Source organism: Chionomys nivalis, chromosome 2 (assembly GCF_950005125.1).
Source record: "Chionomys nivalis chromosome 2, mChiNiv1.1, whole genome shotgun sequence".
Lineage (NCBI taxonomy): Eukaryota > Metazoa > Chordata > Mammalia > Rodentia > Cricetidae > Chionomys > Chionomys nivalis.
The window spans coordinates 81,767,309-81,831,286 of NC_080087.1; the positions used below are offsets into that span (position 1 = coordinate 81,767,309).

The 63,978-nt window shown below is 43.4% G+C and overlaps 1 protein-coding gene across 1 annotated transcript; it reads left to right on the plus strand.

Annotated features, from left to right (window-relative positions):
• Positions 1 to 6,592: 6,592 nt before the first annotated feature.
• LOC130869839 (zinc finger protein 60-like) lies at positions 6,593 to 27,394 on the plus strand. The gene is given in 8 exon segments (XM_057762295.1): positions 6,593 to 6,650; positions 6,831 to 7,046; positions 7,956 to 8,079; positions 9,305 to 9,414; positions 11,428 to 11,478; positions 12,430 to 12,556; positions 15,017 to 15,115; positions 22,079 to 27,394. Coding segments are annotated over 4 exon segments (2,619 nt in total). The 5' UTR covers positions 6,593 to 6,650; positions 6,831 to 7,046; positions 7,956 to 8,079; positions 9,305 to 9,414; positions 11,428 to 11,445; the 3' UTR covers positions 24,439 to 27,394.
• Positions 27,395 to 63,978: the final 36,584 nt, after the last annotated feature.

Sequence of the window (63,978 nt, forward strand, 5' to 3'; positions counted from 1 at the left end):
AGATATGGTATATCTGTCCCTAGAACTCGATAAACGACCCATTCTAGGCCTAAAGATAGAAGGAAAACACTTCAAAGGCCTTTTGGATACTGGGGCAGATCGCAGCATCATTAGAAAGGAAGAGTGGCCAGCTCGCTGGCCCCTACAGTCTTCCTCACAACACTTGCAAGGGCTGGGGTACGCAAATACACCAGAAGTCAGTGCCAAAGAGTTGATTTGGGTTTGTGAGGAAGGACAGACCAGTAGAATACAGCCCTTTGTGCTCAGTCTACCAGTCTCTCTGTGGGGCCGGGACGTATTGAGGCAGATGAAAATGAGGCTTACTACTGACTATTCTGAGACCAGTCAGCGCCTTATGCTTGATGCGGGTTATGTCCCAGAGAAAGGACTTGGAAAGAACCTCCAGGGAATAACATGCCCCCTGGAGCCTGTAGGAAATCAGGGGCAAAAGGGGCTGGGTTTTTCATAGGGGCCACTTAGGATGCCATTCGTATACCCTGGACCACAAACACCCCGGTCTGGGTCCCTCAGTGGCCCCTTTCCAAAGAAAAATTAGAAGCCGCCTACTCACTGGTCCAGGAGCAACTCTCCCTGGAACATTTAGAAGTTTCCCATTCTCCCTGGAATACTCCTATTTTTGTTATTAAAAAGAAGTCAGGCAAATGGAGGCTCTTACATGACCTTCGTGCTGTTAATCAACAAATGCAACTGTTAGGATCAGTACAGCATGGCCTACCTTTACTCTCTAGCATTCCTAAGGACTGGCCAACAATTATTATTGACATTAAGGACTGTTTCTTTTCCATCCCGCTAGCGAGGGAGGACTGTAAGCATTTTGCCTTTACCATTCCATCTGTCAATCATGAAGAACCTGACAAGAGGTTTCAATGGAGAGTTCTACCTCAAGGAATAAACAATAGTCCTACTATGTGTCATGTTTTTGTTTTTTTTTTTTTTTTGGTTTTTTTGAGACAGGGTTTCTCTGTGGTTTTGGAGCCTGTCCTGGAACTAGCTCTTGTAGACCAGGCTGGTCTCAAACTCACAGAGATCCACCTGCCTCTGCCTCTGCCTCCCAAGTGCTGGGATTAAAGGCGTGCGCCACCACCGCCCGGCAGTCCAATTATGTCCAATTAGCACTTGAGCCCATTAGAAAGGCTTACCCTATTGTTAGGATGTGTCATTATATGGATGACATTTTGATAGCAGCTCCATACAATGATGTGTTGGAAACAGTATTTGCCAGTACAGCAGAAGCTCTTAAGGCCAGAGGGTTGTTAATAGCCCGTGAGAAGGTACAGAGAGATCTCATGGGCCGTTTTTTGGGAGCTGTTATATGTCCAAAGTATACACGCTCTCAAAAGGTACAGCTAAGAGTGGGTGCCTTAAAGACATTAAATGATTTTCAACATCTCCTGGGAGACATAAACTGGCTTCGTCCGTACCTCAAAATAACCACTGCGGAACTCCGGCCGCTGTTTAAAATATTAGAAGGGGATTCCAGAGTTACCTCTCCCAGATATCTAACTGAGGAAGCTAGGTTGGCCCTCAGAAAGGTGGAAAAGGCTATTGAAGAGGCACAATTACAACACATTGACTACAACAAACCCTTATCATTGTGTATCTTGCAAACTGAAGAAACCCCTACTGCAGTACTCTGGCAGGAGGGACCTTTGTTGTGGATCCATGCCCATGCCTCCATCCCTAAGGTTATTCAACATTATCCTGCAGCAGTTGCTACGATTGCTATGATAGGCATAAAATTGTCTTTGACATATTTCGCTATACAACCTCAATTGCTTATACAACCATATAATCCTAAACAGATTCAAATTTTATGTACCACCGTAGATGACTGGGCCGTGTTGATTACCACCTTTAATGGCAGATTTGATAATCACTATCCATCAGATAAATTGTTACAATTTATTACGCACCATCCGGTGGTTTTTCCTAAAATAACAGCCTCACATCCACTGGAAGCGGCAGTTACGGTTTTTACTGATGGTTCCAGCACAGGCAAAGGAGCTTATGTGATCCTGGGTGGAGAGACAGTGACGAAATGTTTCCAATCCGACAGACCACAAATAGTTGAGTGTCAAATGGTGTTGGAGGTGTTTCGCAACTTCCCAGGACCCTTGAACATCTATTCGGATTCTCTTTATGTAGTTAATGCGGTCCGCTGTCTAGAGGCCTCAGCAATAATACCAACTACTAGTCCTGTATCCTGTGTTTTCCTGGCTCTTCGTCAAGAGATTAGGAGCAGGAAATATCCCTTCTATATTACCCATATTAGAGCTCATTCCCTTTTGCCCGGCCCTTTGGCAGATGCTAATGTGCAAGCTGATGCTGCAACAAAAGCTTTTCCATCTTTAATTATGGACCCCTTAGCAGCTGCAAAGCAGTTCCATCAATTATATCACGTGTCTGCTAAAGTCTTGAGATTAAAATTTGGCATAACCAGACAAAATGCCAGGGAAATAGTTAAGGCTTGTGAAGCATGTGTTTCCTTTCATCATCCTCCCCATGTTGGAGTCAATCCTAGGGGTCTTAAGCCTGGGGACCTTTGGCAGATGGACGTCACCCATGTGCCCGCCTTTGGGCGCCTTTACAAGAGGTCTTCACTCAGCTTTTAGACACCATGTCAGGTAGAACAAAATGTGAACTGGAGCCCAGCGGTGGTGGCACATGCCTTTAATCCCAGCACTTGGGAGGCAGAGGCAGGTGGATCTCTGTGAGTTCGAGACCAGCCTGGTCTACAAGAGCTAGTTCCAGGATAGGCTCCAAAAGCACAGAGAAACGCTGTCTGGAAAAACCAAAAATAGATAGATAGATAGATAGATAGATAGATAGATAGATAGATAGATAAAGTTTGAAGCAAGGCATGATAGCTTTTGCCTCTAATTCCAGAATATGAGAGACTGAGGCAAGAGAATGACCTAGGTTACATGTAATGAGTTCCAGGCTAGCCTGGGAACCGAAAGCAAAATAAAGAAATAAAAATCCAAGGTGGAGCTGGGCCATGGTTGCTCACGACTTTAATCCCAGCACTTGGGAGGCAGAGGCAAGTGGATCTCTGTGAGTTCGAGACCAGCCTGGTCTACAAGAGCTAGTTCCAGGACAGGCTCCAAAACCACAGAGAAACTCTCTCTCGAAAAAAAACCAAAAAAAAAAAAAAAAAAGAAAAGAAAAGAAAAGAAAGAAAGAAAGGAAAAGAAAGAAAAGAAAAAAGAAAAGAAACGAAAAGAAAAGAGAAGAAAAGGAAGGAAGAGGGGAGGGAGAGAGAGAGGAAGAGAAAGAGAGAAAGAAAGGAAAATGGAAGGAAGGAAGGAACGAACGAAGGAACGAAGGAACGAAGGAGAAAGGAAGGAACGAAGGAAGGAAGGAAGGACTCCTTTCAAGGCCCCCTGATTCCATTAAAGCTTAACTGTCTCCATTTTGATTGTGACAATGTTCATAGTTGGTACGCTGTCCAAATTGACTATGTGCTGTTGTTTTTCTGGTTTTGTTTTATCAATTATTGAAAACACTTGAATATGATCATGGATGTGTCTGTCATTCCTTATTACTATAGCAGGCACATATAATCCCCTTCATATTTTGAAGCTGTGCTATCAGAAGTGAAGAACCAAAGTTCCTCCATTTTGCCCTCTACCTCCATCTTGTGTCTTGTGTAAGCTATTTCCTGTAAAATATTCCAGTCCTCAGAAATGGCTAGGGGCAAAAGTAACAGGGTAACCATCTGTAAAGAACAGATAACCGCAGACTGTCTCCACCTGAAGGTCAGCTGACAAGAAAACTTGACAAACAACAGGCAAGGTTCAAAAATAAAATTCGTGAAAAGTCCCTGGGCACAAGTCGATTAGGACTGACCTATCACCCCAACCCTGCTCATGTCACTTTTCTGGTTTTGCCTTTGAATAGTGTTCTCTAGAAGGGCAGGGTGCCTCCTCTCGCTGCTCTGCTGATGAGGTCCCTGCCGGCCTGAATACGTGCACACAATAAATCTCGCTTTTGCATTTTGGTGAGTCAGTCTCCTTGGTGGTCTTTTGGGGTCTCCACAGACTGGGAGTATATTCTGAGTTTGTTTCAGTTTTTAGAGCTCTGAATGAAAAAAAAAAAAACAAGAAGAAATATGATTTGTCCTAGGTATGATGGAAATGAAGGCTTATTGTAGCTATGAGGGAGAACATAGCTTGTGTCAGAGACAGGGACATCTAGAGAGACCAGAAAGGTCATAAGACAAAGCCGAGTTGGGAGAGGTGGAGAGGAAGGGAGAAGAAAGAGACAGAAACCAGGTGTAGCAGCCAGCGGGCCCAAAGGTATGAAAGCAAGCAACAAAATGGCTAGATTATCCAGGGGAGAGGAGCCCAGCCCCTGGGCTAGAGAAGTTTAGGGTAGAGGGCAGGGTATGCCAGCCAGGAGGGCCCTGAAACAGGTAGAAACTTGACAGAGCCCACAGATGTGGGTTTATTCCACCTTAACCAAAACTCAGAAAGTTCAGGCCTATTCTTCTTCTCAAGGTTATTGACAGATTTGTCCCTGGGTGTGGCTACTTAATGTTTTGGGTATTTGAGAAGATGATCATTTGGTTTGGTAAAAAGGTCTTTTGTCCTTCCCCTCCTCTTTGGATTGGAGTATATAAAGCTTAAGAAGAAAAATTTATGGACGGATTCAGTATTCACTGGGTTGCCCTCCTGGCTCTATTTCTTGCCTCGATTTTTTTTTTTTTGTATCTCTGTTTTTTAATGCCTAACATTTTTAATCCAATGCCCCTACCTTGAAGGAACCTATGAGGCTGGACCCCTTGTTGGTTCCCGGCTGCTCAACCTTGAAATAATACCACGGAAACTATTAATTAAATCACCACTTGGTCCAGCTCTAGCTTCTTATTGGCTAACTATTACATATTAATTTAACCCATTTCTATTAATCTGTGTATTGCTACATGGCTGTGGTTTACTGGCTAAAGTTCCAACGTCTGTCTCTGGTGGGGCTACATGGCTTCTCTCCTGGCTCCTCCTCCTTTCTCCCAGCATTCAGTCTAGTTTGCCCCGCCTACCTAACTTCTGCCCTGCCATAGGTCCAAGACAGTTTCTTTATTCATTAAAGGTAATCACAGCACACAGAGGGGACTCCCACTTCAGTCCCTGACAGGGACTGAAGGATGCAGGGAGAACCTGAAGTCCAGCATCCACTTTGATATGCTAAACAGGCACCTCAGTCTCTTGTCCCAGTTTGAAACCTAGAAGGTTTCACTAAACAGTCCTAGGTGGGCTCCATCTTACAGGCATGCGCCTGGCTTTGCCTCCCCATTGCTGGGATAAAAGGCATGCTCTACCACACCCAACCAAGTTTATTTTCCCGTGATGAATCACCCTCTTTATTTTCACTGGCAATGTTCTTTGTCCCCCATCTGCCTCGGCTTTAAAATCGACTTAAGTCTTCTTTTGACTTTTGAGAGCATGGTCACTTTAATCTGCTAGAGTACTTCCTTTTAAAATATGTTCTGTAGTTAACACATGGTTGGGTCTACTTGTTTTCAAATCTCACCTGACACTCTATACTTTAGGTGTTTCGAACATTCACAATGCATTTAATGTCTTACTTAGTCTTACTAGGATCGTCTATTCTTTTGACATCTGTTTCCATCAACCCTGGGGTGAAAATGAAGTTTTGTGTAAATATAAGCAACAACAAAGGTGATTTTGAACGTTCAGTAGTGACATGCTACAATGGAAGTGTGTTTTTCTTACAGAAGCTAAACGCACTTTTTTGTTTAGAATACATTACGTGGTAGTCATTCAGGCTTGTACATGGGGTATATGACTAATGGGCCGTTCTGGCGATTCAACTTGATGTGGTCCTCAGTCACATCTTTCTACCTAGAAAACAGGGTCACTGAACCCTGGAAGGGTCTAGAATATAATGGCTCTCTGAAATCTCTGAAGTAACCTGCCCTGCCTCTTCACGTTTAAAACCAACCTATTCTGTAGTTCAGTGTTTTCAAATTTATCAGCTAGGTGGAATCCTTCTGCAGTGGGTCTCAGGCAAAGCGTACTGAAAATAGTTATGTATCGATCTAATCTTATTCCAATTCTGTACTTTATAAACTTGGACTCAGCCTGGCAGTGGTGACTAACACAGTTAACCCCAGCAATCAGGAGGCAGAGGCAGGCAAATCTACATGACTTCAATGCCAGCCTAGTCTACAAATGAAGTTCCAGGACAGCCAGGGCTACACAGAGAAATCCTGTCTCGGAAAAAACAAACAAAAAAAACCCAACAATAACAACAACAACAACAAAAAAAAACCCCTTAGGCTCGTGTGTACTTTCCACAGGAGGGAAAATACATTGCACTTAGAACTCGGAAGTACCATTGGAACACAGCGAGGAGCCTATGCTTTAGGCTCGCATCCCTTTGAAAATTTTCTCCAACCACTGTGCGCGGCTCCCAGATGGGTGGTCTAGGTTGTTCGCTGGGATTTCTCAGAAGTGCCTGGCTTCCCCGGGCCCTGCACGCAAGGACTCCATTTCCCAGGAGCCACCGCGCCGGAAGTAACCGTCGACTTCCGGTTTCCTGGCGCCGCTGCCGCGGAAGGTCGGAGCCTTCTAGTTGGAGGAAGAAGTTGGCGTAGGCGTTGTTCTCCAGTGAGTAAGGCGGGAGCCAGCGGGCTGGGTGTGAGCGGTGGTGTGGGGTGGGTAGACGGTGATGTGTGCGAGTGTGTAGGGATGGTGGTGTGTGTACGTGTGTGCTCTGGTGCGTGCGTGTGTGCATGTGTGTGCGTTTACACACCTCGAGCTCTCCGATTGTCCGTGTCACTGTGCCAGTCGGATCTGCTCCTGCTTTCCCTCACGGCCACGGCGGCTGAAGCAGAGGACCAGGCTGCGGCGATGAGAGGTCAGGGACGGAGTCTGAAGGGGAGCTGCCCCTGAGGTCCAGACTTGAGCACGGGCGCGCATTTGAGGCCGGAGGCGCCTCCCAGGGTCGCCTAGGAGCGCAGCTATTGTTGAGTCCGTAACTTTCTCAGCGCTCCAGCCACCGCCGTGAGTGTCGTTGGCGGTGAAGGACAGTGGACAGTGCTCACTGAAAGACCCCCTCCACTGTTATTGGCCTGAATTTAGCTTGGCAGCTGTAACGCCATTTCACAAGGCTTTCACACAAACAAGTATGGGTTCAGGGTTTGGTCTGTACTCTTAGGCTGCCAAACAGGATGTCTGTGGGCGGACAGCTGGCCCGGGAGGGGAATGGAAAGTTCTGGGGAAAACCGCAACTACCCTAGGTGGAGCCAAGTCTGCTATTATCAGATCTCCATGTACCCGAGGGGGGTTGTCCTCGAATGAACCCATCGCCTCATTCAAACTAACCAATGGAATCCCTGTAACCAATGCATCTGCTTCTGTACACTGCTTCTTCTGCCTTTGAGCCTATAAAAAGAGCCCTTACCTAGTCTGCAGTGCATAAGTCCTCCAAAAGACTTTGCCGCCCGCCTGTGTACACCCAAGAAACCTCTTGCTATTTGCAGCCAGTGGTTTCGGACTGTTCCTTGGGTTCAGGGGTCTCCTCCTGAGGGAAGGTCCTACCCAAGGGTCTTTCACTCACTAGGATGTGTCAGTAGGATATGCAGTCTGGGATCTCGTGCTTGCTCAGGCTCCCCGCCTTGGCTGGTGTTCACGAGGAGTGTTGTGCTTTCCCATCCCTTTAAGGGACAAGCCACGCCCACTCATTACCTCTGACCTGCCCGCTGCCATCTTGCCCCTTCCTCTTCTGCTTCCTTGGAGTGCGCACATTCTCTCTCTCTTTTCTCTTTTATCTCTTTTCTCTCTCTCTCCTCTCCCCTTTAATAAATGCTTTTATGGCTACTTTTTGTGTCCATGTGTCTGCTCACATGCGCTAGCTGCATTGGGAATTTAGCCGCGTGGCTCACGGCTGATGGGAATTCTGCCACCGCTCAGGTATGGCCTCCATAGCCGGCACCGCTGGGGACCTACCAGAGCTTGTTGCTGCTCCATGAGCCCGCCGAGAAGTAGGGCCTCGAGAAGAGTGCGGGCTTTATCGCTACACATCTGAGATTCAAGAGTGAGTTTGCGCTTTCTCCCTCTTTGAGAAACGAGGTTTTAGTTTTAGAATATAGAATTGTCAGTAAGTGAGGTAGGAATATGTAAATTGATGCCTCCACCATTGTGCCCCTTACATTGTCCCCTCCCTTTCCACTTAATAGTCACATGATCGTTTCAGAGACCCTTGACATCTCCCTACAATCACTCCCTTTCTCCAAGATGTTATAGGTGAGAACCTCCGGAGGTTTGCGTTTGGGCTTTCAAACTCCGATTTGATAAATAGGATACTATTTCGATGGGAACACACATCAGGTGGTCTTTTATCCTTAAGGCCTTGTTTTCAAAGCAGGGGAAGAATGGCGGTGGTAGCTGATTTCTGTTCACTCCTGAGAATTTCCGTAATGGGCAAGGGATAGCACTTAAAGTTTCCATCTTTGAGAGGTAATGCTATCAGGGTTTCCGTGTATGGAAACTGGTAACATTGGCCAGCTCCAGGTGTGCAGTGCAGTGGTTGAACGTGGGGATGTGGCTCTGTGGTATCTCAGTTGGGATTTTGATTATGTCCCCTTCTGGTTCTCTAGTCATGAACTTTATAGAATGACATTTGTAAAGCCTGTTAGTGCAGTGCCAGCCGTATGATAAGGGCCTGATGTATTTTTGTTGTTGCTTTGTGTGGTCATTTTCAGTTCTTTCTCTTCAGTTTTTTTGTAGTACAGAGGAGTGCTAGAAATACCGTGATTACTGGCTGTGTTTCAAAGAAAGTTACTTAATTACAACAACAACAAAAAAAACTAGGCTTTACAGTGCCCGCTCTAATCTCACCACTGGGAGGCAGAAATAGGAGGATTCCTGTGTGTTCATGGTCAGCTTAGTCTCCATTAGCAAGTTCCAGGCTAGCTGGGTTCCACAGTGAGACCCTGTCTCAAAAACAACAAGGAAATGAAAATGTGCTAATGTAGAACAGAGATTTTGATTGTTTCCCATGATTTGTAGACTTGTTTTTCTTGTGTGGTGTGGCTGCCCTCACACGCCTTTGGCCAGAAGACACCTCTGGCGTTCCCGAGGGCCTTGGGTTACCATGGATAACATAATACACAGTAAAGGACTGGAGTCATGAGGGCATGAGATGCTTTCCTTTAGAGAGACAGAGAGAATAGATTAGGGACCTTGGTATGAGGAAATACTTTACCTGAAAAACAACTCTGCCTAAGGGTCAGTAAATATGCTTTTGTATGGCTTTTCAGGTCTTAGGTCATCAGGGACTGAACCTTCATGCTGATATACAGGCCTTAAAATTTCATCTCGGAGTGATCTTTTTCTTCAACCGGCCTATGCGACACAGAACACCCGACAGGTAGTTACTTTTGTTCAGAATTCTGCAGGTGGGGTTATGTGCACATGAGCGCTGGTGCCGCAGAGACCTGATGGTTAGGATCTGCAGGATCTGGGTTACAGGCATCGGGAGCTGTTGGGGAACTGAACGCCTGACCTCTGGAAAAGCCAAACCAGCTCTCAGCCGCTGAGTCATCTCTCGCCCCAGCATTTTCTTTTTGTCTTTAGCTTATTTCTCTTATTTTCCTCCATGCTCACCACATTGTAGTAAATGGTGGGATATCTTTCCACTGTGTCTGTGAACCTCAATCTCGATTTGCTTTGTCCACTCATCTCTTGGTGGGGTTGCGTATCACAGCTATGTAAGCTCCGCTGGAATAAATGCGGGACTGTGATGTGACTTGGAGACACTGATTGTAGTTCCCTTGTGTCTCTGCTCAGCAGTGGGATTGCTGGATTGTGCGCCAGTTCTAGTTGTAATTGTTTGAGAACTTGCCAGATTGTGTTCCATGATGACTATTAATATGCATTCCCTCCAGTAATGTGCTTTCTCCTACACTTTCTCCACGTAATATTTCGTTCAGAAAACGGACACTTTTTAAATGTTTATCAAAATATATATATACATATATATATAATATGTACACATATATTACAATTATAATTGTTTTGGCCGCATGTCTGTGTGTGCACCATGTATATGCCTGGTGCCTCAGGAAGCCAAAAGAGGGTGTTGAATTCCCTGAAACTGGAGTGAGAGATAGTTGTGAGCCACCATGTGGGTGCTGGGAACCAAAGCCCACCCTCTCCTAGAACAAAGCATACTCTAGCCCTGGGCCATCTCTCCAGCCATCTGATCATGGGCACTCTTAATAGCGAGGAGGAGGCCTCTCTTTGGGACTTTAACCCGTATCTCACTGTGGTTATTTTTCATATACCTGTTATCAGCCATACTGTTGTTCCATATGAAGAACTGTGTGTTTCTGTGGTTGTCTGTTTCTTAGTATGTGTCCGTGTCAGGGAATTGTCTGCATTCCTTTGCTGTGCAGTGTAGGTATTAACTGTGTCAGGTGTGCTTTGCAAATACTCTCTCCCGTTCTCTAGATTTTCCCTTATTCTCGATGGTTTCCTCTGCTGTTTAATGTAAATCCCATTTGTCCATTTTCCTTCTGTCGCTTGTTTTAGAGTAACACCCCAAATGTCCAGTGTTGTAGTTGATTTCCTGTATATTTTTTCAAGTAGTCTCAGTTTCTGTTATTAAATTTTAATCTATTTTGATAATTATATCAGCATGGTGAAGTTGAGAAATCCAGTTCTAGAAGTGAAAGTCTTAGGACACCTGAGATAAATTTAAAATTATTTTCTGCAAAATAGCCCATAATATTGAAAGAGTGAATCAAATCATACTCACCTATTGTGACAGCATGTTTTTCAGCTAATTATCTTCATCAGGATTCATGGTTATCGGTACAACATAAGCCATGACCATAGATGAGCGAAGGTTCTCAGGAAAGTGCTCCATGGTGTAGGATTCCATTTACTAAAAGTGGGTTCAGACTGCTGAACACTGCCTGAGGATTGCACTGCAGACCTCCTGCCCCTCCAGCCTTGCTGTGCCTCACTCAGCCCTGAGTTTCCAAAGGATGTACAGTTTGGATGCTGTCAGCCCTATCAGCCATGAAAGTGGGGTTCCAGTAGGAAGACCTGCTCACAGTAGGAGGACAGACCCCGTGTAGGGCTAGCTGGAGCTCAGGATGGAGGATGGGATCCCTTCTGCCGACATCTTCTGGAGGAAGTTCAAGGCAGACAGGATTAGCTCCACACAACCACGTTGAGGCCTTGCGCAGTGGTTATCGGGGTTAGGACAGAATCGGCTTTGTGTAGACTCCTGTCTGCTTCTGATTTGTGTGTGGGAGGCCATGAGCCATGGGAGAGGAGTGTGAGTGGGGATGCTTGAGAAGAAAATCATGGTGTCATAAGTCAGTGTGGGACATCAAGTGACAGTCCAATGAGAGGCTTTCTTTTTGTCCCCCAGGGAGGATCCTGAAGAAGAATGGCCAGCTCTGGTTCTCAAGACGTGGTCTGTGTAAGTTGACATTCTCTCTCTACACAGGCGGCTTCCAGGTTAGATGACTCTTTGCTGCCTTTCTCTTGTGAAGCTTTCCAGGACCCGAAATCCTCCAGCCCGGTCTGCCCCGTTACAGTGAGGGTTGGAAGGTCAGAGCACTTCCTGCCTGGCCTGTTTCCGGCTGCTTCTGCAGTTTGCTCTGAGTGCATTCCTGCACACCTGCTCTCTCCTGTCTGTGGTCAGGGAGGACTGTCGTTGCAGAGGACCACAGTCCCACAGGGAACCAGGGTCTTTGGGGGTTTCAGACCGTTGAGGTGATGGTCTCCTTTGACTGCACTGGCGATCCTGATTGACATCTTTGGTGTTTTCAGGCTGATGACACAGGGTTTGAGATTGAATGACCTTGGTGCATGTGTGTGACGAGATGACCTGCTTGAGGGACTTTAAGAGAGAGTTCAGGGATGAGAGGGAAAGTGATCCAGGCTGTGATTGGGAGGGGACTGTAGTCTCCAGAGTTCAGGAAGACCTGAGACACATGTGCCATCTTGAAAGTTCTTGTTTTTGTTTTTACGAAAAACCCCTTAAACCTAATATGCCAGTAATACACACCCCTACATAGTTTATGAAATCTTACATAGTTTATAAGAATCATGCTGATTACAAAATGAAATCTTTATCATATCTCCTGATGCCACAATAAACCCAGGGACTCACAATGTGTCTTAGGTGTTTTACACTGAGCCTGATGACAGTTCTCTTTTGTGCTGTAACTGGAAGGCTGCAGATGAAATGGAAGCGCACTTCTGTTGGATGTGTAGGGCCACAGTCCTCCTTTCCTAGGTGAGCTCACACAGTCAGGTGCCTTGAGCATCTCCATGTGACTCCTTCCCACCCTTGAGTCCTTTCCCTTCTCATTTTCCATCTTGAACGCTTCCCCAATCTCACTCTTACTTGTGTTTGTGGTTTCAGGGGTCAGTGACGTTTAGGGATGTGGCTGTTGTCTTCTCTCAGGAGGAGTGGGCCTGCCTGGATGCTGCGGAGAGGGTCTTATACAGAGACATGATGTTGGAGACCTACAGAAACCTCCTCACAGTGGGTAAGGCCTTTTCATGAATAGGGGATGAGGTGTTTTTTTTTTTTTTATTTTTGGAGACAGGGTTTCTCCGGAGCTTTTGGTTCCTATCCTGGAACTAGCTCTTGTAGACCAGGCTGGCCTCGAACTCACAGAGATCCGCCTCTCGAGTGCTGGGATTAAAGGCATGTGTTACCACCGCCCGGCAGGGGATGAGTTCTTTACACTTTTGACTTTCCTCACTGAATGAAAAGACAATGCCATATTTCCTGTGATAGCTAAAGCTGGGCCTGGTGACCAATGCCTGTCATTCCTTCGCTCAGAAGGCTGAGGCAAAGATGATTGCTGTGAGTTCAAGGTCACCGTCAGATCCATAGTGAATTCCAGTATAGCCTAGTCTACACGCCTTGTTTCAAATAAAATAAAAGAAACAAACAAAATGAAATAAATAAGGAGATAAATCAATAAATAGAATTAGTGACTAGTGAGATAGCTTGTTGATTAAGGGAGCTGAATCCTCTTTCTGAGGACCCAGGTTCAATTTCCAGCTCCCCAGTGCGGCTCACAACCTTCTGTAACACCAGTTCCAGGGACCTGATGCCATCTGGCCTCCATGGTGATCATGCATGCATGTCGTGCTCAGACATACATGCAGACAGACACTCACATGCACATAAAAGAAATTGAAGTCAATATACTTTTAAAGAGGGAGCTGAGCTCCTCCTTCTTCCCAAAGGTATATTGTGAGATTTGTTGGGTTTAAAATAGGTGCTTCCTGAACTACTTGCCTTTTTTCCACACTTTGGAGATCCCCTCAGAGTGGTCTGGGTTCAATGAGAGACCCTGTCTCAAAAACCAAAGTGGGGAGCAATCAAAGAAGACACCTCATACTGCTCTCTGGCCTATACACAGACCCATGCATGCATGCCCAACAACACTTGTGCACACACCCTCAAAAAAACATACATACCCTGTGCATGCATGCATGCAGAAATACAAGCGTCTTTATGATCTACTTACTATGAATCAGTAAAATGGATTCAGAACAGAAGTGCACACAGTCTATTTCTTTCTCTGAAGACTTCCTTTACCTGCTTTAGTTTTAGGGTGTGTTGTTTGTCTTTTTCATTGAGCAAATCTGTAAGAATGAGGCCATGTCTTGTGTAGCTCAGGGTGGCTTTGGATTGGCTATGAAACTATGGTGTGGGAAGTCCTTTTGTATATGTATTGCTTTTATTGGTTAATGAATAAAGAACCTGCTTTAGGCCAATGGCTTGACAGAATATAGCGAGGCTGGATGATATATATATAGATATATATAGATGTATAGATATGTACACACACACATCTACATACACATATATGGAGAGAGAGAGAGAGAAAGACAGAGAGAGAGAGAGAGTAGGCAGAGTCATGGAGACACCGTGTAGCTGCCAGAGGGGAAAGACACGAGCTGCCAGCTGGAACTTTGCTGGTAGGCCACGAGCCTTGTGGCAAAATATAACATAATGTAAATGGGTTAACTCTAGATGTAAGAGCTAGCTAGCAATACATTTAAGCTATTGGCCAAAGAGTATTGCAAATAATATAGTTTCTATGTGATCATTTCTGGATGGCTGGGAAATAGACAAGCAGCTCACACCAACAAAAGTAAGGCTGACTTTGAACATCTCCTTTACCTTCTTCCATTCCTCAAGTATTGTGATTTCAAGTCTTTGCCACCATGTCCATGTTTTAGATGGGAACATTGCACATAGAATCTTATGGGACTTGCCTAAATAGACGGCACTGTTAGTGAGCTGTAGAGATGGGGTTTACCCTAGACAGTGTAGCCTAAGGGTTCATGTTCTCACCCACTATGTATACTTTCCTCTTAAGTACAAGCTCCTGTCTGCATTTAAATGAGATTAAAACCCTTTTCTGAAACAGCTGGTTCCTCACCCAGGTCTCCTTCTCTGAAGTCTTTCCTCAGCATTAGTTGGGCTCTTTATTCTGTTTTTCCAAACAAGGGTCCTGCTCTACAGCACTGACTGGCCTGCTCATTCCCCCAGCTGCTGGGCTTACAGGATGTTCCACCATGTGAGCCTGTATAGACTTTATAATAAATACGTTTGCATCTTCAAAAATTTATACTGGCAGCTCATTGTGCCACACAGCCTTAATCCCAGCATTTAGGAGGCAGAGGCAGGCAGATGAATAAGTTCAAAGCCAGCCTGGTCTACATATTGTATTTCAGGACATCCTGGGATAATTAGAGAGAGTAACTCTCAAAAAAATAAAAGTCTGGCTGGGCAGTGGTGGCGCACGCCTTTAATCCCAGCACTCGGGAGGCAGAGGCAGGCGGATCTCTGGGAGTTCAAGGCCAGCCTGGTCTACAAGAGCTAGTTCCGGGACAGGCACCAAAGCTACCGAGAAACCCTGTCTCGAAAAACCAAAAAAAAAAAAAAAAGGTCTCCACATGTGTCATTTTTCCTTTCTTTTAAGTGGGAAGTTCCATTTCCAAACCCGATCTGATCACCTTATTGGAGCAGGAGAGAGAGCCCTGGATGGCTGTGACGGAAGAAGCAGACAGGCCCAGCCCAGGTGAGTAAGAGGAAGGCAGGGCTGCAGCGTTGCCATCTCAGTGTGTGGTCGCAGAGGTCCCCACGCCTGACCCGGGGTTGACACACTCCCTTCAGAGTGCCAGGGCCTGTGGAAGGAAGTCAAGGTCATAGCAAAAGCTGCCACAGGGGCTGCTAGTTCATGAGTCTAAGTTGTTCTCCCCTCTTCGTCGTACTGGAGCAGTTACCCTCTTTGTGTCATTTTAAATGTATTTTATTATTGGTTGTGTGTGTGCACGTGTGTGCAGGTACCCAAAGAGAAAGTCAGATCCCCTGGGGCTGGAGTTACAGGTGGCTGCTGGTACTCGACCCAGGTCCTCTGGAATTACAATGTTCTTAACCTCTGATCCACTGAGAAGACAGTTTGAATACCTGTGCAAACAGTAGCCCAATAATACATAGCATATATTTTCAATTGTATATATTTTTTTGTTTGTTTGTTTGGTTTTTCTAGACAGGGTTTCTCTGTAGCTTTTGGTTCCTGTCCTGGAACTAGCTCTTGTAGACCAGACTGGCGTTGAACTCACAGAGATCCGCCTGCCTCTACCTCCCGAGTGCTGGGATTAAAGGCGTGCGCCACCACTGCCCGGCTTTCAGTTGTCTATCTTCACAGTCCCTCTAAAGACGGTGTGATGGTGTAGCCTGTACTTTTCACTTTGGCAAGTCAGTCTAGTTTACCTCTCAACTCCAGGTACATGCGGAACCCTGGCTCAGAGAGAGTAGATGGCCAAGCGATTGAAACAACATGTGAGCACACACACAGCCGCCCACCTTGCTCGGCATGGTGGTGTTGCCTGTGTCCAGCTCCAGTGGGGTTCAGGTCCCAAAGAGGAGGTGTGGAGTCAGCGAGGGAAGGAGACTGACCTGGTGAGGGTGGGTCAGGATGGCTGCCTGTTTATTAAAAATAGGCAGCACCTGATATACTCTGAAAGTGCATTGTAGTTTAACCATAAGCAATGTTGAAAGGAGACTTAATTCTGGGGTGAACGCGGTCATCAACGTCACTACGGCATTTTTCTTGAAGCAAAACCCAATAAATTTAGCAAGAATCTAAATGCCTCTTGTCCTCTAAGGTTCAGTAACCCCGCCAGGTGCCCCCCTACACTTCCTGCTGCACTGACTGAGCCTCTGTGGCCAGGAGGTGTCAGATGTCCTGAGAGAAACTCATAAGAGTAGCTTGCATTCTTCAAGGGCATGCATGGTGTTTGTACCACATAGTACAACAAGCCCGGGGCTGTTTCCAAATTGCTTTCCTTTGTGCCTTAGTCTTATGATATGGGCCTGTTCCCCTCATAAGCTCACTTTCCATTATACCATAACATTCTGATACCTACAGTGTATGTTCCTATATATGGCAGAGGGGGATCAAGCCAGTCTAACTTCTCAACAGAATCTTTTCCCCGTAGTGTTGGGGACCAAGCCCTGCTGTTGACAGGTTTTAGAGAGGACGTAAGGAATAGGCAACAGGGAAGGAGTGAGGCAGGCCATGGTGGTGGCGAGAATCTTGCAGCCTGACTGACTAGCAATCAGAGTTGCTTCTTGATTTATACAGAATTCAGTAAGCAGGGAAAGGTTCATGTTGTTCCAAAGCATAGATCGTATCATTTCTGGCTTTGGACATGTATTAAACTTTCTTTCTTGCACATCTGGGGTCATAAGGGTAGTCATTTTTGATGAACCGTGATAGAACAGAGTTATTTTCACAATCATTTTCTCTCAGGTTTAGTCATCCTTGATAAACAAAGTTACTTTTTACAATCATTTTTACTCATCAACCCATACCCCAATTTTTAAGAATCAGGCTGGTAGCTCTTTGGCTTCAAGGATGTTAGACAGAAAGAAAATCTCCTAGCCAGCCCGGGCAGTTGGCCTATCCCAAGCAGTGTATTATCAACTCTTAATGGTCAGGGTGCCCAAGAAAGTTCCTCAGGCCAGAGCTTCTGCAGTTTTTATTCAGTTTCTGGCATAATACAATGTTTGCATTTTATATCTTTATAGACTTTGTTTATATATCTAATCCTGGCTTTTTTTGTTCCTTGGTCATATGACATCACAGTTCCTCTGCATGAGCTAATTTTCTCAAAAAGGGGGGTCCTGACACCTCGCTCTTTTATTATCTTTCTACCATATTCTTTGCCCATCAATATAAGTCCCTGTGTCGGGCAGAGGAACTCCAGCTAACCTAACTTTGTTGCTGTAGATGCCACATAATCACCCGAGTGTACAATGGGAAGAGACTTCTGATCTGCGGCCACCGAGTCTTGCTGACCTTCCTTTGTTCTGATCATCTTGTTGCTGGGCAAGTGTAGGTGCAGGTGTTTTAAGAATGTTTCAGAGCCTCATAAAGAGAGTTCTGACTTCTTGTGTGCAGTCACAACCTTTAAGGCCTAAGGAAGACCTTCAAGTAGATAAGGATATCTTCCTACAATTGGGAGGGGTAGTATGTTCAGGAGTTTCATGGGGAAGCTTAGAAGCAGTAGTCTGGGAAAAGGCATAAATGATTCCTAAGAAAATTCCCACCAATCCACTGTCCCTAAATTGTACAGAATAAATCCCACGCAAGCATGCAACATGTGGAGATCAGAACCATTGTGTGGCTCCGCTTTGCTGGATCTCTGTCAGACAGCTATGCTGGCTTCATGACTCTTCCATTCCCATCAGATATGGTGGCTCCACCGTGGGGCATTCCAGATCTTCCCATTTACCCATAAGCCACTCATTAGGCACTGTCATTGTGGGCACTGTCCTATACTTACTAACTGAGCTCTTGCCCTAAGGGGCCTCAGGCTCTGTGTTTCTCCAGATAGCTTTTCATCCTTGGGACTAGGTATGCCCAGTTAGTAAATCTTTCACTTCTCTATTTCTATTCCTGGTGTAACTGGGGGGCACAATGGGGATTCCTGTGTGGGGAGTAAGCAGAGTTATGCTGTATAGTTACACGTTACTGAGATTTTTCCAAATTATTATTGTTGTTTGTTATTATTATTATTTTGGTTTTTTGGGAGACAAGGCTTTTCTGTATAGCTTTGGAGCCAATCCTGGAACTTGTTTTTTTGTTTTTGTTTTTGTTTTATTTATTATGTATGTAATATTCTGTCTGTGTGTGTTTGCAGACCAGAAGAGCGCAGCAGACCTCGTTATAGATGGTTGTGAGCCATCATGTGGTTGCCGGGAATTGAACTCATGACCTTTGGAAGAACAGGCAATGCTCTTAACCATCTCTCCAGCCCCTCTTTTTGGTTTTTCGAGACAGGGTTTCTATGTAGTTTCGGTGCCTGTCCTGGAACTAGCTCTTGTAGGCCAGGCTGGCCTCGAACTCTCAGAGATCCACCTCCCTCTGCCTCCAAGTTTTGTAGACCAAAGTGACCTCCAACTAAGAGAGATCTGCTTGTGCCTGCCTCTGTCTCCCTCGACATCGTGAGTGGTCACTTGTTTTATTGCTCTTAGCCATTCTGATGGGTGTAAGATATTTGCCATTTGTATCCGCCTTCTTTTCTGAATGTGTTTAGCAGCTGTAGGAGTTCCCCTGTGGAATCTTCAGGGTCACTTGTAACATCTACAAACAAGATACTTTGACCTTTCTGCTTTGCATCCTATTTGCTGGGTTGGCTGGCAGAAAGAGCCAGACCTTGGGACTCTCCCTGGGGCTTAACAGGGTGTTGAGTGTCCTGACTCAGCCCTCCCTCTGGGCATTGGGGAGAAACACACCCACTGAGTTGGAAGACTGTCAAAACAGGAACTCCTTTAATGGTATCAAGCAGGGACTTTTTTTTTTAATTAATTTATTCATTTATTAAAGATTTCTGCCTCTTCCCCACCACTACCTCCCATTTCCCTCCCCCAATAAAGGCCCCCTCCCTTGTCAGCCCTAAGAGCAATCAGGGTTCCCTGCGCTTTGCAAAGACCAAGGACCACCCACCTCCATCTAGGTCTAGTAAGGTGAGCATCCAAACTGACTAGGCTCCCACAAAGCCAGTACGTGCAGTAGGATCAAAAACCCATTGCCATTGTTCTTGAGTTCTCAGTAGTCCTCATTGTCCGCTATGTTCAGCGAGTCCGGTTTTATCCCATGCTTTTTCTGACCCAGGCCAGCTGGCCTTGGTGAGTTCCCAATAGAACATCCCCATTGTCTCAGCGTGTGGGTGCACCCCTCGCGGTCCTGAGTTCCTTGCTCGTACTCTCTCCTGCTCCTGATTTGGACCTTGAAACAACCTAGATGCCCTTCAATGGAAGAATGGATGAAGAAAGTATGGAATATATACATATTAGAGTACTACTCAGCAGTAAAAAAAATGACTTCTTGAATTTTGCATGCAAATGGATGGAAATAGAAAACACTATCCTGAGTGAGGTACGCCAGACCCAAAAAGAGGAACATGGGATGTACTCACTCATATTTGGTTTTTAGCCATAAATAAAGGACATTGAGCCTAGAATTCGTGATCCTAGAGAAGCTAAATAAGAAGGTGAACCCAAAGAAAAACATATAGGCATCCTCCTGAACAGTAACCTTCATCAGGTGATGAAAGGAGACATACAAAGACCCACATTGGAGCACCAGACTGAAAGCAGGGACTTTTATAGGGTTGTAATGGCGGAGGGGGAGGGGGATGACGACGGACACAAGCCTGGAATGGCCCAAGGCAGATCAAGAAACAAGGACCAATCATAGCTAGAGGTGGCTGGGTGGAGGCGGGTCTAGGTCAGGTAGCCAGAGACAGGTCTCCAAACTCTAGCTAGGCTCAGGAAGTTACACTAGGCCTCATGCCATCTCAAGTTAGGCTCAGGAAATTACACTGGGCCTCATGCCTGGCACTCATGATGCTCAACACCTTTGATCTCTTTCAGTTGTCTTACTGCTCCACGTAAAACTTCAAATACTTTATTGTCCAGGTGTGGAGAATGTAGACAACCTTGCCTTCTTTTGAATTTTAGTGTAATTGCTTTGAATTTCTCTATATTTAAGTTGGTGATGGTTATGGGCTTGCTGTACACTGTCTTTTTATGTTATGTCCCTTGTTTTCCCCCAATCCCTCCAGGGTTCTTATCATGAAATGGTGTGGAATGTTGTCAAAGGCCTTTTCTGTATGTAATGCAATGACCCCATGGCCTTGTCTTCCAGTCTGTTTACATGGTGGGATTACATCTGTCGAACACTCCCAGCACCTCTGGATGAAGCCTAATTGTTCCTAATGGATGATCTTCTTTAGTTTTCTTGGATTCAGTTTGAAATTATTTTACTGAGAATTTTTGCATCTATGTTCATCTGGGAAATTGAATTGTAATTTTCTTTGTGGATATTTATGTAGTTTGGGTATTAGGATGCCTAAGGCCTTGAAGGAAGAATTGGGTAATGAGCCGGGCGGTGGTGGCGCACGCCTTTAATCCCAGCACTCGGGAGGCAGAGGCAGGCGGATCTCTGTGAGTTTGAGACCAGCCTGGTCTACAAGAGCTAGTTCCAGGACAGGCTCCAAAACCACAGAGAAACCCTGTCTCGAAAAACCAAAAAAAAAAGAATTGGGTAATGTTCCTTCTGTTTCAATTTTGGACAATAATTTGAGGAGTATTGACCTGAACTCTTTTTTGAAAGTCTGGTAGATTTTTATACTAAAATCATCTGGCCCTATACAGTTTTTTGTTTGTTTGTTTGTTTGTTTGTTTGGGAGACTAATGTTACTGATTCTATTCTCATTGTATTCTTATTTTCTTATTGTATTCTTATTGATTTTCATTTAACTTTAATAAGTTGTATGTATCCTAAAAATTACCCATTTCTTTTCGATTTTTCCAATTTGACAGAGTTTAGGCTTTTATGTCCTAATGATTCTCTGGATTTCCTAGGTGTGGTTATTATGTCTTTTTTTATCTCTAATTTTGTTAATTTGGATCTTCTGTCTGACTTTTAGTTACTTTGGCTAAGGGTTTGTCAATCTTACTGATTTTCGCAAAGAACCAGCTTCTTATTTCATTGTTTTGTTTTGTTTTTTGTATTTCTTTCCTTTGTTCCTATTTTATTTATTTCAGCTGCAAGTTTAATTATTTCTTTCTGTTTACTCTTTGTGGGTGTAATTTCATGTTTTTGTTCTAGAGCTTTTAGTTGTGCTATTAAGTTGCTTGAGAGAGATCTCTCCCAGTTGTTCTATGTATGTAAACAGTGCTATGAATGTGCCTCATAGAACTGACTTCATTGTGTTCCTTAAGTTTGGATGTATTGGAGATCAAGGCAGGAATGAAGAGGAGACCACAGCAGGTGGTCTGCTACATAGCTAGGGATAAAACTATGGGATTGGATTAGGAGGAGAGGAAAGATAGGTGAAGATCTGCAGGGAAACAGCTGTTTCCCTGGCTGGGGATCCTTAGTCTTCTTAAAACTTTTAATGAATTCTCTTCCCTACTTTCTTTCTGTTGGTTTGCTTTGGTTTTGTAGCTTGTTTTTATTTTTCACAGACAGAACTTACTATCTAGACAATGAAGGTCTGAAACTCAAGCCGCTCTTACTACTGGATCCCTTTTGCTTGGGTTACAATTGTACCGCCACCATCAGCACAGACTTTTACGTCCTTTATAAGAAGTCCCAGTCAGGCCAGTTTTCTTAAAGCATGACACATATTATATATTTGTGTGGTATACTCTTTTTTTCATGATTTGTTTCAAAAAGCTTTACGAAAAGGTGTTTATTTAAGTAGTATGGAAAGGACATATGACTATTTCAGATTAATTTGTTATAATTTCATTAAACAGATATTTCTTCCCATTTACAATCTGTTCTGCTATAAAGAGTATTGTCTCATATAAGCCTTATTATTGCTGCTGTACTTGCTCCTGTTCAGTTTCTCTGAAACTTCAGAGTCTGACTTAGAGCCTGTCTGTTCATTTAAAATTTTATGTTACAGGAAAATGTGTTTTTGTTATAGAAAATAATGTATTTTCACTTCTTTTCTTTCAGATTTGGAGTCATGTAATGAAGCTGAAAATACATCTCCAGAAAATCATATTTATAATAGAAATTTACTCAAACAGAGTATACAACAATTAAGTAAAGCTTTTGCCCTCAAGGCCTCCAGTTTCAGTAATGGCCCCAATTATAGTACATTCAAGGAACTACAGAGTTATCAAGGACATGTTGATCAAAAGATTAGTAACAAAGAAAATCTGTCTACTTACACCTGTCAGACTCTTGTTCACAATATAAAAAAAGCGTATGAATGTAAAGAGTGTGGAGAATACTTTGGTTGTAGTTCAACTTTTATTCAGCATCAGAGTATGCACACTGGAGAGAAACCCTGTGGATGTAAGGAGTGTGGGAAAACCTTCAGATTCCACCAACAACTTAGAAGGCCTCAGAAGTCTCACAGTGGTGAGAAACCTTTTGAATGTAAAGAATGTGGAAAGGATTTTCAGCTTCTCAACCTGCTTAAGTACCATAAAACCATTCATACAGGTACAAAACCATTTGAATGTGAGGAATGTGGGAAGTCTTTCAAGCGTGTCTCCAGCCTTGTTGAACATAGGTTTATTCATGCTGGTGTGAAGCCATATGAATGTAAAGAGTGTGGGAAAACCTTTAATCGTCGCTCAAACCTCATGCAACATCTGAAAATTCACTCTGGTGAGAGACCCTTTCAGTGTAAGGAGTGTGGAAAAGCCTTCACTGTTCTGGCACAGCTCACTCGGCACCAGAACATTCATACTGGAGAGAAATCATTTGAATGTCAGCAGTGTGGGAAGATATTCATAACTCGTTCATGCCTTGTGCAACACCAGAGTATTCATACTGGTGAGAAACCCTTTGAGTGTAATGTCTGTGGGAAGGCTTTTAGGCTTCAGGTATACCTTTCTGAACATCAGAAAACTCACACTGATGAGAAACCTTTCAATTGCAAGCTGTGTGGGTCAGCCTTCAGACGTAAGAACCAACTTAGTGAGCATCATAGAATCCATACTGATGAGAGACCCTATCAGTGCAAGGAATGTGGGAAACACTTCCGTCGACGTTCTAATTTTACTGAACATCAGAGTATTCACACTGGAAAGAAACCATTTCAGTGTAAGGAATGTGGGAAAGTCTTTAGACTTAATATACATCTCATTCGACATCAAAGATTTCATAGTGGTGAGAGACCTTTTGAATGTATGGAATGTGGAAAGACTTTTCATCTTCCCAGTCAGCTTAATAACCATAAAACTGTTCATACAAGCAAAAAACCCTTTGAATGCGATGCATGTGGGAAGTCCTTCAAACGTGTTTCCTCCCTTGTTCAACATAGAATTATTCATGCCGATGTGAAACCATATGAATGTAATGAATGCGGGAAAGCCTTTACTCGTAGCTCAAACCTCACACAACATCAGAAAATTCACACTGGTGAGAGACCCTTTGAGTGTAATGTTTGTGGGAAGGCTTTTAGGCTTCAGGTATACCTTTCTGAGCACCAGAAAACTCACACTGATGAAAAGCCTTTCAAGTGCAAGCTGTGTGGGTCAGCCTTCAGACGTAAGAACCAACTTAGTGAACATCATAGCATCCATACTGATGAGAGACCCTATCAGTGCAAGGAATGTGGGAAACACTTCCGTCGACGTTCACATTTTACTAAACATCAGAGTATTCACACTGAAGAGAAACCATTTGAGTGTTAGGAGTGTGGAGAGGCTTTTCATCTTCCCAGCCAGCTTCATTACCACAAAAACATTCTTCAAAAAATATTTGAGTGTGAGAAATGTGGAAAGTCTTTCAAGCGTGTCTCCAGCCTTGTTGAACATAGGATAATTCATGCTGGTGTGAAGCCTTATGAATATAAAGAGTGTGGGAAAACTTTTAATCGTCGCTCAAACCTCATGCAACATCAGAAAATTCACTCTGGTGAGAGACCCTTTCAGTGTAAGGAGTGTGGAAAAGCCTTCACTGTTCTGGCACAGCTCACTCGGCACCAGAACATTCATACTGGAGAGAAATCATTTGAATGTCAGCAGTGTGGGTCAGCCTTCAGACTTCAGTCCCAACTTCGTCAACATCAGAGAATTCATACCAACATGAAACTCTTTCAGTGCAAGGAGTGTGGGAAGGACTTTTTTCGTAGTACAGGCCTTAGAATTCACCAGAGAATCCACACTGGTGAGAAGCCCTTTCAGTGTAAGGAATGTGGGGAAGCCTTTCAATATCGGTACCAATTTCTTAGACATTTTAGAATTCATACTGATAAGAATCCTTATGAATGTAAAGAATGTGAGAAGTACTTTACTTGTGGTAGAGACCTTGAAGTACATCAAAGAAGTCATACTAGTGAGAAATTTTACCAATGTTAGGAATGTGGGAAGGCCTTTAGTTGAAAATCAAGCTTGGTTTGGCATGCTAAAATTCATATTGGTAAGAAACCTTATGGATGTAAGGAATGTGGAAAAGCCTTTAGTGATAATTCTAATCTAGAAGTATATCAGAGAATTCACACTGGTGAGAAACCATGTGAATCTAAGAAAGGTTGGGAAATGTTTAGATTTAGTTCAGCCTTCACTGCACAGTGGAGCAGTCATACAGGCATGAACACTGTCTCTGTAAAGAATGCAGAGACTTTCAATTCGAGCTGAGGCCTTGTTTTAACATAAGGGAATCTATGCTGGAGTGAAACCCTGTGAATACAAGGAATGTGGGAACATTTATAGAATTAGCTCAGCTCTTTTTTTTTAAAAAAAAAAATATTTATTATGTATACAGCATTCCTTCCATGTGTGCCCACAAGCCAGAAGGGGGCGCCAGGTCTCATTATAGATGGCCGTAAGCCACCATGTGGTTGCTGGGAATTGAACTCAGGACCTCTGGAAGAGCAGTCAGTGCTCTTAACCACTGAGCCATCTCTCCAGCCCCTTAGCTCAGCTCTTAAACGTCATCAGAGCCCTTCTAGTTCTGCAACCCTATAAATGTAAAGAATGTGGGAAAGCCTTTATTGTAAATCATGAACTTAAACATCAGAAAATCCATCATTGTTAGGAGTCCTATGTATGTAAGGAGGATGGACAAGACTTTGTATGGAAATTTTACTGAACGTCAGAGAATTCATTGGCAAGACTGTGGCTGAAAGAATGTGGGAAGAACTTTAATCTGACCTAGGATTTGGTCAACATCAGAGTATTCCAGGAAACCCTTAGTGAATCAGAATGTGGGAAGTCTGTTGTTTAGAGATGAAACTCTATTGAGAATATCTTTGAATGTCAGAAATAAAGGATAACCATCATGTTCTTGAGTTACTCATCTCATTCTATAAACTTAATTTCTCAAACACTATTCACCCAGGACAGTCAGCTTAGGGAGAGCAGTTATTCAAACTTGGTGTATCTGAGGCACCTTCCTTGTCACGATTAATGCTGTATGTCTCCTGTCATATTAACATAAACATACTGAATGTTTGCTTTCTTATTGCAGAATTTGTGAATGGCCAGCCCAGTACCAGTCAAAGTAGTGGGAACAGAGTTATAATAAGCAATATGATTTTTCAGAGGATTTGGTCAATGCCTCTTTCTGTAAAATAGGTTTTACATTTTTCTCCCCTGACATTACTGTAACTGATATGACAGACCATTTGTACTTTAAATAGTTTAGAAAACCTCATGCATTCATTTTCTATTAGATTTTAAACAACTTCATTCTGTATACATGTAATGCATAAAAAGGAATATGAAAGGATTTGAGTCGAAAATCCATTCCTTAAGTATTTGTGTGGAGATATTAAAAGCAGCTATTGATGAATAAGTACTTTCTAAAGAACTTATACCCTTAAGAATTTCAAAAGATAAAAGCACTATGATTTATGTCCTCCTCCCACACAGTAAGATAAACTGTACATTTGTGACAGGGCAAAAAATTCCACAGGATCGTCCATCTCTTAGTCTTGCTGAGGCTTGTCATGTTTGGGTAGAATTTGATTGTCTTGATGGAGAATCTCATGAAAAATTACATAACTCTATTCAGAGAATCTGAGGTCAAATTACCCCTGATAGTTTGCCTGGCTTCACTTAAAGGGCCCGTATGTTGAAAACTTCCCCTCCAGCTACTGCTTATCTTGGCCACTGTTAAACTGCCTGCTTGGGCAAAATCTCCCTCTGCACTGTTGAGCAAGATTACAGAATGTGGGATTTAGTCTAAATGCTTAGAGCTACACTTAGGTCCTGAATACCTGAATGTAATCTCAGCTGGTTATAATAAATCCTTTTAGTTAATATAAACTGTCGGAGTGATCTTCTCTGGTGGGCTCCCTCTAACACATTAACAAAAATAGCTAAATAAAAACCATTTCTAGGCCGGGCGGTGGTGGCGCATGCCTTTAATCCCAGCACTCGGGAGGCAGAGGCAGGCGGATCGCTGTGAGTTCGAGACCAGCCTGGTCTACAAGAGTTAGTTCCAGGACAGGCTCCAAAACTACAGAGAAACCCTGTCTCGAAAAACCAAAAAAAACAAACAAACAAAAAAAAAAACATTTCTAAAAATACAGGTGTGAGCCAGGCAGTGATAGTGCACATCTTTAATCCCAGCACTTGGCAGGTAGAAGCAGGTGGACCTCAATGAGGCCAGCGTTGTCTACAGAATGAGTTCCAGGATGGCCAGGGCTACGCAGAGGGACCCTATCTCAATTTCCCCCCAAAAAATATATGAATATTTTCATACTTATGGAAAAGTTGGAATAGTCAACACCATTCTGTATCATCATCTAGATTTAAAATTGTTATCAATTTCTTATGTTGATGCTATATAAGTTTATAAATATATAAATTTTTATAAATATGTAAATTTATAAATATGTGAATTTCTTATGTTGATGCTATATCAATTTCTTATGTTGGTCCTATATAAATATGTATATATATATTTTCCATATATATATATAAACATATAATGGTATACCCCAAATACATACATATATATCATAATTATTCTTAAGGAAATGATCCAGAATTTTATGATGTTCACGATGGGAGCCGAGAATGCAGGCCATTTCCCACATTTGTCTGATGGTTGGAGTAGCTGTGAGACTAACTGGTGCATCTGGTACCTTCCGACACAAGAGATGGTTGCATAGCACCTTTGATAGTAAAGAAAACCCGATGTCATCCTGAATGTAGTTTGGATATACCAATGTCGTTCTGCTCCTTCTCTTGTAATTATGAGGTCACCTGGAGAAGAAGTGTTTCAGCCTACATGACAAAATGGATATAAGCAAGACGTGACATAAGTCTCCCAGCAAAACAGAATGCAAATGAAGCTTTTGTTACCTTCCCCTTAATTTACATTTATATAAAAGCTGTTTGAAAAATAAACACAGGTGATCTCAGGATTTGAATGATCACTGGAAACTGTCTCAAAACTTATATGAATTGTGTCTTTAATATTCTCACGCCTCTACATTTATAAGAAATGTCTTGTGTTGGAGCTGGACCCTGACATATGGCACCAAAGTGTGGAACTGACAGGTGAACCCCAAAATGCACAGAAGTGACCGACATATGGAAGAGAACGTGAGGAACCTGCAAAAATTGCACTACAGGTGGATAGGTGAATAAGGAGTACTCAAATAAGTACTAGAATTTAAAAAGAGAGTAAGAAAATAAAAATTGGGAGTAAAAGTGCATATAGTTATAAATATGGAGCAAGGAGATAGTATTCAGTTATTGGTACAGTTGCTTGGCTGTATTTTGATAGCTAGAGGAGCTAAAGTGGAGCAGAAACAAAGCAGAGTTGTATAGTTTGTAAACAGCATATTCCCATCCCTGAGCTGGCCATGTCCACAAGTCTGGCTTCACTGTCTTCAGGCCACTCCAGGACTCAGGGAAGGCAACGTGAAGCACCACCATCTCCTACAAGTGGCAGTGCTTTCAAAAATCACCTAGGTAGGAGGCAAATAAAATTTAGAGAACTAATTTTAACTCCCACAGCACTCAGAGCAGGTCAATAGAAATGCATAGAGACTAATTTGACCCATAAGCCAAGGAGCATATATATAGATAAATTCTAGAGCTTTTACAGAGGAGAGGATTCAGGAATTCTAATTTTATGATTACAAGTTAAAATAGAACGGAAAGGATAGTAAACATCGGCACAGCTCCATCTGCCAGGGTGCTACAGGAAGTCTTACAGCTAGTGGTTACCTGACTACAGGGGTGTGACCTCTTATACAATATATGCTGATGCAGAGCAACATCACACGATTTGTTTCAGTTAGTTTCAGCAGTCCTGGATGATGGACCTCAATTAATGTTTAAAATTTATTTCAGAGAAGAAGCCAAAAATTTAAAACAACAGGGAAAAGCAAAATGCCTAGAGACTTCCCAAGATCAAATATTTGGTGAAGGCCCTTATGTTGACCCACAGATTCAAGCTTTTTAAGATGAAAAAATCTTGTCCCTATGCTACAAAGCAGCCTTAAATGCTTGAGACAGGATTCAAGAAAAAGGAAAAATAATTGAACCATATACCAGGGTTAAACAGGAGCATGAGGATTAAAAAAGTTAGGTAGTAGGAACAGAGATAAGAAGGCAACTCAGCGAATACTGAATGCTTAATTCTAAATTCTGACTTCAGAGTTCAGCCCATACACTTTTATATCCCAATACAAAAGGGGGGAAGAAGGAAAAAGACTGCTTTAAAATGATACGAAGAACAGCCAGAACAGCTACTTGTCCCAGTACTTGAGACATCAAGCAACTATATCCTGAGTTAAGCATTCTGTTGTTTGGACAGTGAACATACCCTAGACCAAGAATCCTGAAGGCAGCCACTCCCTAGGTCAAACCAGCTATTTCAAAAGAAGGAGCAGAAGTCTGCTTGAATTCTCGCCTTTGATCAGGATTTAGTGAATGTATCTCTTTGGGCCATCTTAGTGTTTAAAACACCAGGTAACCATACCTTAGGTCAGGGTGTGCAGCCACACTTGCTGTCAACAACTTTGAGTGAGCAAAATAAACTCAAACTCTCTGACCTTCAGACAAGGTGAAATAGGCTCACATTTTTGGGCCTCCACATGTCGGGGAAAATCCTTTTTTCTTGATTAATTTCTCCTTTTTCCTTTGAGAAATTTCCTTTTATTTCCATTCCTTTCCTCTTCTCTATGGGGAAGATTTTCTTACTTTCCCTTTTCTCTCCTGGGAAGTTTTCTTTTTCCTTTTTTATTCTTTGTCTTAGAAGCTCTTGTATTTTTATCTTATTGTAAGAGTATGGTCCCAGAAAAACTCTGATGGAAGGGCAAGAAGTCAACACTTAATGTTTCATCAAACATGGTTAGAGAATTTCTAAGTCTTTGGGGTAACCTGGTCCAGGTAAGTTACCTTGTAACCGCCCTTGGGTCAGTCCATTTAAAAGCAAATGTAAATTCACTCTCTACTACATTATCTTTTCTATGATTATGATCAGTGTAGTTGGTTTTATGTTGAGGTCTTTGATCCATCTAGACTTGAGGTTTTTTTTTTTATCCTTTTAATACTTTAATTTTGGATTCCCTACTTTAATTTTTTTGTATACATGGCCATTTTTTCAAGTTGCTTCAATTTTTTTTTAACATGAGAGTTTTAACATAGCAATGATGCTCCCCAGATCCCGATACAACAATAATCCAGGTCCTATCTGCCCCACGTTGCACTCACCCACTCACTGGTTCGCTAGACGTCTACTGGGCACTTGTTCTAGACTAGGTGCGGTGCGAGGTGCTGAGCACGACTATAGAAAGGTTTCTCACGGAGCTCACAGTCTAGTGGTAAGTTACTGAGTAAACTGAGGCACAGAGAGGTAAATGACTTTCCCACTGAGGTAGAAGTGGCCAGGTGCTTGGGAAGGTGGGATGAGAGCTGGAGTGGGGGCAGGGTACAATGAATGCATGGGAGGGAAGCCTCTCTGACAGAGGAGTGAGGCTGCACACAGAAACACTATAAAATCTGCTCACAGAAAGCGTGATAATGTTTTCCCTTTCACCAGGACTAGGTTCACACTGGAATGAACTGATCCATTGTCAGAGGGCATTCCTATATGTGCCCCCAACAACTCGAGGCATGTCACTATTCTCCTGGGACATAGTGACTCCGCAGGCAGCTTAAAATCCAGAAGTATCTGACTCCCATTGTAGTACTGGGAACTGTATTAAAATACTTTAAGTGAACCCAGATGTACAGTGTATCTGTGAATCTCCTACATATAAAACTGTAGAAAACACCCGCCCTATCCAGAGGGTTCTAACAAGCTATCGATACTGAAGAAGTCGGGGTCTGCCTGTCATTTTTCCCTATATACATTATTTTGATTGTTCTAGGTTAGAGGTGTCATCAGACATATTTCATAAGCAATCTCAACATGATACAGATATGTACAAAGGCGCCACATTTGGCCGTGTGTGTGCACCTCACCTAAGGGCGAATGTGAGCCAGGGTAAGGCAATTTTCTCAGAAGCTGACAACGTCCATGGGGAAGGGGCAGAGTCCACGACCTGTCAGCTGTCTGTCCTTGTGACATTCTTTGTGATAAAATGATTTCAGGAGGCAGAGGTCCATCTCAGTGACACAAGGCAGTGAAGAGTTATCAAAAGCTAATTTTGAACGTGAAAACCATCCAGGAACCTAAGCAGGAAGTTACTCAAGAACACTACTGTTCTTCAACACTGCTAAGAATCTAGAATGAGAGAACCAGAGCACTCCGGGAAGACTTGCTGCTGAGGATCAAACCTGCAGGAGGTCCGTGCAGGAGGCCCCAGACACTCCATCACTGTGCTCTGCTATCGGTCGCTCACTATGAGCGGCTTTCACTGAGGAGGCTTTCTTCTGCTGCGGACTGACTCTCTTGGAGTTCGAAGACCGAGGGAGAACAGGGGTGAAGGCTTAGGAGAACCCAGGATTCGGCGAATGACAGACAGACATAACTCTAATGAGATTTGAATCTGCTGCAACTTTACTAAAATTCAAGCATCACTTTTAAGAGATTACAGAAGGAAGTTGGCAGACATAAAAGTTTCCATAGAAAATGATTACAGACAATTAATTATTCTTAACAAATCTTGTGGTCAGGGCCAGGTGGGCGGAGCCTTTCTTTGAAATTCGTCTCACACCACTAACTACCTGTGCTTTCTCATGGCCCTAAATCATATCTGCCCTCAAGGTAACCAAGGTGACCCAAACACCATTCTTCAACTGTGCTTCCTCATGGCCCTAAATCATATCTGCCCTCAAGGTAACCAAGGTGACCCAAACACCATTCTTCAGGATTCCACCCCCAGGGTTTGCTCCAATACTGAATGACTGACTTCATGTTATCAAGAATAGCCTGCCTTTCTTTCCTATCTAAAATGCACCAGGGGTTTCTCATTCTGGCTAGCCTCTCCATAAATGGTAACTCATGCCACTCCATACATTTTCCTTCATAATTTACCCATCTTCTACCAAATCTGCTATCATGGGCTCTTTCTGTTCTAGGGTATCTATAAATTCCCCCAGAGAGCGAGCCAGAGTCTTAGTCATAACATTAATGGCCTGAATCAAGGGAGGGAACTGATGCATCAGTTCCTCCGTATTCAAGGAGCTGTTGGAAATGCTTCCTGGTTCCTTGAACAGATTAAGTTTTTGTCAAGAGAAAAATAGAACAGAAGCAGAGTCAATGCAAGAAACCATCGCCAGGAACAAAGTGAACGAGATCGTTGAGGCTAATCAGGCACCTCAACTAGAGCAGACTGCCAGGGAACCACCGGGGGCAAGCTCCAGGAAGCACGAGCCCCTCATTTTGAGACGGCCACCACCAGAGAGGCATTTTGTCACACAGGCGGGACAGCCGTGGATGTGGCATTCTTCTTTCTCTGGGCTTTCTGGATGTTTGCTTTTAGCTGGAGAGGCCCTTGCTCTATCGGTTGTTTACCACTTGCGTGGTTCTGTTCTACTTCACACAAATATACATCAATGGGTTTGTTGGCGCTCCTGGTATGTACCATGTTAGAGTCTTCTCTGGGAGCCAGAACATCTAGTCTGGTTTCCTCTGGAGCCTTCACTGCAATGACAGTCTGTTCATGGAGGGCTTGGATGCTGTGGCTATCCTGATAGGTTACATATGCGAGTCTTTTGTTCTCTTTGCCATTGGTTAATTCCAACAGCCGCTGAGCACAGTCTTTAACCAACTCCTCCAAGGTGTCTTCCATGGCTGCCAGGTCCGAGAGCTCGGCCTGGAGCTTCTTCTGCTGGGGTACAGCTCCGAAGTTCTTCAGGTCAGATCCACTGAATGTGGTTCTTGGACTTCTTGTCCACCAGCTCGATTCCATCCAGGACGTTGGTTATGTCATACATGCGCCCACCGTTTTTGAACTCCCAGTTTTGTGGCAACCTTGTTTAAGTCAAGAATGAGGCAGGGGGGGTTGGGGGGGGAAGCAGGTTGCAGATTTAACAAGATCCATGAACTTGCAGGTTAAATACACTAGCGACACATCATAGAGGGCCTCTTCACTTTCAGAGCCTTTCTTGTGGACACTTAACGAGAATTATAATATTTTTATGAGAGACCTTGAGCCACTAAGATTCTTAAAGGGAGCAGTGATCCAAATTTCAGTAGACAGCTTACAGAAGCTGCCAGACAGGTACTCAAGCAGGTAGAGTATGCTATATAGAAACAGCGTATACATTATATTAATTAATTAATTATATTAAACAGCATATCAGCTTCGGTGAGCATGTATATTACTTACAAAACTTACTCCTACAGCAGTTTTATGGAAAAATGGTCTGCTTTTTTTTTTAAATGCACCTTCCCATTTTGCCAGTTAAGATATTAAATTCTTTTTTTAAAAAATATTTATTTATTTATTTATTATGTGCGGCGCGCAACTCTGCCAGCAGAGAAGACGACCACAACAGGATTCTTCTTGGAACGTACTTTATTGGAGCGCAGAAGACTGAAGTTAAGATGGAGGCGAAAAGACCCCGAGCCCGACCGCGCGGGGAATATATACAGTGCCTGGTCCGCCTATGATGTGTCATTGCTTGATTGGCTCGGCCCACACTGATGCAATTGCGTGAGCAAGACGTGTGAGCAATTGATAGGTGGATTCAAACCACTCTTGGGCCGGTAGCGAGCGTGCGCAGAAGTTGTTTACTACTAGGGACACTAGCAAATGGCGGTAACGGGCTTAGTGCCAGACCCTGTGAACATGACAGCTGACAGCTCCGAGGTGCGCAAAGCGCCTGGCGCACAGAGCGCCGTGGCGCGCTACATCGGAACATGACAGCTGACAGCTGACAGCTGACAGCGCCATGGTGCGCAGAGCGCCGTGGCGCGCTACATCTCCCCCTTTTTTGTTTTGAAACAGAACACCCGATCTAGCGGGGAATTTCATGACTTTCCTCACGATCAAGGGTGCAAGAGTACCCTAGTCCAACATCCTCTCGAGTGCAATGACAACAAGGTCAACGAGGTGCAAGGACTGTTAGACCGGGTGAAAGAGACAGAGAAGAGGGGAGCAAAGATGCACCTATCTCCGTGCAATGCCCTAAGGCTGGAGGTGCTGAGGCTGCATCTTGCTCAGAGGCCATCAGCAAAGATGCACCTATCTCCGTGCAATGTCCTAAGACTGGAGGTGCTGAGGCTGCATCTTGCTCAGAGGCCATCTTTAAGGCTGCTTAGCCAGACCTGGGGGGAGACTCCTTGTTCAAGGGCAGCAAGAGCCTGTACCATAATTGCTTTGTCCCTGCGCAGGCGTGTCCTAAATCGACAAAGGAGCCATAAGCATATGACCACACCAAGGCAGCACAGGGCACTGAAAATTCCCACACCCACCCACTCTTTGAAATAAGAAAAGGCAGAGTAAAGCCAGTCAGAAAACTGTCCAAGAGTTAGAGGCTGCATGTGGGTGCTATTCAAAATGGTGATTTGGAACAGCTGCTCTTGAAGTAGCAGTTCCGTCTCTTGCGACCAATTTCCCGCCAGGTACCATCCAATTCGTTCAGACTCGTTCCTGGAATTATTAAAAACAAGAGAAGTAATGCAAACATGTTTCTGATGTGCTATGCAACCAACTTGAACTAAGCTGGCTAACTCATCAATCTGAGTTTGTAGGAAATCGATCCTCTGATTAGCAGCCACTATGCCTGATAGCATGTGCTTGCTGATTTTGGTCTGAGTATCTAATACATCTGCAGTTTTGGTAACAATCTCGTTAATGGCGGTAGCCGTTTGTGTCTGGCTAGCCATTGCCACTCCTGCTGTAATAGCAGCTGCTGATGACACCACAATAGCAGTGACTATGGCAGCGGTAATTCCAAGATCACGCCGCTCACGTAGGAGCATAGCAATAGGGAACTGTTCAGGGTCAGCCTCCACAGGGAGGGGTACAAACGTAGGAACTTTTAGCACTATCGCCAGTTTCCATGTTCCATTCCAGCATTCAGACAAAAAACACTCCACTGAGGCATTCTTACAATCAACCTCGCTTCCATGGGTAATATTAGTAAGTAAAAAAACAAATGGAGAAGGCAAGCAGACTGCGGCCTCTGGGAGAGTATGATTACTTAACTCTTCTTCTTGAATATAACGAAGCCGCCTTCCTAGTTCTGCCTGTTCATTAATAGTGCCTGTAACATTGAGCAGCCATGTTGTAATTGGCCGAAGTTGTGCCAAAGCAGAAATATCTGCTGCAGCTCCTGCCTCATTAGAGAGCAGCCATTGGTACCAGGACCATCCTGACCCTATTGTGGATTTTTCATTGGTTTTATTATAAAAATAGCTTTTCATGGAGGGGGATAAGGAAAACCCAAATGTAATCTGTTCCTTTTCCCAAGTTCTTGCTTGGCAGGCAGTAAAGGTGGGTGGAAACGAAAAATCCGGATTGCAATGTGGTGATGCTCTGAAATAAGTGGTATTCCTTATGAATGATCCTGTTCCAGTAGGCACCATGGATTCTACTCGCATGGCCAAAGTAGTAACATTTATGGCCGATGCATCACTACCTGACCCAGACCCTTGTGATGTTCCTGATGCTACCTGACTGAGTGCTTCACTCAACATATTTGTCCCTATCTTACTATGCACCAAAGGATCCATCCAATTAGTAAGATTTTTACGTCGGAGCCAAATGCAAGGGGGTTTCTTATCTAAGGAAAAGCACATGGTTCCATTTAAATCAACTCTGATTGCATTAAACTTTTCTGATTTTGGTTCTGGGCTAGGTAAACAGGGTGCATCCATATCACAGGAGGTGGAGAATAATGTGGGTAAAAGGGATGAATTAGCATGAACTGGTATTGGTACGGGCCATGCCCTTGTCACCGCCCAGAGTGTCATCTTCTTCGCATCTGTTTGAGTCATCCACAGCACGATGATCAGCATCCACTGGGTTGTCTTCATCCTTCGCAGCGATCTTCAATTCTCTGGTCAGTCTTACTGGCACCCAGATTGGGTCCTCCTGATCCTGTGGGAAAACACAAACAGCTCCCCTGGATCTGGCAATCACCAGATCCGGTCCACTCCATTTATTTTTTAACACATCTTTCCACTTTACTAGGGTGGATTCTATGGCACTCATGCTTGCATGTTTATCAGCAGGTGAGCGATATTGGGGTCCTGAAAAACAGGGTAAGCGCTGGCCAATTTGTTCCAGGTACTATGCTTGATAAAGGAAGCAGACGCCGCTGAAGGCGCCGTTGGTCTAGGGCAAACATCGTAGGGCGGAGGCTTAGTATATTCCGGACTATACCACTCCCTCTCGCACTGTGCCACTGCTTCCTCTAAGTCTTGTTCCTCCTCCTCATCCAACCAATCCTCCTCATCCGAAGATTGGTCAATAGAAAAATTAGCAAACTCATCCAAAGGTGGATATATACTTTTCTTTTCTGGGGTTGCGCTATTCTGGAATTCCTTTTCTCTGTTCCGAGAGCTATTGTCGCTCTCCTTGGTTTCTTTCCTTTTAGGTCCTCCCTTTCCTTTTGATTCTGACTCTGACATGCTGTCCTGGTAGGCAGAGAGTGCTCTGCGGCCTTCCTTCAATGCCTCAACACATTTACCTTCCTTCAGACAAGCCCTTACTAATTTCCATAGGGGAAATGTCCCCCGTCGGAGTATGCCCCGTTCTTTGGCTGCCTCAAGATCTCTACCCAATTTCTCCCAGCAGGGAAGGTTAATGTCCCCCGAACCAGCGAACCAAGGAGCTACTTGATATACATCCTCCAAGAACTTCCTCAAAGTTCCCTCCGAGACTTTCAGGTCTCGGGTTCTCAGTAGTCGCTGGAGCGGACGCAAAAATGAGCTCACACTCGCCGAACTGGAGGCAGCATTCCCCATGCTGTGTGCTTACCTACGCACAACTTATACACGGGGAGGAAATGCCGACCTATCTACGCCGGACTTACTTTCGCTTTGACAGGTCCCAGTGGACACACTCCCGTCCCTGCTTATAACCGCGTAAGAAGGAACAGCGATGAGCGCAAGAAAAAGGCCAGAGCACAGATCAGTAGATCGGCTCCCCCCACCAGCATGTCAGGAAATTAACTTTCGGAGGACTTACCGGCCGCCGCTCCGCACGTCCAAGTTCTGAATCCTCTCACTGACGCGAGGGTCTTTTGCCTGGTGCCTAGATGTCAAGGTTCCCGGGTTTCGGCACCACTTGCGGCGCGCAACTCTGCCAGCAGAGAAGACGACCACAACAGGATTCTTCTTGGAACGTACTTTATTGGAGCGCAGAAGACTGAAGTTAAGATGGAGGCGAAAAGACCCCGAGCCCGACCGCGCGGGGAATATATACAGTGCCTGGTCCGCCTATGATGTGTCATTGCTTGATTGGCTCGGCCCACACTGATGCAATTGCGTGAGCAAGACGTGTGAGCAATTGATAGGTGGATTCAAACCACTCTTGGGCCGGTAGCGAGCGTGCGCAGAAGTTGTTTACTACTAGGGACACTAGCAAATGGCGGTAACGGGCTTAGTGCCAGACCCTGTGAACATGACAGCTGACAGCTCCGAGGTGCGCAAAGCGCCTGGCGCACAGAGCGCCGTGGCGCGCTACATCGGAACATGACAGCTGACAGCTGACAGCTGACAGCGCCATGGTGCGCAGAGCGCCGTGGCGCGCTACAATTATGTATACAATATTCTGTCTGTGTGTATGTCTGCAGGCCAGAAGAGGGCACCAGACCTCATTACAGATGGTTGTGACCCACCATGTGGTTGCTGGGAATTGAACTCAGGACCTTTGGAAGAACAAGCAATGCTCTTAACCACTGAGCCATCTCTCCAGCCCCAAGATATTAAATTCTTATTCTGAAGCAGAAGAGCAGGATAGAATCTAGGAGATGATTTAGCAGAGAACTGACTATGATCAATGTTTCTTATACTAAGCAATAGATTAATTGATAATTTTAAAGTAGCAATTCTTGGACAATTGCATTTGCTCAATTCAAAGGCAGAGTAATAATCTTTTCCCAGCTAATTGTTGCTGCAGTCTGCACGATATTCATTTATATGAATTATAACTAATGTTATAGCAAAACATCCCTTAAAGGATGTTATGCTAAATTCTACAGAAAGCTCTTCCAATGGATGCGGTGCATATATTATTGTTAATGGTAAAAGGTAATTGTGTAGCATGCCCATGGCTTCTTGAAAACAACTTAAAAGGATAAAAACTGCAGACAGATCTGGCATGATGGCACCAAGGAAACCTTTGCTAGGCAAGGTGAAAAAGCCCCAACCCTGTATTAGTTTGGGCTCAAGGATGTGTTTGTGCTTTCTTCATAGAAAGAAAAATAAAGCTGGGTGAGATGACTGCATGTACAGAAAAGGAGTGGCAGTAACTCCCCCGCGGAGGAGTCTGAGTGAGAGGCTGTGGTCCTGCCTTTCCTGCCCCCATGAAGAGGAGTGCCTGATCAGCAGGACCTGCACTGTGGGACGCTGGGCTGCTTCCAGACACTCAGAACCCACGATGACCACAGCTCACTTGCTGAATTCTGTTTGCTTTGGGGCTGGACTAGAAACACAGACTGAACATGTAACTGTTTTAATCTTTGGGACACAAGACTCATTTTGATTAAAATATTAGATCTAAGAAGTAAGACTTAAGCTTTCCCCTCAGGGAAAGAAAGACTCAGTAAGGAATGACTGAAGCCCTCTTCACATACAAGGGGGGCCTAAGGGTTTGACTGCTGCTCAGAAGCTGGGACTGGTATGTAATAGGAGCAATGTCATTGGACTTTCACCCATCAGAAAAAACCTCTCTTGTCTTTTGATTAGAATGGGTCTAAGAGAGTTGCGATTGTCAAATTGTGGGTTTATTGTTAATTCCCATTCTAGAATTATGGTATTGAGCTGGTAATGTTTGTAACTGCTTATAAGATGTTGAGAAAAGTTTGATATGTCCTGTAAATGTTTGGATTTAATGCATTTGTTACGAATTTTAAATGAAAAGAAAGGATGAGAGGGTTGTGTGGTGGCGCAAATGAATGTAGACAGATTATATAGATATATACAGCTTTAATAAGGAAATAGACTTACAGGACCACAGGTTCCCGCGGAGCACTGGAAAAGTGGAGCAAAAGAAAAAGGGGGCTGCTGGGCTCACGCCCGGCAGATTTATCCGTAAACATTAGCCCGAGGCGAACACGCCCCCAATGGGTGGGGCTATGTCCCTACATCTCCCCCTTTTGTCTAAATAAGATAGAACCAAACCAAATACAACTATATACAATAATAACAAATAATAAATATAACAAACAATATTGAGAACAAAACTTTTGCTAAACATTCTATCTCAAGGAGTCTAAATAACATAGAGAGTAACTACAATTATATAATCTTCAACTCCGTCAAAGATCTGAGAAGGGAATAAATATTACTTAACAATCGAGAGATATCCAAAATGTGCAACAATTGACAGAGACAACTGACTACCTGGGCAATCACCCAAAGTCTCGTTTGCAATGTTGAGTCAACCAACTTTAGCTAAGGCCTAACATAACTGGCATACCATTATTAAAGGCAAGGAACTTTCTTAGGACTATCCTACCCTGTCTTGGCAAGATAAGACAATCCTGTTTCATCCACTTAGGGATATTCTGTATCTTTGTCAGAAGTTGAGGTATGGGCTTTTCTTAACCCAAAGGCCAGTTCTGCCAAGAAGACAAGCTCCCAGTGGAGTGTCTTTGGTGCTCAACGTTCTCTCGGGAGTAGAGTGGTGTTGCCAGGAGTAATTGTGTCTCTTTGGCATAGAAATTTTAGGTTAGATTAAAGGCCATTTTCTACAGCTCTTCGAAGAGGCTGAAGATCATACTATCTATACTAAATATAATCTCTATGTAACTAAAAGACCTGATAAACTTAAAAATAAATATGACAAACATATAATTCTCAATACCTATCTAACTTTGAAGACTAAAAGAATAAACAACTGTGCAATATATGAAGACAATGATCTTCAACTGTAAACAATGTCATAGTATCAGAGGTAGAAATGTACAATGTAATATGGTAGATGTATCAATACAATATAGACAAAGTTATAAGCATACTCATACAAAAATAGAGGTAGGAACACTCATATTCAATATTCAACATATCAATATACAAGAAACAGTACCAGTACAATTTTCTATAAACAGTAATTCACAAATACCAATCATCCCAAAAAACCAGTTACCCCCTTCTTCTTCCTCTTCTTCTTCTTCTTCTTTTTTTTTTTCCAAAAAAAATATCACCCCATCCCCTCAACCCTAAACCAACCATTAAAAGATGTCCCCAACCCTGAGGGCAAACTCTGTTGGGAGAGGGGATGCCGTCCTCTAAGATTGCTTCTAGCTGACATGGGGGCGACGTTCTTCTTAGGGGGTCCTGTGAAAGCAAATGATGGTAAAATTTCCAAATTAACCTTTGACCTAAGAAAATTGTAACTAGTCTCAGAGCGTTTTGAGAAGGTCCGACCAGAGTGTTGTCAAAAATGTGCACCATTCGAAATTGTCTCTTGTAGTTGGTACCAAAAAACAGGTCTAATATTAGCGCTTTAAAAAAAAAATCATGACGTCATAAAAACCAGATGGAGTTGATGTTGTGGGGCCCCATCTTCATCCTGGAAACTTCAAAGATTACTGTAGGAAAATTTGTTGCTTGTTATGGGAAATTTAAACATTAACAACAAGGACATATACTGACATATAAAGAAAGACACAGATATGAGGAAAAGCAAAGAAAGTTTAAGACATATATATATATATATATATATATATATATATAAATTAATACTTACAGAACAAGTCCCTCCATCAGTAATTAAATATTAGGGGTATCTTAAATTCTTTGAAGATGGGTATTTTCCTGTGGAGATAAGAAGAGAACCCTGCCCCCAACCTATCTGTATTACTTACCATCAGTATGATTGCCATCCATGTGATTGAATTGTTATTTATCTTTCCCAACTGGCTTCTCTTAATCAAAATGAACCTTTATCAATTTTGATGGAATCCACAATTTTTCCTCACCTGTGGAGACAAGAGCAAATCCCCTTCCCCAACGCAGCACATCTCCTGGCTTCCATTGTGAGGTCAGCACATCCTTGAAATAAACTGGTTGATTTAGTTCAGTAGACTTTTCCATTATCCAATGTCTTTCTGCAGCCGATGTTCCCTTCTCATTAGCGTTGAGGAAATTCAAGGTTAAGAAAGCATTATGTAACCTATTTCTGGGGGTGTTTTCCACCCCTTTCTGTTTGTTCAACATATCCTTTATAGTTCGATTTGATCTTTCTATGACTGCTTGACCTGTAGGATTGTATGGTATACCTGTAACATGCTTGATATTGTAATAATCAAAAAACCGTTTCATTTTCCTAGAGACATAAGCAGGACCATTATCTGTCTTTATTTGTGTAGGTATACCCATGATAGCCATGACTTCTAATAAATGAGTGATAACTGAATCAGCTTTTTCTGAACTTAAAGCCGTTGCCCACTGAAAGCCTGAATACGTGTCAATGGTGTGATGAACATATTTTAATTTGCCAAATTCTGCAAAGTGGAACACATCCATCTGCCAGATTTCATTCCTTTGGGTGCCCTTTGGATTAGCCCCTGCAGGCAGTGGCGTTTGGTTATAGAAAGAGCAAGTAGGGCATTTCTTTACAATCTCCCTAGCTTGTTGCCATGTAATAGAAAACTCTTTCTTCAAACCTTTGCTATTAACATGATGTTTTTTATGAAATTCAGAGGCTTGTAGCACACTACCAATCAATAATTGATCAATTTCTGCATTACCTTGTGCTAGAGGACCTGGCAGACCCGTATGGGATCGGATGTGTGTTATGTACATAGGGCAAAGCCTGTTCCTAATCAAATCTTGCACCTGGATAAACAAAGAGGTTAGTTCTGTATCATCAGGTATAAATTCAGCAGTTTCAATATGTAAAATAACTCTTTCTGCATATTGTGAATCAGTAATTATATTAATAGGTTCTTTAAAATCCCTTAGCACCATAAGAATGGCATATAATTCTGCCTTCTGGACAGAATCATAAGGACTTTGTTCCACCTAACCCAAGTCTTCTGATTTGTAACCTGCCTTCCCTGATTTATTGGCATCAGTATAGAACGTACGGGCTCCAGTTATTGGAGTATCACGGACGATTCGAGGAAGGATCCAAGAAGTTCTCTTTATGAAGTTAAGCCTCTTGCTTTTTGGATAGTTGTTATTAATGTCTCCCAAGAAATTAGCACAAGCTCTTTGCCATGGTTCATTATCTTCCCATAATTTCTTTAGTTCATCAGCAGTGAAAGGCACTATAATTTCTGCTGGGTCTATGCCTGCTAGTTGACGAAGTCTCAACTTGCCTTTTATAATTAACTCAGAGACTTTTTCTACATAAGTTTTCAGTTTCTTACTTGGTTTATGTGGTAAAAAGATCCATTCCAAGATAATATCATCTCTCTGCATTAAAATTCCTGTAGGGGAAATTTTTGATGGTAGTATGACGAGAATACAGTTGAGCTCTGGATTTACCCTATCCACATGTGCCTGTTGTAATTTTTCCTCAATCATCGTCAGTTCCTTTTCTGCTTCAGCTGTTAATTCTCTGGGACTGTTTAAATCTTTGTCACCATCCAAGGTTTTGTTCAAATGAATTATTAGATCAGGTGTTATCCCAATAGCTGGCCGTAGACTGGAAATGTCCCCTAATAGTCTTTGAAAGTCATTAAGAGTCCGTAGGCGATCTCTCCGAATTTGTGCCTTTTGTGTCTTAATTTTTTGTAAACCTATTTTATAACCTAAATAATTAACAGAATCTCCCTTCTGAATCTTTTCAGGAGCAATTTGCAATCCCCATTTTGGTAAAAGTATTTTTATTTCTTCAAACAGTCTGTTCAAGGTATCCATGTTTGAATCGGATAACAAAATGTCGTCCATGTAATGATATACTATCGATTTGGGAAATTTCTTGCGTATTATTTGCAATGGTTGATTCACAAAATATTGGCACAGGGAGGGGCTATTTAACATACCCTGGGGGAGGACGGCCCAGTGGTACCTCCTCGAAGGTTGAGAATTATTATAAGTAGGCACTGTGAAGGCAAATTTTTCTCTATCTTCTTTTTGTAAAGGTATAGTGAAAAAACAATCCTTTAAATCAATAACTATGAGAGGCCATCCTTTTGGCAATAAAGAGGGCAAAGGAATTCCAGATTGCAGAGGGCCCATAGGTTGAATAACCTTGTTGATAGCCCTGAGATCTGTCACCATTCTCCATTTACCTGATTTTTTCTTAACCACAAATACAGGAGAATTCCAAGGGCTGGTAGATTCTTCTATATGTCCAGCATCTAATTGCTCTTGTACCAACTGTTCTAAAGCCTGTAACTTTTCCTCAGCTAAAGGCCATTGCTTTGTCCATATTGGTTTCTCAGTCAACCATTTTAAAGGCAAGGCTGTTGGTATCTCTGAAGGGACATCAATTGCTTGTTCTTGTACAGCCCGAATGGCCGGTTTTCTCCGTTTGTAATATCTTTTAATATTATCCCCAGAAATATAAGCTCTAGAAGTAGCAGGGATGTTAATTTGGGTATTCCATTGTTGTAATAGGTCACGACCCCATAAATTCATTGCAATATTGGCTACATATGGCCTTAATTTTCCTATTTGTCCTTCTGGTCCTATACATTCAACCCATCTCGTGCTCTGCCTTACTCGAGATAGGGTTCCAATTCCCAGGAGCTGAACATTTACATTCTGAAGAGGCCAATATGGATGCCAAGATTCTGGGGTAATGATACTTACATCCGCACCTGTGTCCAGCAGGCCAGTAATAAAAATGCCATTTACACACACTCTCAGCTTTGGTCTTTGGTCATTTATAGAAGTTTGCCAAAACACACGGAACTCATCTTTCTGATCATTATTGCTTGTAACAGTAGGCATGGGGCTTTCTAATTGTCCTGACGAGTCACGTTCTCTGTAGTAACTGGAAATGACTGAACCATGTTTGCCATGGGGGCCTGTGAGGCCCCCCTCTCACGTTTCCCATCTGTATCAGGTTGCCTTGTCTATCTCTTGTAGACCTGCACTCATTCGTCCAGTGTCTGCCCTTTCCACATCTTCTACATAAACCTGAAGGCTGAGTCCTCCTATTTCTGTTATTTCTAGAAGATGCATTATTATTATTTCTGAAAATCCGTTGTCTACAATTCCTTTTCATATGACCCATTTTGCCACAATTAAAACATTTGGTATTCTGATGTCTCCTTTTACCATTGGAAATTGCTTCTTCTACCCATGCTTCAGTGCCATAGTCAAATGTATCAACATCTAGTGTATGCAAGACCCATTCTTCTAATGGCGCTGATCTGAGCTTTAAAGGTCCCAAAATCCTTTTGCATTCCACATTTGCATTTTCATAAGCCAAAGTCTCGATCATTATACATCTTGCTTCTGGGTCAGATATCCCTATTTGTACAGCTTTAGTTATTCTTTGTAAAAAGTCACTAAAGGGTTCTCTTTGACCCTGTTTAACTCTGACAAATGATTCCATCCTCTGTCCTGGGTCTTGCACCCTGTCTCAAGCCCTTGAGGCTGCTGTAGTACACACAGAGAGTATGTTTTCATCCAAATTAGCTTGTTCCTGAGGCTCAGAAAATAGCCCCTCTCCCAAAATTTGATCTATGGAAATCTCAATTCCCTTTGCTCTTTCTTGCTGTTCTAAAAGTCTAGCCTCTTGCCTGAATAAGCATTTCCATTTCAATTGCGTTCCACTCTCAAGGACAGCAGAACTCAGTTGAAACCAGTCATTGGGCGTGACCTTATTCGTCGTGGCCCAAGATCTTAGCATCTCTTTAACAAAAGAGGCATTCATTCCAAAAGTCATTACAGCCTGTTTAATTTCTTTGAGATCATTCATACGGACAGGTTCCCATGTATCTTCCTTGATGACCCTAGGGTTTCTGGAACCAACTACTTTCTCAGTTGTTACAACTGGAAAGGCAGGTAGAACTGTAGGTAGAGCTTTGTGGGAATTGTCCCGGAGGGATTTACCCACAGATTTAGTTAAAATATGCCTTTCTACCTCTTGCTCTTCTTCCTCAGAATTTAGAAATTCCTCAATCTTTTCAATTCTATTCACCATTGCCTTCTTTAATGTCTGAATCTCCTGTCCAGAATTATGTTCTAAAGCCTTCATTGAGGATTCTAAAGTATGAAGTTTGTCCATTAGAGATAATGTCTCATCTTTGGACATAATTTTTATAGCATATACCGTGCCTTCTTGTATAGATAATCTTTCTGTCAATCTGTCATAAGCTTTAGACAAAATCCGATTGTCACATTCAGCAGTTTTGATTCTCTCAGTTAATGTTTCTGTTCCTACTGAAAGGGACTGAAGCTTACGATCCAAATCAGCTGTTCCTTCTTCCACAGTAATGAATTTCTCCTTAATATCAGCCGTTAATGTTTCAGAAAGGGACTGAAGCTTACGATCCAAATCAGCTGTTCCCTCTTCCATAGTAATGAATTTCTCCTTAACATCAGCCTGTACCTCTTCTAAATTTTTTTCAGTTTGTCGAGTTGTGTTAAACAAAGATCTGTTCTCTGCCTGGAGAACTTCAAACTGATTTTTGAGAAGATTGTTGTCATTCTCAATTGTTTTTAAGCGTTCAACCTCGTCTCGTAAAGGCCTTATCATATTTCTATTATCAAACCATACAGTACCAAGGAAAACTACGAATCCCAGAAAGATCCATATCTGTGGGCTGACAGACACTTCTTGTAAAATCTCCCATATGGTACAACTGAAAAGGCTGTTAAAGTCTTGAATGGTAATGTTTTCAGACATTTTTCTTATTTATAAAAGAAAATTATGTACCTGTAATGAAGTTTTCCTGCCAGTGGTGGCTAAAGAAATGCACCTGAGTCCACGTGGTCTAAGCCAGAGCCGGTCTGAAACAATTAACTCAAAACAAAAATTATTGTACTGCCTGTTAAGGGAAGGGGTTGGCGGCTTTTGCTTCAAAACGGCAGGTGCTTCCCTTAAATCAGGCAGTGAGGGTTTGGAAGAAGCAGGGAGCTATTAACTGCTCTGTGGGGGGTCGCTGCTCTGCGACTGTAGTGGCCTGGAGTGGGGGAAGGGAAAGCGAGCAGGGAGCGCGCTGTAAATCGCCTTCCTGATCTCAGGCAACTAGCCGGGAAAGGTGGAGCTTGCGCCTCCCCTGTGCCGGGTCGGGGGCAAAATAGCCCGATGTTGGGATGCCAAATGTGGTGGCGCAAATGAATGTAGACAGATTATATAGATATATACAGCTTTAATAAGGAAATAGACTTACAGGACCACAGGTTCCCGCGGAGCACTGGAAAAGCGGAGCAAAAGAAAAAGGGGGCTGCTGGGCTCACGCCCGGCAGATTTATCCGTAAACATTAGCCCGAGGCGAACACGCCCCCAATGGGTGGGGCTATGTCCCTACAGGGTTGGGATTATCCATTTACATGGTCATGGTCCCAAACCCATACACTCCTGAGTTCCATTCTTTCAGAGAAAAAAGTGTACACTCTCGGAACTGTAATATGCATTCTTCAGCCTCCCCATGGAAGTAGAGAGTGAATTTACATTTGCTTTTAAATTGACTGATTCAAGGGTGGTTGCAGGGTAACTTACCTGGACCAAGTTACCCCAAAGACTTAAAAATTCTCTAACCATGTTTGATGAAACATTAAGTGTTGACTTCTTGCCCTTCCATCAGAGCTTTTCTGGGACCATACCCTTATAATATATAGAACGGCCTCCTCCTAGACTCTAAAACTAAAACAGATTATAAAAGGGCACTGGGGGGCAATGCAAGAGCTACAGACCTTAGGCCTCGCAGTGTCAGCTAAGAAAGTCTAACTCTGTATATCAGAGGATACCTGATGAAGGGAGGCAAAAGGAGCCTGTCTCAGAGTAGGATTGCTGCCATCCTTCAGATCCCACACAAAGACTAAGAGTCATGTTTGAGTGTTCCCAGATGAGCTAGGTTCTTCTGACTCGGAATTCCAGAGTTCGTGAAAATAGCAAGGCTCTGGACTGAACCCAAACAAAAGGTGTTTGGGGCTTTAAATCCAGCTCTCAATCTGGCTCTAGTCCTAGCACCACTGGACATCTCAAAGCCTTTTCATCTGTTTGTCTATAGAACAAACTACCAAAGGGGTTTTATCCCCAAAGGTGGGGCCATGGAAAAGCCCCATGACACACTTGTCCAAATAAATGGCTCCTGTAGGTGCAGGATGAGCCACTGTCAGAGCTGTGGAAGGAACTGCTAGTCCAGTGAAGAGAGGCAAATGAGTTATCTGGGTCAGGATCTCATCAAGCCGTTGAGGCCCTCCTCTGAGGACACGGGAGTGCTGGGCTGTCTAATGCCTGTATGACCTAGTACCAGACCCTACCGCTGGATCCCCCGGTGTTCAGTGTGAGAAACCCACAGCCATCATTGCTGAGACTTTCTCGCCTACTGAAGACTTGCAGGTGCTTATCTGTGACTATCTGAGATGACATCCCCCTGGAAGATTTCTACGCAATGCTCTACATGAATAGAAACAGCTTCATTACAGATGAAACCAGGTGTGTGGGGCCTTCAGCAGTTACTTTAGCTGAAATGATTGGGGCCCAAGCCTTAGGGCCAGGGACCTCAGCCCAGAGAGCAGAACTGATTGATCTGACCCAGGCCCTCAGATGGGAAAAAGAAAAGTCCTCCAACACATAGATAGTCGCTGTACCCTTACTACCATCCATATACATGATATTACCTAACAGAAAGAGGGCTTCTCCATGTTGGGAAGAAGGTAATTAAAACCAAAGAGAGAATCTTGGCCCTCCTAGAGGCTATTTGGCTTGACCTGTGAGTTGCTATCCTCTACTACCTAGAACATCAACCAAAAAAAAAAAAAAATTCTGGTCTATAGGAAATAGAAAATCTGGGTACTCAGACTCTGCCATAGGAAGGGACCCTTGAGATATCTTACTATATCCTGACTAAACTACCCCTCTTCTTGGTCCCCCAAACATTGGGTCCTAACAAATATTTCCAACCCATACCAAAACCCTGACCAACTTAACCCTCTAAAGAAACAACCTCACTTAACAAACATGGAAGCCACTATCCTTCCTCCCACTGTCCAGGAAGCTGAGAGATCCCCATCCCTATTTTCTACTCTTGACAGGGTCTGCCACTTAAGATAATCATTCCCAGAAATCAGCCAGGATTGCTCTTATGCTTAGATCCTCCAACCCCATACTCATAGGAACTAACCAGACTGTCAGCCCATTGACTGAAAAAACTCACTGTGACTGGACAGCCCGAATTGATGTTAGAGGACTTGCAAGGGGCTGGAACTTGTATAATATCCAAAAGCTTTAATGTAGGCACTTCCCCTTATTCTGATGCCTGCTGATCTCCCTTGTGGGTAACTCCTCTGGACAACAACAATCTTACTGAGCTCTTGAGACGACTTGGTGGGCAAGCACTAGTAGTGTGACTAAATGTGCCTCTTCTGATGCTTTCCAGACTGAAAAGCACCTTGTATATGTCTTTTACTGCTCCATGTATAACTACAGAAGAAGAGAAGATGCATTTTAATACGGGATCCTGGACCACAAGGAAGAAAGAGTGGCAGTTTTCATCCCTGTCCTGGTAAGAGCGGCACAGCAGGCTCAACAGTCACAGGCACATCAGCCCTTTTCATGGGAGATTAAAACTTTAAGAAACTAAACAGACAGGTTGGTCAGGGCCTAGAGGTATTAAAATTTTCCATTTCTGAATTTAAAATAATAGATACCTAGGCATAAGTTGCCTTACAAAATCAGAGGTTTAAACTTACTTCTAGTAAAATAAGGGAGGCTGTGTCTGGCTTTAGGAGAATCATGTTGTTTCTATACTAATCAATCAAGAGTAATTAAAAGAAATCTTGCCATGTGTTTAGTTTGAATCACTATTGCTATGACAAAATAACATGACCAAAAAGCAAGCTTCGGAGGAGAGGGCCCATCTGACTTAAAGGTTCACATTGCTGCTCATCATCAAAGGAAGTCAGGCAGGAGCATGGGGATGGGAGTTGATGCAGAGGCCCAGGAGGGTATTGTTTTCTGTGTGCCCACATGGGCTGTCAAACTGCTTTCTTGTAGAACCCAGGACCACCCACCCAGGGATTGAACCCTCCCCCATCAATAACCAATTAAGAAAATGTCTTACGCCAGGCAATGGTGGCACATGCCTTTAATCCCAGCACTTGGGAAGCAGAGGCAGAGATTGAGGCCAGCCTGGCTCCAAAGCTACAGAGAAACCTTGTCTCGAAAAAGCAAAAAAAAAAAAAAAAGAAAGAAAGAAAGAAATAAAAAGAAAAGAAAATGTCTTACAGTCAGATCTTATGGAAGCAGAACACCATGATAAAAAAGAACCAACAAAACAAGGAAATAATTCAGATTCTTGGTACCAGTCTTTGGCTCCTGGCCAACTTCTCTGCTACCAACACTGGCTGTATTTCTCATTCTGATTGGATTAACATGGGGTTCTTCATATTAAAATGTGTGACCAATTGTGTAAAACAAATGGTTAATTCAGTCAAATTAATGGTCCTTATAACCAACTCTACCCCCTCAGAGCAGGATGAGCCCACAGTTTGACTTATTCACTAAGACCAGAAACTTAACCCCAGACCTTAGCTGTTCCGAAGACCTTATCACAGATGACTCCATAGTGGAAGTACCATTTTGGCCATAAAACTCAGCACATAGACAGTACAACCTGCCAAACAAAAATAAAGAATGTATCAAAGGCCATAGTTCTGGGAAAGTTTCTAAGTGCTTTTTGGCTTCTGTAGTTGTGGTTCTGACTAACCGTTCTTGCTAACTGAAGTCTGTCAGCCTAGGGCCTGGTTTTGGTCCTTGAAACCTCACCCTGAGAAAGGCTCCGGGCTAAACTGGGATCTTAAACACCCAGTGTGGTGGTTTGAATAGAAATGGCGCCCATAGACTCATATGCTTGAATGTTTGGTCTCTATGGAGTGACACTATTAGGGGGCATGGCCTTGTAGGGAGAAGTGTGTCACTGTGGGAGCAGACTTTGGGGTCTCCTATTCTCAAGTCATGCCCAATGTTGCTCTCAATCTTCTTCCGTTGCCTGTGGATCCAGATGTAGACTCTCACCTCCTTCTCCAGCACCACGTCTGCCTGCACACCACCATACCCTGCCATGATGATAATGTACTGAACTTCTGAACTGTTAGCCAGCCCCAGTGAAATACTTTCCTTTTAAGAGTTGCTGTGGTCATGGCGTCTCTTCACAGCAATAGAAACCCTAAGATACCCAGTGTAATCACCAGCCAACTAATAAAGACTGTCTATTCGCTTGAACTTGCTTCTGCGTAGTCTTCCCTGGTAGACACCCCACAACATTTCCTGTGTTGCTAATGGTGCTTCTCCATTAGCACACATGACCTATCAAATCCTAGTTTTTCTGGATGTGTGACTGTCATTTCTTTATTCCTTGTTGCCCCAGGTAGTCAATCCTACTGTGCAGGTTGTGACAGTTAAAATGTTCAAACTCCTTGTCAGATGACAGGGTGACGGGCATCTTTCTTTTCCCACGCTCCCTTAATGATCTTTCTTTCCTGCCTCCATTTCATTTTGCTGTGAAGAACAGGGAAATCCATGCTAAATAACCTAACACAGTTGAGAGAGTGTCTATCCTCACTTCACCTCCTTCACTGGGTGATGCAGATGTTCCTCAACTTGCAGAGGTCACTTCCTGATAAATTCTTGATGAGTTGAAAACACCATAAATCAAGGATACATTTAATCCACGTAATCAAATATCTTAGTCATTGTTCCATTGCTGTGAGGAGACCATGACCAAGGCAGCTCCCACAGAAGAAAGCATTTAATTGGGAACTTGCTTACAGTGTCAGAGGGTGAGTCCAGCATCGTCATGGTGGGGAGCATGGCGGCAAGCAGGCAGGTGCTGGAGCAGTAGCTGAGAGCTATATATCTTGACCTCTAAGCAGAGAGAGAGAGAGAGAGAGAGAGAGAGAGAGAGAGAGAGAGAGCACCTAGGTCTGACATGAGGCTTTGAAATGTCAAAGTCCACTCCCAGTGATATGCTGCCTCCAACAAGTTCATCTCTCCCAATCCTTCACACCTTTTCAAAGAGTTCTACTTTCTGGTGACCAACCATCAAATATATGAGCCTATGTGGGCCACAGTTATTCAAATACTACACCTAAAAAACACCATCCCCAGCCATACAGTGCTAGAGTACTATTGTGATATTCTGTGAGATAGTGTGGCTTCCTAGTATCTAGTGCTCACTGCCTCTGCACAAACAAGAACTGCACACAACCCTAAACTACATTTGTTATACTATGTTTCTGTGTGGGGTTATGTACATGAGTGCAGGTACATGCAGAGACCAGAAGAGGGCACCAAATTCTTAGATCTGTAGTTCCTGGTAGTTGTGAGCATCCCAATATGGATGCTGGTAAACATTTTATAAGTTTTAAATGTCCTATAGTCCTATAAATTTCAATATTTTTAAAAATATATAGTTTTTAAATTTAGATTTTCTGCAAAACTCCCAAATTTCCTTTTAAAGTAGTTTAAAATTGGCTGCATTTGGTGGTACAGGCCATTAATCCCAGCACTTGGGAGTCAGAGGCAGGTGGATCTTGAGTTCGAGGTCAGCCTGGTCTACAGAGCAAGTTCCGGGAAAGCTAGAGTATAGGGCCATATATTATAAGGTCCATATTTCTACTTCGTATAGCAGCCAGAATTTCACGTCAGGTTGCACCTGTCACACGGGAGGTGGTCACCTAGCCTTTCACACTCAAGCCATCCTAAACAAAGGGTCACGATATGCTAATGTTGTTCTGCTCCTTCTTTGTAATTTGGAGGACATCTGGAAAAGAGATGCTAATTCGGCCTACATGACAGAGCTGGTGTACAGAGCAGAAAGATAGGAAGAAATGACAGAGAGGGCAGAGAAAGATGTGAACATAACTAAAGTCATTCACCTGGTTACCTAGGAAACAATGCTAATGAATTTCCCCCTCAGTCAAGAACAAAATGCAAGCCGGGCGGTGGTGGCGCACGCCTTTAATCCCAACACTTGGGAGGCAGAGGCAGGCGGATCTCTGTGAGTTCGAGACCAGCCTGGTCTACAGAGCTAGTTCCAGGACAGGCTCCAAAGCCTCAGAGAAACCCTGTCTCGAAAAACCAAAAAAAAAAAAAAAAAAAAAAAAAAGAACAAAATGCAGTGGCCACCATAATTCATAGTCATACTCACCTGAGCCTGACTCATACCAGTCTGGGCTCCCATGTTCGCAAAAAAACCTTATACACACACACACACACCACAGACAGACAAAACTTTTAAACAGCTTAACCAGATGGGTGGGTGATGTCTCAATTCTTGCCCTGGAGAGGAGAGTATCTGGGGACCCATCGAGCCCCCTCCACATCCCAGTTGGGGTCCAACAGAACAGAACCAGACTGTGGGTTGTCACCAGGTGGCCTCGGTTGTCACCAGGTGGCCTCGGCTGCTGCTGCTCTCCCCGGCACTGCACTTTACTCCAATAGTCTGTAAGACCCACAGCAGCCTCTGAGCCTGGAACAGCTGGAGGAATGTGCCTTCTGAAATCACCCTCAGCCCCAGAGATCTGGAGTAAAGGTCCAGCTTTAGAATGTGGTAGAGAATCTCGCTGGGGGCCTAAAGAAAAATCTTAAACCTAAAAATTGTGAGAAAAACCAAATCCACAATTGTCCAACTGAAGTAAGTTTTATTAAATACTGGCCAGGAAGATGGACACTGGCCAGATCCATACCTGGGATTCCCAGAGAAATGGCAAGGAATTAGATCATTCAGCTGCCTATAAAGGTCAAACCCAGAGGCTATGTATTTTCTGACTTCCTTCAATCGGGGACAAACGCACGCCCTGACCTCCTTTCTGCCTACATATGTCCCACCTATATGTGAGCAAGCACATTCTCTGCAGCTGGGGCAATCAGTCTTGTTTTTTAAAGCGAAAGCATGTAATTTGTTATGTTACTTGAGCAACAAGCCCCAGCATTCCTGTCGCGGCGTAAATGAACGGCAGACGGAAATTATAATAAAATATTCAGCTTTAATTAGGGAAAGACTCACAGAACCGAAGTTCCAGCAGAGAACAGGAAAACAGAAATGGCGGCTGGGAGCACGCCCGCAATCTTTATAAGTAAAAAATATCCTCGGGGGACCCCGCCCCCTGCTGGCAAGGTGAAAGGCTGGGTCTCCTCTACACATTCCAGAAAGTTATCTCTCCTCAGGCAAGTGGGGCTTTCAGGCTAACTTTAACCCTTACAAGTGATTCCTCCTAATCATTTACTTTGGACTCCTCTCCTCCCATGGATCTTTGCAATGGAAAGAACCCAGGGCCTTGTTCGTGCCAAGGCTCCAGTCCTCCCTGGGGTGTGGGAGATTCTAGGCAGAGACTCTACCACTGAGCCACACCTATATGTCTCCCTAAGGAATCCTAGATAGGTATTTTATCACTGAGCCACATCTCCAGTCCCTCTCTGGGGGATTCTAAACAGGTGCTCTATCGATGAGTCACACTGAAAACCCCTCACTGGGGGATTCTAGGAAGAGGCTCTATCACTGACCCAACCACAGTGTGACATTTCAACACACATGCACAGCACGCCATGAGTAAATCATGTTAATCGGCACACCCATCCCCTCAGACATAAGTTTCTTTCACTCTGTGGAGGCAGGGAGGAAGGGACGCAGAGCCCCTTCCCCGGCTTTGCCAGCGGTGCCATCCAACATTAGGACTTTCGCTGGGCGCAGGCGACAAGACAAATGGATGTCAGGAAAATCCGCACCTTCTTTCCTTCCTTCTCACCTCTTCTTCTTTTGAGACAGGGTCTCACTTTGTAGCCCTGGCTGGCCTGGAACTCTTCCTGTGGTTGGCCTTGAACTCATGGAGATCTGCCTAGAATTAAAGGCATACACCACACCACCACACCTGTCTCCCTGCTTTAGAAACAGTTATTCTTAAATTATGTGTATGTGTGTTGATTTGTGTGTGTGTCTGCATTTGAGTGTGAGTGTGTACAGATTCTAGAAGATAGCACTGTATCTCCTGGAGGCAACGTGACAGGAATTCAATATAAGTGCTAGGAACTTCACTGGGGTCCTCTGTAAGAGCAGTGCCCACTCTTACATGCTGAACATCTTCCCAGACCCACTTTCTTCTCTCTCTCTCTCTCGCTCTCTCGCTCTCTCGCTCTCTCGCTCTCTCTCTCCTTTTAAGACAGGCCTCACTGTTGTTTTACTCTTGGATAAGTATGGAGGCCCAAAATGTGAGCCTATTCTACCTTGTCTGAAAGTCAGAGTTTCAGCTTGCTCAAAGTTGTTGACAACAAGTGTGGCTACACAGCCTGACCTAGGGTCTTTGTTCTCTTTACTTATTTTTCTAATCCTCACATCCCTACCCTGGTAAGTGGTATACTTGTTGAAGCTGGTCTCTGACAGATAAGCAGCTGCATCTGAATTTGCTGAAACTTTAACTACCATCTATGCCCTGAGGACCTACAGTCAGTACCCCATGGCCCTGTACCCTGGCTGGATTTCTAGTCCTGTTGGCAGCAGCATGGTCACAGCTGCCAATACAAGTTTTTAAACTAAGTCTCTATCATTCAATTTTTATCAATAAAGACTCAGGAGTCAGATGTAGGGGTGAAAACCTGCTGGATCAGAAAAGCCAAGAAGCAACCAGCTGACTTTCTTTTTTGGCCAGAGAGGCATGTGTTCACTTGTCCCAAACCATAAAGAACGGAGTCTCTAAGTCCCTTCCTGCTTCTTCCTGTACATCTCTTTATCCATTTTCCTGGCTCCTCCATCCTCTCTATGGCTAATTCCTGTCAGCTAGACACTGATTCTGCCACCTGGTTCAAGGTTAATTTTATTAACACAGTCTTGAAGATTCACAGTTGATCAAATATCCCACAATATCTCACCCTGTAGCTAAGGCTGGCCCTGAACTCCTGCCTCATCTCCCCAGCTCTGGGAGGCTGGGAATGCGGGCTCTTCCATACTCAGGTATATTGTGCCTCTTTCATGATGCATAAGGATGTGGTCACAGAGGTATTTACATACCTTTGTGAGAATTCTCACGTATCTTGTCCACTTGTAATAGGTTCCTTCATGTTTCCCTATATCCCTACCTTAAGTTTGCTATACTATTGTTATTATCATGTGAAGTTTTTGGAGACAAAGTTTACTTAGCCCAGGCTGGCCTCAAACGCCCGACTCTCTTGCCTCATTTCTCTGAGTACTGAGATTACAGGTGCGGTGTGCACACCATGTCTGGCTCCTCCTCTGCTCCTCTTTTTAGAATCAGGTATGCCTGCCTGTCTGCCTGTGTGTGTGTCCCCATGTGTGCAACTAAATGCCTCATCCATGTGTGGCCATCAAGGAACAACTTCATGGATTGTGCTTTCTTCCCACTCTCACCCCATGTGGGTGCCAGGGATGGAGCTTAGGCTGCCAGGCTTGGCTACAAGTCCTTTATCCAGCTCCCTGCCCCATTTACATTGCTTTTAATATCTGGCAGAGCTACCTTGTTTGTTTCCTCTTAATTTTCATCAAATTCTCCATGATTTGCCTATTGAATTTAAAATGAACATAGCAAAGTTGCCTGGTTCTAGGAAAAACAAAAACAACAAAACTTTATAATCCGCCCTTTTTCATCCTCCTTTGTGGGGTAGTGGGAAACTTGACCATCTCCTTCTCCTCCCCTCCTCCTTTCTTTCTCCTTGATGATATTTTTAATGGAGTACAGATGGATGACACACACGAAGGTATGTAAACTGAGGGACAATGACCCATTTTTCTCTTTGCTTTGATCCTTGGACTCTTGTTGCCAACTGGTGACCATTGTCTGCAACAGAAGATTTCTAGATTTAAAACAGAAAATCCCATCACTCCAAGCAGCAAACATTTATCTCTCCCATTTTTAGTGGGTCAGGTATTCAGGAGCAGCTTTTCTGGGTTGTTCTGGTTCAAGGACATTGTCCAGATCTCCAGGTATCAGACAGCTCAACGGGTTCTAGTGAGGATCTCATTCCATACATGGAAGACAACACTGGCCATCCCGTTACTATCCTGTGTTTCTGTGATTCCTTCTTTTTTATATATATATATATATATTTATTTATTTATTATGTATACAGTATTCTGTCTGCGTGTATGCCTGCAGGCCAGAAGAGGGCACCAGACCTCATTACAGATGGTTGTGAGCCACCATGTGGTTGCTGGGAATTGAACTCAGGACCTTTGGAAGAGTAGGCAATGCTCTTAACCGCTGAGCCATCTCTCCAGCCCCTCTGTGATTCCTTCTTATTTCTGTTCCTACTACCTAACTTTTTTAATCCTCATGCTCCTACCCTGGAACATATGAACCCTTTGTGGCTACAATCATGGCAACAGTCACCCCAAAAATGTGGCTCCCAATACTGGTAAAAAGAGGAAAAATATTGATTCAAGGCCTAAAGATTAGAAGGCCCTGTAAAAACAAAAGATGAGCCGGGCGGTGGTGGCACACGCCTTTAATTCCAGCACTTGGGAGGCAGAGGCAGGAGGATCTCTGTGAGTTCGAGACCAGCCTGGTCTACAAGAGCTAGTTCCAGGAGAGGCTCCAAAACCACAGAGAAACCCTGTCTCGAAAAACCAGAAAAAAAAAAAAAAAGATGAAGAAAAGAAAAAGAGCCTCTTCCCAGCAGATATAAAGGAAGAAAAAAAGGCTCTTTCCAATATAAGAAATTGAGACTAGGGGGCTGGAGAGATGGCTCAGTGGTTAAGAGCATTGCCTGCTCTTCCAAAGGTCCTGAGTTCAATTCCCAGCAACCACATGGTGGCTAACAACCATCTATAATGAGGTCTGGTGCCCTCTTCTGGCCTGTAGGCATACACGCAAACAGAATATTGTATACATAATAAATAAATATTTGAAGAAATTGAGACTAATTAAAAATCAGATCTCTCTCTCTCTCTCTCTCTCTCTCTCTCTCTCTCTCTCTCTCTCTCTCTCTCTCTCTCTCTCTGCAATCTGCCTGTCAGCACAGAGCTGCGGCATCTGAACTACAAAGAAACAACAGGTGTGTGTCACTGCTGCATGAGGGAGGTCCCCAAGCCCAGAGCTTAGGATTTTGTTGTGTTTGCTTAACTTAGTTAAAATTTTGCTGTTATTGTTCTTCCTTCAGAGTAGGAATAACTCAATATTAAAGGTCCCATCATGGGAGATGTTTTTATTTTTCCCTCATAACGGGAATAATTCACTATCAATAGTCCCCCCATGGGAGGAAAGAAGAATTTATAACAAACCCAGCTTCTATTAAAAACAACTGGGGTCAGGGCATAAAATATAAAGTCAATTGCCATCTAAATTTTCAAAGATATTAGTTATTCATTGTATAAAGGATGTTCTCTTGATTGTTTGTCTAATGCTTAAATGAATGCTTAATTTCCATAGTAAAAGAACAAAATTCATTATTTTAACTATATTATTGGGTGTGATCTTGTCTGTTTATCATTACTGAAAATTTGGCTCTGCTCTTTAAATTGCTTTCTAAAAATTCATGGTTAAATCCTGTAAAGATGTAACACCTAAAACACTGGGTTATTTGATAACATGGCTACTAAGTTAAAACCTCATAGAAGTGATCTTCCATTGATAAAGAGGTTACAAACTTGTTTCTCCACTAAATAAAATGCAGGTAGATTGTGTGATCCACACTGTTAATAACTGGCAAGTTGCATTAACAGGTTACTTGGAATCTTTAAAAATGGATCCTCTTTTTAAGATTTTATAAAAATGTTCCATGAGTATTGCCTAAGGTTACCTCTTAAAATCCTGTAGAGATTGTCTTGATACTTTTTATATGGCTTATGTGAAAAAGTTTATGCAGATAAAAGCAGGAGGCAGAGGCAGGTGGATCTCTGTGAGTTCAAGGTCAGCCTGGTCTACAAAGTGAGTTCCAGGACAGACTCCAAAGGTACAGAGAAACCCAGTCTCAAAAAACCAAAATAAAACAAATAAAGGTAAAACAGTTCCAATTATAGGATAAAAGGTTCCAAAAAATACTGGGGAAAAATGTGTTTTGGCAAACTATTTTTAATTATGAGAGGCCAAAGCTAAAATTACAAGTAAATGGTATTGAGATTCAGGCCTACTAACAGCTAAAGCTGATGTATCTGTAATTTTTCAAAAACCCCCAAATCCCAATTGGCCTTTACAAGAGGTCTCCACTCAGCTTTTAGACATCATGTCAGGTAGAACAAAATGTGAACTGGAGCCGGGCGGTGGTAGCGCATGCCTTTAATCCCAGCACTTGAGAGGCAGAGGCAGGTGGATCTCTGTGAGTTCAAGACCAGCCTGGTCTACAAGAGCTAGTTCCAGGACAGGCTCTAAAACCACAGAGAAACCCTGTCTCGAAAAAACAAAAAAACAAACAAACAAAAAAAAAACCCACCAAAATGTGAACTGGATCAAATGTATAGGATTTAAAGGACAAAAGGGTGGTAAAGCCCATGTGGGTAAACAGTGACCCTTAACTAAGGAAAAATTGTAGGCACTTAGAAAACTAATCAAAGAACTGTTTGAAGCTAAGTACAGCGAGGAAACTACTAGTCCTTGGAATTCTCCTTATTTGTAATAAAAAAGGATCTCAAAAATAGAAAATATTCACTGATCTAAGAGCTATTAATAAGATAATTCAACCTATGGTATCTCTTCAGCCTGGAATCCCTTTACAAGAACAGGATGGAGAAAAATTTGCCTTTACAGGGCCTAATTATAATAATCCCAGTCTGTGAAGACATCAATGAAAGTACTTCCTTAAAAAACTGCTTAATAGCTCAGCTTAGTGACAATATTTCAACCACTGGAGTGGTAATATAAACAATTTCCTCAGGCTCTTATCTGTCATTAGAGGATGAGATTCTATTGGCTGCTTCTCATACAGATACCTCAGAAAGAATGTCTAATGTGGTATGGAAAAATTTACACTATCGGGGATTGCAAATCTCTCCTGAAAAAAACAGAAAGAGGAGATTCTCTTAACTGTTTGGGATTTAAAATAAATAAACAGAAATTCAGCTACAAAAGATACAGATTTTAAAAAAATCTAATTGCACCCTAAAGGAGATGCTTGTTAAATGGAAGAGGGATATCAGCACCCCGAAGATAGAATACATAAGGCTTTCCTAACTTCTAACCCTAAAGGGGCAGGGATAGCAGCTGCTAAAGCCTTGGGGTCTAGAAAACAACTGCTGAGTTAGGTCATCTCACTTAAATCCAGGGTAAGTGTCAAGTTAGGGCCAAGGTTATGCTTCTGTTTCCACGAGAGATAAAAGATTGTGGATCCCATCAAAACTGATTAAAATTCAGCACAGCTGGGCAGTGGTGGCTCATGCCTTTAATCCCAGCACTTGGGAGGCAGAGGCAGGTGGATCTATGTGGGTTCCAGGCCAGCTGGGTCTACAGAGCAAGTTCCAGGACTGGCTCCATAGCTACTGAAAAATCTTGCCTTGGGGGAAAAAAGTTCCAGCCCAGCAAGAGGAATTTCTCAGAAGCTTCAGCTGCTGAGATGCCTCTGGGAAAGGAATGATCTTTGAGCAGGACAGTGACTCCCACCACCTGGGGCCAATTTAAGAATTTAGGTGACGGGGCTGGAGAGATAGCTCAGAGGATAAGAGCATTGCCTGCTCTTCCAAAGGTCCTGAGTTCTATTCCCAGCAACCACATGGTGGCTCACAACCATCTGTATTGGGGTCTGGTGCCCTCTTCTGGCCTGCAGGTATACACACAGACAGAATATTGTAGACATAATAAATAAATAAATATTAAAAAAAAAAAAAGAATTTAGGTGACAAGCCGGGGCGGTGGCAGTGCACGCCTTTAATCCCAGCACTTGGGAGGCAGAGGCAGGCGGATCTCTGTGAGTTCGAGACCAGCCTGGTCTACAAGAGCTAGTTCCAGGACAGGCTCCAAAACCACAGAGAAACCCTGTCTCGAAAAACCAAAAAAACAAACAAAAAAAAGAATTTAGGTGAAAGAGGGGAGGCAGGGGACAGCTTAAGCTTTGTGTGACAGGGGGGAGGCAAATGACTCAGAAACCTGAGTTCTGTTCCTTGTTGTACCTGTTTGTGGTAATTATTCAGAGGGAGTGGAAGGACTTCTCAGCACACGGCCATGACCACCTTTAGAGCAGGAGAGAAGAGTATCTGAAGAGAGAGATCATCTCTGTGTGAGGAGACCTGACGATATGCACACACAGGAGACAAGGCACTGAGAGCTGAGACGGGGCATCTGCTGGGCAGAACCGCAGCAGGCACTCAAGTGATTGTAGATAGTGAAATCTTTATGGCCGACACTAATCTACCTGGTTATGTATTCAACTCCCCCAAGCTGCACACAGCAGCTGTAGAAAAAGGGGGAGGAGATTATCTAACTTTTCCATGAGGGACGTGGGACCTCACTAAGCAAAGAACTGTGAGCACAGGAAAGCTGAATCAGACCAACAGAAATGACCCCGCGGAGAGAAAGGAAGTGGTGTGCACTGGCATGACAGGAAACTCAGAGTTCATAAATGACCCCGAATCCAGTGGAAGAACGAAACGGGAAGCTTTGCAGAAACAGCTGGGTCGGGATGGGGACTCCGCCTGCGTCTGTGCTTCAGGAATCAGCTGTGGGATGTCTTATGACAGATGCGGAGTAGAAATATATAAAGTATTAGTTTTCCCCAAAGAATGCACAAGAAAATGAAGCTTTCCACAGAAGAGTCCCCAGGTAACAGGCATCTTTGGCATAGGTGTGTGTACAAGAAAGAGCTCCCACAGGGCTTTGGTGGTGCACACCTATACTCCCATACTTGGGAGTGGAGACAGGTGGATCTCTGTGAGTTCAAAGCCAGACTGGTATATAGAGTAAGTTCTAGGGAAGCCAGAGCTACACAGAGAAAAAGGAAGAAAAGAAAAAAGAAAAGAGAAGGAAGGAAGAGGGGAGGGAGAGAGGTAGAGAAAGAGAGAAAGAAAGGAAAATGGAAGGAAGGAAGGAAGGAAGGAAGGAAGGAAGGAAGGAAGGAAGGACTCTTTCAAGGCCCCCTGATTCCATTAAAGCTTAACTGTCTCCATTTTGATTGTGACAGTGTTTATAGTTGGTATGCTGTCCAAATTGACTATGTGCTGTTGTTTTTCTGGTTTTGTTTTATCAATTATTGAAAACACTTGAATATGATCATGGAAGTGTCTGTCATTCCTTATTACTATAGCAGGCACATATATTCCCCTTCATATTTTGAAGCTGTGCTATTAGGAGTGAAGAACCAAAGTTCCTCCATTTTGCCCTCTACCTCCATCTTGTGTCTTGTGTAAGCTATTTCCTGTAAAATATTCCAGTCCTCAGAAATGGCTAGGGGCAAAAGTAACAGGGTAACCATCTGTAAAGAACAGATAACCGCAGACTGTCTCCGCCTGAAGGTCAGCTGACAAGAAAACTTGACAAACAACAGGCAAGGTTCAAAAATAAAATTCGTGAAAAGTCCCTGGCCACAAGTCGATTAGGACTGACCTATCACTCCAACCCTGCTCATGTCACTGTTCTGGTTTTGCCTTTCAATAGTGTTCTCTAGAAGGGCAGGGTGCCTCCTCTCGCTGCTCTGCTGACGAGGTCCCTGCCGGCCTGAGTACATGCACACAATAAATCTCGCTTTTGCATTTTGGTGAGTCAGTCTCCTTGGTGGTCTTTTGGGGTCTCCACAGACTGGGAGTATATTCTGAGTTTGTTTCAGTTTTTAGAACTCTGAATGAAAAAAAAAAAACAAGAAGAAATATGATTTGTCCTAGGTATGATGGAAATGAAGGCTTATTGTAGCTATGAGGGAGAACATAGCTTGTGTCAGAGACAGGGACATCTAGAGAGACCAGAAAGGTCATAAGACAAAGCCGAGTTGGGAGAGGTGGAGAGGAAGGGAGAAGAAAGAGACAGAAACCAGGTGTAGCAGCCAACGGGCCCAAAGGTATGAAAGCAAGCAACAAAATGGCTAGATTATCTAGGGGAGAGGAGCCCAGCCCCTGGGCTAGAGAAGTTTAGGGTAGAGGGCAGGGTATGCCAGCCAGGAGGTCCCTGAAACAGGTAGAAACTAGACAGAGCCCACAGATGTGGGTTTATTCCACCTTAACCAAAACTCAGAGAGTTCAGGCCTATTCTTCTTCTCAAGGTTATTGACAGATTTGTCCCTGGGTGTGGCTACTTAATGCTTTGGGTATTTAAGAAGAAGATCATTTGGTTTGGTAAAACGGTCTTTTGTCCATCCCCTCCTCTTTGGATTGGAGTATATAAAGCTTAAGAAAAATTTATGGACGGATTCAGTATTCACTGGGTTGCCCTCCTGGCTCTATTTCTTGTCTCGATTTTTTTTTTTTTTGTATCTCTGTTTTTTTCTGCCTAACATTTCTAATCCAATGCCCCTACCTTGAAGGAACCTATGAGGCTGGATCCCTTGTTGGTTCCCGTCTGTTCAACCTTGAAATAATACCACGGAAACTGTATTAATTAAATCACCACTTGGTCCAGCTCTAGCTTCTTATTGGCTAACTATTATATATTAATTTAACCCATTTCTATTAATCTGTGTATTGCTACATGGCTGTGGTTTACTGGCTAAAGTTTCGATGTCTGTCTCTGGTGGGGCTACATGGCTTCTCTCCTGGCTCCTCCTCCTTTCTCCCAGCATTCAGTCTAGTTATCCCCGCCTACCTAACTTCTGCCCTGCCATAGGTCCAAGACAGGTTTTTTTTTTTTTTTTTTTTTTTTTTTTTTTTTGGTTTTTCGAGACAGGGTTTCTCTGTGGCTTTGGAGCCTGTCCTAGAACTAGCTCTGTAGACCAGGCTGGTCTCGAACTCACAGAGATCCGCCTGCCTCTGCCTCCCGAGTGCTGGGATTAAAGGCGTGTGCCACCATCGACTGGCTTCAAGACAGTTTCTTTATTCATTAAAGGTAATCACAGCACACAGAGGGGACTCTCACATCAGACCCTGACAGGGACTGAAGGATGCAGGGAGAACCTGAAGTCCAGCATCCACTTTGATATGCTAAACAGTCACCTCAGTCCCTTGTCCCAGTTTGAAACCTAGAAGGTTTCACTAAATAGTCCTAGGTGGGCTCCATCTTACAGGCATGCGCCTGGCTTTGCCTCCCCATTGCTGGGATAAAAGGCATGCTCTACCACACCCAACCAAGTTTATTTTCCCGTGATGAATCACCCTCTTTATTTTCACTGGCAATGTTCTTTGTCCCCCATCTGCCTCGGCTTTAAAATCGACTTAAGTCTTCTTTTGACTTTTGAGAGGATGGTCACTTTAATCTGCTAGAGTACTTCCTTTTAACATATGTTCTGTAGTTAACACATGGTTGGGTCTGCTTGTTTTCAAATCTCACCTGACACTCTATACTTTAGGTGTTTAGAACATTCACAATGCATTTAATGTGGTGCATTATTACTCTTACTAGGATCGTCTATTCTTTTGACATCTGTTTCCATCAACCCTGGGGTGAAAATGAAGTTTTGTGTAAATATAAGCAACAACAAAGGTGATTTTGAACGTTCAGTAGTGACATGCTGCAATGGAAGTGTGTTTTTCTTACAGAAGCTAAACGCACTTTTTTGTTTAGAATACATTACGTGGTAGTCATTCGGGCTTCTACATTGGGTATGTGACTAATGGGCCGTTTTGGCGATTCAACTCGATGTGGTCCTCAGTCACATCTTTCTACCTAGAAAACAGGGTCACTGAACCCTGGAAGGGTCCAGAATATAATGGCTCTCTGAAATCTCTGATGTAACCTGCCCTGCCTCTTCACTTTAAAACCAACCAATTCTGTAGTTCAGTGTTTTCAAATTTATCAGCTAGGTGGAATCCTTCTGCAGTGGGTCTCAGGCAAAGCGTACTGAAAACAGTTATGTACCGATCTGATCTTATTCCAATTCTGTACTTTATAAACTTGGGCTCAGCTGGGCAGTGGTGACTCACAGTTAACCCCAGCAATCAGGAGGCAGAGGCAGGCAAATCTACATGACTTCAATGCCAGCCTAGTCTACGAAGGAAGTTCCAGGACAGCCAGGGTTACACAGAGAAATCCTGTCTCGGAAAAAAACAAACAAAAAAACCCAACAATAACAACAACAACAATAACAATAAAAAACCCCTGCGCACGCCTTTAATCCCAGCACTCGGGAGGCAGAGGCAGGCGCATCTCTGTGAGTTCGAGGCCAGCCTGGTCTAAAAGAGCTAGTTCCAGGACAGGCACCAAAAGCTACAGAGAAACCCTGT